At 52.1% G+C, this 60,948-nt stretch overlaps 1 protein-coding gene across 1 annotated transcript; it reads left to right on the forward strand.

The window, feature by feature from the left end:
* The first annotated feature begins 20,856 nt into the window (after window positions 1-20,856).
* On the forward strand, window positions 20,857-60,625 carry ACAN (aggrecan). The gene is given in 19 exon segments (XM_047797470.1): window positions 20,857-20,926; window positions 22,980-23,363; window positions 24,294-24,468; window positions 26,349-26,476; window positions 28,175-28,468; window positions 30,161-30,565; window positions 32,955-33,129; window positions 33,600-33,727; window positions 34,791-35,084; window positions 37,361-37,579; window positions 40,996-41,231; window positions 41,233-41,998; window positions 42,001-45,000; window positions 54,173-54,286; window positions 57,498-57,656; window positions 58,354-58,436; window positions 58,715-58,859; window positions 59,655-59,837; window positions 60,252-60,625. Coding segments are annotated over 19 exon segments (7,035 nt in total). The 3' UTR covers window positions 60,329-60,625.
* Window positions 60,626-60,948: the final 323 nt, after the last annotated feature.

Consider the following 60,948-nt stretch of genomic DNA (forward strand, 5'->3'; position numbering starts at 1 on the left):
TAGAGCAGATTGAGGAACTCGCTCTAGGGACACTGATCCAGGCAGTCAGCCAGGTTTGATCCTGCAGCAAGAAGGAGGCTGCTGCACCAGAGCCTCAGGGCCAGCCCAGGATAAAAGAGACCCCCACCACCTAGGGCTTAAAACCCTAAACCTCAAACCAAGCCTGCTTCCCCCCCCCCCCCCCAGGGCAAGGCTGGACCCAACCTCTCCACCTCCTACCTGCCACCTTTACCTCTAAAGGTTGGTCATGCTGGAAGCTCAGTTTAGTTCCTTTAAATAATTTTTTTTTTTAATGGGGAGAGACGTCGAGCATTCAGCGCGGTTTACCGGAGGGTGGGGTCTTGGCTCCTCAGCGGAGTCCTGCCTCTGAACACGTTCACCCCGACCTGGCTGCCCTCCTCCCAACTCTCTTTCTCCCCGCCCCACCTCTTGGGCTGCAAGCCTAAGCCTGTGCGCGCTACTCGCTGTCTGACTCCAGGGGGCGCCAGTCTCCCAGAAGTCTCTGAATAGCCCCCCCGCCCAAGGGGTTTATGGCAGCCCCAGAGCTGCGCAAAGAGGAACTCTGCCGGTCTGCCCGTCTGCCCGTCTCTGTCGCCCGTCCCCGCCACTCCATCCATGGTCACCTCCAGCACCCAGGCCCACACAGCCCAACCAGGGGGCTTTTTCACCCCCTTCCTCAGCCATCAGTGCCCCGTAGGCAGCCTCAGTCCGGGATTCCCACATGCTCCTCAACTTTCCCTGGCTGCTGCCGTAACTTGCTTTGTTGCTGCTGTGGCAGAGTGGGTCCCCCTAGTGGCCGGGAACACGATTGCTTACAGCGTCTTCATGCTCATTCCTAAGGCTGTGGAGCCAGGTTGGGGGTGGCAGTGGCTTTGTTAATCAAGGAAGCTCCCAGCATGGGCTTCCGCTGTACCCTCGGCCCTGTAAGTGTCTCAGAGTTCCCGGGCTTAACCCACAGAGGCTAGTCAAACCCATCTACACCACATCAGGCTCTGGCAACCTCGGTGGCACCTAGTCTGGCCCCTTCCTTATTCACTGAGAGTCCTGGGTGGCATGCGCTACCCTTAGATGCAGGCAGCAATCACTCCCTCCTCAGCCCTCTGGGGACAGCAGAGGCTCTTAGAGGACTTTAGAGACCTGGTCCGTTCACATTTAAAATAAAGCCCAACTCCCTGCCTTGGCCCACAGGCCTTAGGAGGTGGTCTCCACTTCCCGTTAACATCCGCCATTCAGTATCCCCTCCCCACCACCCACCCCCACTGGCCTCCCCTCTCCCGCTGGCCTCCTGCTTCATTCCCACCTCAGGGCCTTTGCCCTCCTGGTCTCCCTGCCTGGCTCTGCCAGGCTGGCTCATTCTGGTCATTCAGGTCCCAGGGTCACCTCCTCCATGAAGTCTTTCTTGACCACCCAATTAAAGAAGATGAGCAACACCTCCGCCCCTGCAATCCAGCGGTCCTTTGTGGCATTTTGTCCCGTGGCTTATCACTGAGTAAAATTTTCTGCTTGGCTGTTTCTCTTGGCAGTTGTCTGCCTCCTTCCCAGCCCCTCCAAAGACAAAAAGCTTCCTGGGACAGGAGCCCTGTCTGTCTTGATCGTCTTCTATCTCCAACGCCTAGAAAATGCTTTGCACACAGTAGGTGCTCAGTTAAAGTCTGCTGAGTGACTTCAGTCCCGTGCTTTTCAAAGCATGGTCCAGGGAGTCTGGTGGGTGGGGCGGCGGCCGGGGCCACAGAAGTGAGTTGAGTGATCGTGAGGGCCTGTGTCAGAGTCTATGAGAACAACTCTGATTTTCCATCTTTTAAAAGCCATCGTGTGGCATATCCTGCTCTTGCCATAGATTATGAAGCCTGAGACCTAGAAAAAAAGAATACATCCTGCCTGCAGGTGTGGCTGTCAGAGCTGGAACCGGGGCTCAACGTCCCAGCTCCCAGTGCTCTACTGAACATGGTGGCTGTCTAAGAATAGCGCCCCCTGGCCCCAGACACCTCAACAGCCCCATCCCACCCCAGCCAGGGCCCAGGAACTCTGCCTAGTCAGATGGGCCCCACCTGGGCCAGCTCATGTTCTGCCACCCGTGGGACCCAGCTGAGACCCTGCCATTCACCGTTCCCCTTCAGAGCTTCCCTTAGTAGTTCACAATGATTCCATCATGTTGAAACACCTGCTTTTGGAAATAAATTGACATTTTTAGGTTCTGCCACCTTTGAATGGGGCCGCCCAGCATGGGCCATGGGCCATCTTTCATCTCATCTTTTGTCCCTTTTTTTAAAGATGCAGGGTCCCAGCATACTCCATGACATGGTAGGAGACAGGCCAGGAACTGGGGAGAGGAGGTGGAACAAGACTTGGCTTCCCTAGCCTGGGAGCTCAGAATCTTCTTGATTATGGAAACCTCCATGAGTAACTCTTCTGAGCCTTCGCCATCCATCCTGAACAGCATTGCCCTCCAGCTCTGCACCTGTCCTCTCCAGCCTGCCTCACCGTGGGCCTTCTGTGGACTTCCAGGTCCATCTTGTCTTTCTCGTGTGACAGGAAATCTAGCACACTCTCCCCCATGTTTTATTCCCAGCTCCCTTCCTGATGGCATCTAGCACTTGGATTCTCAAAGGAATCCATCAGGCCATTGTCTTCCAAGTGTAGAGTCAGGGTAGAAGGGCCCCAGGCCCAGTTTGGCCAGTTCCCTAGGGGTGTTACCTTGCCAGGGTTGATGAGTCTCGACATGCCTTAGTGTCCTTATCTGTAAAGTGGGTACGATGACTCTTACCTCATAAGTTTGTCAGGAGGACAAAACAAGGAAACATAGCTAAACCAAGGTACATGGCACAGAGCGTGTGCTCTCTGAACAGTAACTGCTGTTCATTGTGAATGTTGGCAGGTTCATTCCCGATGTCTCACAACCTGAAGGTTTATAGGATGGGTCAGATGATCATGTGGCTGCCTCTTGCCCAAACTGAAGTTCCTCAGCTGCTTTCCTGCCTGCTTATGCTCTTAAAGTACTCGTGCAAGCTTGGAGCAGGAAGGGGCCCAAGGAATGCAACCAGAGCCCTGGCACACGCTGATGCACTTGAATTTAGTGCAGGTGGTCTGACACATCTGGAAACTGCCCTGTTGTACCATCGTGATGACCTCATCTTCATTTGATTACATCTGCAAAGCTTCTATTTCCAGATAAGGTCACATTCACAGTTGCTAGAGGTAGAGCCTCAACATATCTTTTTTGGGGGGTGGGAGGGGACACAATTCAACCTATAGCAGCCTTATGGGCTTGCTATTATATTTTCTGTACTTCATTTGTAAGATGTAAAGGAAGTTCTATCAGGAAAGGCAGATTCAATAAATGACGTATCCTCCAATAGGTCAGTGCCTTTATGTGAACTAGAGACTGGGCAAGTTGAGTACAAAGGATATAAATGTCGGAGTTCCCGTCGTGGCTCAGTGGTTAACAAATCCAACTAGGAACCATGAGGTTGCAGGTTCGATCCCTGGCTTTGCTCAGTGGGTTAAGGATCCGATGTTGCCGTGAGCTGTGGTGTAGGTTGCAGACACGGCTTGGATCCCGCATTGCTGTGGCTGTGACATAGGCCAGCAGCTATAGCTCCGATTCAACCCCTAGCCTGGGAACATCCATATGCCTCGGGTGCAGCTCTAAAAAGACAAAATACCAAAAAAAAAAAAAAAAAAGCCCTCCTAGGACCTGAGTCGAGGTCCCCAAGCATAGACTTCATGCTGAGCCAGCAGCAAGCTCTGGAAAGTGGGTCTAATTTTCCCTCATTTATAGATCATAAAGGTAGGGCAAAGCTGATTAGTGGTAGGGCCAGAACTTGAACTCATGACTCTCTGATTATCATATTCATGATTTCCTGGCTCGTCCTTACACTATGCCCAGAGAGAAGATGAATTTCTCAGATCAGACCCTGACATCTAGCATAAGACAGAGAAGCAAAGGGGCTTGTCACCTGGTCTGGGGCCCATTCTTAGGGTGTATGTACAAAGCACTATTTATTCCTGCACACCATGGCTGTAAACTCTGTGGGGGTTCCCTGGCTCATAGTTGGGACCACCTCCAGGAAAGAAAACTAGGAATTGGAAAGCCCTTGGGCCCAGAGTCTATTGAACACTCACTGTGACAGAAAAAAAAAAAAAAAATCGTGTTTCCTAGCAGATTCCCAAGACTTTACATAGAGGACTTTCTGTCTCCTCCCACTGAGAGACTCCTCTCCACCCCCCCACCCCAACTGGCTGTCACCTTGGTCACTGGAGAGTCCTTTGGCTTTTACACACAAACTTCAGTTCTCCTAATGGACTGCCAGGACTGGAGCTTATTTTCTGCTATGATTGCCTTGAAGGTGGACTGTTTTTTTAAGGATATAAAATTTCATTTTATTTTTAGAAACATTTTTCCTTAAAAAAATAATAAAGGGAGTTCTCGTTGTGGCTCAGCAGCTTAGAAACCTGACTAGGATCCATGAGGACGTGGGTCTGATCCCTGGCCCTGCTCAGTAGGTTAAGGATCCAGTGTTGCTGTGGCCATGGCATAGGCCGGCAGCTGCAGCTCTGATTTGAGCCCTAGCCTGGGAACTTCTATATTAATAAAAAATAATAAAAAAAAAACAGCATAGAAAGTTGAAGAAATACAAACATGCAAAATGGAAGAAAAATAAAATGTACTATAAACACTCCACCCAGAATAACCAGAGTTAAATTTCTGTGTATATTTCTGGTCTTTTTTTTTTTCTGCGAATAGATATATAGAAAAAAATGGCATAGAATTGCATTCTACCTATTATTTTGCAACTTGCTTTTTGTGCTTTATGATATAGGATGAACATGCTTCCAAGTCAGTAAACAGTTTTCTGTAATTAGAATATTCTACATGCCAGGCTCGCTATTGGACGAGGTAGGGAAAACAAAAGGAATGAAACGTTTTCCTTGACCTTCAGGACAGCCCAGAACTTAGGTGGGAGAGAGAGAGAGAGAGAGAGATGTCTGCTAGTCGGGTGATGCAGAGAGCCCTAGTTCCTTGCAGCTCTGGGTGAATTTTTCCATCAAGGGAAATTGGCACAGCTGCCCCCACAAACCTCTGCTGGGTTTGAGACTCAGCTCCAGTGCAGCAGCAGTCACTGGGAGAGAGCACCATTTAGTGAGAAATTGCAGGCACTCCGCTGATGGCCTTGTCCCCAGTGCACCGGAGACAAGAACCTCGAATTTGCTGCCACCCCAGCTGGCCTCAGTTCCCTCGTTCTTCTCACAATGTGAGCATTTTGAGGCACCCTGCATGTATCTAATGTTTAACAGTATGTGTTTCTCAAACAACACAGCCTTCCTAACAAACCAACAGATCCATCTCAGATAAAGAAACAACAGGAGTTCCCGTCGTGGCGCAGTGGTTAACGAATCTGACTAGGAACCATGAGGTTGTGGGTTCGGTCCTGCCCTTGCTCAGTGGGTTAACGATCCGGCGTTGCCGTGAGCTGTGGTGTAGGTTGCAGACGCGGCTCGGATCCCGCGTTGCTATGGCTCTGGCGTAGGCTGGTGGCTCCAGCTCCGATTAGACCCCTAGCCTGGGAACCTCCATATGCCGCGGGAGCGGCCCAAGAAATAGCAACAACAACAACAACAAAAAAGACAAAAGACAAAAAAAAAAAAAGAAACAACAGTCCCACCCAGTAGTGGAAGAAAGATGATTGTGTTCATTTCACTCGGAGAGAATATTGGGGGGGGGGCCACCAGGACACCTTCCTAAGAGATTTTCAAGGGGAACTTTGATCATGCCTGGTTTCCATCCTGCATGTAGCTTTAAAGCCCAACCCCAGGCAGATGCAGCTCTTCTGTGGAGCATGTGACGGCGCCTGGGATGCAGGAGGCAGTGTGGTACCCAAGAGGGTCCTGGCTACCTTGAAGGCTTCCTGGCATATACAAAACATTCCAAAAATAAATAAATAAATAAATGGGAACTTGTGCAATTGGAATAGCATGTAAAGATCTCTAGAAATTTTGCCAAATAGGATATAGCTTTGCTTCCTCAAGAGGAAAGCGAGTCGTCCAGTTCATAGAGACAGAAAATGGAAAGGCAGTTGCCAGGGACTGGGGGTGGGGAGGGCCGTTACGGTGTCCTGGGTACAGAGTTTCAATTTGGCAAGATGAGCAAGGTTCTAAAGACGGGTGGTGGTGATGGTTACCAAACAACATTCAGGCACTTAATGCCACTGAACGGTAAAATACCGGAACTTAAAAATAGTTAAGACGGTAGATTTTCCATTATGTGTGTTTTACCACCATTTTTTTAAAAATCCATTTTTTTGAAAAAGAAAGGTACCTTTCTTGTGAGGACGGTATCACTGAAGAAACCCTGTCTGGGAGGAGCTGGGAGGCAGCATACAGCACAATTCCCTGGAAGGTGCTTTCGTGAAGCTCGCTGCTCTGGCATCCTGTCGGGAGGCTGTTAGGCACCATAATGCTGACAGCCTTTCAGGACACAGTCACACAGCCAGGAACAGCCCGGCAGAGAACTGGGGACATGCCAGAGACAGCTGGAAAGGGAGGGAACAGGAAAAGGGTGGCAACATTTGCAGCTCTGCACCGACTGTTCTGGAACAAGTCACGAGTCAGAGAGGTCTCTAAGGGGCTCAGAGAGCAAGCTCTCTGCCTCTCGTGAGGTTCCAGCCTTATTCTAATCCCTGAGGAGCCTCAGTGCTTTGAGTCAAAGCTTGACTTTGACCCCAGTCTATGCAAAGCCTCTCCCCTGGAGGAGACACACAACAAATGTCTACCCATCAAACCTGTGTGTTTAAGCTGAGACCCCAGGTTGTCAAAGGCCTTTGGGTGATGAGAACAAACCTCCATTCTTGGCACCTACCCCCATCCCTGACAAGGGTGTGGGAAGCAAGGAAGTGGTTAGAAGCACTGGCTTTGGGGAAGTTCCCTTCGTGGCTCAGCACTTAACGAACCCAACTGGAATCCATGAGGATCCCTGGCCTCGCTTAGTGGGTTGAAGATCCAGCATTGCCAGGAGCTGTGGAGTAGGTCACAGACACAGCTCAGATCCCGCGTTGCTGTGGCTGTGGTATCGGCCAGCAGCTGTAGCTCTAATTCTACACCTAGCCTGGGAACTTCCATATGCCATTAGTTCAGCCCTGAGGGGAAAAAAAGAAGAAGAAGAAGAAGAAGAGGAGGCACTGGCTTTGGAGTCAGACTGATCTGATCTGGGTTTGAATTCTGACTCTGCCACTCCCTGGCTGTGGGATTTACAGTAAGTTTTTTAGCCACCTGAGCCTCCGTTCTAAAATAGAACTAGTAACAATGTCCTCCTAGGAGGTGACTTGTGTGGCCACACTGCTGCTGGGCTGGGATCAATCTTCAATACACAGCCATTTTTAGAGGAAGTAATTACGACGAGGGAGACCCAAGGATGGACAAGCCCAGGGTACACCCCCAGGGGGCAAAGTCATCCTGCAGAAGCAGACAAACACTGGAGGCAGCACGTGTTCCTGCTATGATGGAAGAGGGTGAACTCGGTCAGGACGGAGACTTCTCAAAGCAGGAATCAGCCAGCAGATAGAGTGGAGGCTGTGGTTTCCTCCTGTTTTAGAGATCAGGTCATTCCCTAAACCCCTGAGAGCCCCTTCCTCACCTACAGAATAAAGCCAAACTCACTAATCCAATGGAGGCTCTTCAGAACCTAGCCCAGCTTTGTTTTTAATTTGATTTGATTCTATATCAGTTGAATCTACTCCTCTATTCATGTCTTTGTGCAGACGATCCTTTCTTCCTAGAATGCCCTTTCCCTTCCTCTCTATGCCCATAGTGTCCCCATCTGGCAAGGCTCAGCTCAAAAGCCATATCTTCTTCCACGCTCTCCCAGGTCCCCACAACCGGAGTGGTTTCTGCATCTTCGTGGCTCCCAGAGCCCTCTCACTGAATGACGCTCCCCTCTTGTATTGTAGGATTTCTTCACACATCCCATCTCCTGTCCCTCACAGTTGAGCCTGGGGGGTAAATTCTCACTGGTCTTTCCTTGGATCCCCCCGAGCACCTGCTGCAAAGTTTTCCACATGGTGGGTGTTCAACAGAGGAAACGAAGGAGGGAGGAGAGCCAAGAAGTACACAGAACTTTTCCAGATGAAAGGCAATTATTCCTTTCACATGAGGGCCAAAAAAAGAATGCTCAGCTCTTCAGAGCACACGCGCCAAGAAGGGAAAGCAGTGTCACCGAAGGACTGTCCACTCAACCCAAACTGAGCCACCCTCGGCAGGACAAGCTCCAGTGTCCTTGGAGATGGCATTTCGGGACATCTCCAAGACCACCTCCTGGTCTGGTAATTCACTAGGACTCACAGAACTCATCAAAGCTGCTATACACACAGTTGCAGTTTATTATGGCAGAAGGATACAGCTCAAAATCAGCAGAGGGAGGAGGCACACGGAGCAGGGCCCCAGAAAGATCAGGCATGGGTGTCCAGTTGTGCTCTCAAGAGAGGTATATGGACAATGCTTGCTTCTCCCAGCAGCAGTGGGTTACAACAGGCACAGAGTATTGCCAACCAGGGAAGCTTACCTGAGCCCAGCTATCCAGGGTTTCCACTGGGGGTTGGTGATGTAGACATGGCTGACCACCCACATGGCTGGCCTTAGTCGCCAGTCCCTCCAGAGGTCAAGTTGATACCACATGACCCAAGACCCCACAGTAGATCACACGGTTAGCAGTAGACTATCCAGCATGGCCCAAGGCTCCCAGGCAAATAAGGGCTTAGACATTACCCTCTGGGAGCCAGGTCCGCATCTCCCCTTGGCTCTCAAAGAGAAGCACAAACCAAAAGGAGCTAAGTGGACGTTCTCCATGAAGTCTTTCCAGTCCTAGAATCAGAGTGTGCAAACTAGAGTCAAAAGAATGAGGTTTGGAGTTCCCGTCGTGGCTCAGTGGTTAACGAATCCGACTAGGAACCATGGGGTTGTGGGTTCAATCCCTGGCCTTGCTCAGTGGGCTAGGGATCCTGCGTTGCTGTGGCTGTGGTGTAGGCCGGCAGCTGCAGCTCCGATTAGACCCCTAGCCTGGGAACCTCCATATGCCATGGGTGTGGCCCTAAAAAGACCAAAAAAAAAAAAAGAATGGGGTTTGATTCCAAATGGCCCATCTTCTTTCTTACTCCTGACTAGACCCCAGGACTAAACTCCAAGAGCCTGATAATCTGCCCCCAAGTTTAAGAGGTCAGGCTAGATGCTCATTGTTTCCTTTCAGCTGCATCCCAGGGACCTGGCCCAGGAATTTGGCTATAGCTCCAAATGCCTGATGGCCCTTTCTGGCCAGGACCCTCCACTTCCCAAAACATTTACTGATGATCATTTTTGAAACCTGGGCTCAATTCCCACCCAGGGAGGCCACCAAGGAGTCATGCTGGGCCCCACAGCCCCTTCCCAAACTCCTGCAGGAAGGAGCTCTCTGTCCTGCCAGGTTGGTGGTCAGCGCCAAATTGAGGGAACTCAGTTCTTGGCCCAAGATTCCTGCCCCAGGAAAGGTGCTTGTGCCCGATGGAAAGTTTGGGCTGAAAGGTCCTCCTTTCCAACATCCCAGGTCTGATATTTACACAACGTCTGAAATTAATGCAGAGAAAACCTCCAAGTGCCGGGCTGGAACAGAAGGCTGAGACCAGGAAGGGGCAGGTCCCCAGTGCCGGGTTTTTTTCCACAAAGAGAACAGGGCGAAGCTCAATGTCTGTGGGCGAGTGAATCAGGAACCACTAATCCTGCTGTGAACCTCTCCACTTTAAACTGGCTTTACTGGGAATTTGCAGTGGATGGTGGAAATATGTGGGAGTAATGGGGAGATTCGTAGCGTTGAACTGAATTCTTCCCTCGGGTGCCCACCCTGGGCCAGTCACTTACTTCGGAGCTGGGTTTGCCTGCAGCCACCCTACCCCAGGAAGCAGCATCATGGCCAGTCTTCCTTCCCAGCTCCTGGGCTTGGCTCACTCCCAGCCCCTTGGCAATGCAGCCTTCTTCAGGCTTGCAGACATGGCTCTGAGTTCTGTTTTCTCTCTGGATGCTGTCTCCTGGGTCACACCCCCGCCACTGCCTGCTTGATGGCCCCCAGGCCCATCCTGCCCAGCCCTGATCCTCTCCTCACAAGAAAGGAGGGTGAATAGGTCTTTTCAGGGGTCACGTGTCTGCTCCTGCAAGCCACACTCAGAGTCACCCTCCCTCATAGAGTTTCTAGCGTGTTCTGGAGCTGAGGAATCAAGAATGCTTTGAAATCAGTTGACTTTCGACTGCTATGACCAGTCTTAAGCTTATCACTCCTTCCATTCTCGAACTTAATCCAGCAGGGACAGAGCCCATTCTTGAAGCACCATTCATTCATTCATTCAACAGTTATTTGGTGAGCACCTACTATGTGGCAGGCACTGTTCCAGGCATCTGAAGTATAGTGATGAGCAAAGCAGGCAAAAGTCCCTCCCCTCATGGAATGTATATTCTAGTAGGGGAGACAATAAATAATCAGTCAGAAAAAAAAGCAACGATTTCTAACAATGATAATGACATAAATAAACAATAATAGGGCGACATGATAGGAAGGCGCTGGGTAGGGTGAGGGAACAGAGTGGTCGGGGAAAGAACCTTCGAACTGAGGCTGGAATGATGAATAGTGATCAGCTAGGGAAAGATCCAGAAATGTGTACCAGGAAGGAGGACGAGCAGGTACAGAAACTGTTAGGAGGAAACAAGTTTTTAATATTCAGAAAACAGCTAGAATGTGGTTGGGAATAGAGGCATGATGTGGTGTATCGTGTAGCACCTTCATAAGCTGAAAGGGGCTGGATTTTACTCCAAGAATTCATCCTGTTTTGCCCCGAAATACGGGCTGAGGTTCCTTTTGCTTTAGCCATTCCTTCTGACCTGAGCTCAACATCCCTGGCTCATTCAAGATTCCAGTGTGGGGAGTTCCCTTCGTGGCTCAGCAGAAATGAATCTGACTAGGAATCATGAGGTTGCTGGTTCAATCCCTGGCCCCAGTCAGTGGGTTGAGGATCCAGTGTTGCCGTGAGCTGTGGTGTAGTTCACAGACGCAGCACCAATTAGACCCCTAGCCTGGGAACTTCCATATGCCACGGGTGCGGCTCTAAAAAGACAAAAAAAAAAAAGAGATCCCAGTGTGATACAAGCTTCCTTCCCCCCAATTCCTCCTGCCATTCCCCCACCATAGGATCAGACTAGCCAGGGGACATAAGGACTTCTGTTCAATGATTTAGAGGAAATGACAAGTTCAGAGCAATCTGTCGTGGGAATCAGCTTCCTCTGCCCCTCCTCCTAACTGGAAGTCAGCAATTTCAAGAGGCCTCGTTCATGGATATTCCAGCCAGAGCTGCCAAGACACTTCCCTAAGTTCACCCCGATAGCAAGTGATGGGTCCAAGGGATGAATGGTTGTAATTTAAGTACCCACCCTCTCCTATACCATATGGTCTCCCAGGAAACCAAGAGGCCATCTCCAGAAATTGCATAGATCCCGGGTTCAAAGTGGACCCCAGAGAGAAGATGAAAAACAGCCTATCTCTGTCATAATAGATCCAGGGCCTTTTTTACTAGAAGGACTTTTATCAGAAGGAATCAAGATGGAAAGACCATAGAGAGGAGCAATGATGTTTTCAAAAGTATTTTCCGTGCTCCACGCCCTGAACCAGGGTCTTCTCCTTCCAGTTTCCCATGATGCCCATCATCTACCTCCACAGGCAGGGCCCTTAAAGCCCACACAGGCCTTCAGCAGACAAAGGCCAGCGCTGTTTTTGCTGTGGGACCAGCATCCTCCTGGCCCCTGGTAGGGACATTGAGTTTGGCCACAGAGTGTCATTGGCAGAGATAGCTCTCTGGGCTGCAGTTCAGAAGCGGCTTCCTTCCCTTGACTCACCTCTCCCTGCAGGGAGTTGGCCAGCTCTTCCAGCTGCTGGTGGCAAGGGTCCTCACATGGCAGGGTGGGACATCAGAAAGGTCCAGAAGACCCAGCCCAAGGGAGCACTCTACTGACTTTTCTGGTGAGCTGGCTGATAGGAGGCCAATTACTCATGAGCTAGTGATGTTCGTGCCTTTGCAGATACTGGCCAAGACTTGGTTCATTCATTCAGAAATGACTTGATTGGAGCTCTGTTTAAAAACTTGGGAGTTCCCATCGTGGCTCAGCAGTAACAAACCCAATTAATACCATGTGGGTTCAATCCCCGGCCTCACTCAGTGGGTTAAGGATGAGGCATTGCCATGAGCATTGGTGTAAGTCCCAGACGTGGTTTGGATCCCATGTTGCTGTGGCTGTGGTGTAGGCTGGCAGATGCAGCTCTGATTCAGCCCCTAGCCTGGGACTTTCCATATGCCATGGGTGTGGCCCTAAAAAAGAAAAAAAAAAGTTCTGAAAACCCCTGAAAGGAAGTTAACAAAGACTGCCTGAAGCCCTGCGGTGCAGAAGTGGATTTGTGTAGTAGTGCCATCTTTGTTTGAGCCCTCTGGCAAGTTTCCTGAAGGACTTTGGAGCAGAGCTGCCATGTGGGGCTGCAGGGCCCGTCCTCTGTTGGGCTTCTGGGGCACAGGGAAAGACAGGACTCAGAGATCTGGCCAGGTTCCTCCCTGCTGGTGGGGGCTCCAGGAACGCATCAGGACCCTCATTTGGGAATTCATCTCCTCCAGACGAGACGCTGTGTTAATCTCTGTCAAGATCCTCCCACCCCAGCCCTGCCCATATTCCAGATGCCCTGTAGTCCTGGGCAGACCTGGAGGAGATGTTGGATTTCCCTCTTTTATGAATTAGGGATTCGTTTTACCCTCTACCAACCCCTAACGCCCTTGGATCTGAAATTCAGTGAGAACATCCGCTATCTTCCCCTTACTTGAAATATGTGTGTTGACTGGAGAATGGAGTGAATGAGTAAAATTAATGACTATGGAGGGACTGGAAATGTTGAGGGGGAAAAAAACGCAGAATTTAGAGCCCTAAGACCTGGGTTCCAAGCCAGACTCAACCTTTACTGTTTGTGTGATTTGGGGCAAGTTTCTTCAGCTCTCTGAGGGGTCGTCTCATCTGCGAAGTGAGGCTAACAGTACCCATTGCTGAAAGGTGGTTTGAAGCATGGCATTATGTACCATTGTGATCAGAGCAGAATTCCTGGAACATGGGAGGTCTGTATAAAGATAGCCTTTAGATTGTCCATGAAACCACTGTGTAAGCTGATTCTGGATGTCAGATGTGCACTGTTTCCTGAGGGCGGTGGTTTAAAACAGTGATGGGAGAGAAGTCACGAGCTAAAATGTGTTCATTAGTTCATTGTCAGTAAGAGCAAGGAATGACAAAGCACATGAGCAGAAAGGAGATGGTTTCAGGTCAGGGTACCTGCAAGTTCCCAGGAGGTACCATTTGCACTGGGTTTAGAGAAGGCTATGATTAGGTCAGATGTACAGCTGTTCTACAGATGTAGAATCTTCTGGAAGGAACAACCTGTGTGAGCAAAAGGAGAGAAGGAACAGGGCAGGGCCAGACCCAAGCTGAGGGCACTGCCGGGAGAGAAGCCCACGGCCGCATTAGCAGAGGGTGCCGAGACGGGAGGTGTGACACCTTCTGGACCTGAGTCATTTCTTGATTTCCTTGTTTTCCTCCCAATTCCTCCACCTGAGCTTTGCTCTTCTCCTTACAGCCTCTCCTGACTCCTCTGAGACTCAGGCAGGACACTCACAACATCACAGCTCCCCTCTTTGCAACCCTCCGTCGCTTCTTGCCCAGCACATCAAGGGCACGGAGGACATCTTTCCAAGTGGGCTTGAACCTTCTTAGAGAAAAAAGCTGACCCGGTGCAGGAGCAGAACAAGCGAGAGATGAGCTGGTCCCTAATATGCGGAGGCTGTGATGAGTGAGATGTGACTCACCCTGACCCTGAATCAAATGAGTCTCTCTTCTACACTATGTGGAGCTGGCATTTAAAATCCCAGAGAGGAGTTCCTGTCGTGGCTCAGTGGTTAACGAATCCGACTAGGAACCATGAGGTTGTGGGTTTGATCCCTGCCCTTGCTCGGTGGGTTAAGGATCCGGCGTTGCCGTGAGCTGTGGTGTAGGTTGCAGACACGGCTCGGATCCTGCGTTGCTGTGGCTCTGGCGTAGGCCGGGGGCTACAGCTCCGATTTGACCCCTAGCCTGGGAACCTCCATATGCCGCAGGAGTGGCCCAAGAAATAGCAAAAAGACAAATAAATACATAAAATAAAATAAAATCCCAGAGGTCTCCAGGGCCAATTCTCCCACCCTGCCCCACATCAGAGATGGAAAACCTGAGGCTTGGGGTCACGTGGTCATTCTAGGCAGAGGGTCAAGGTTAGGACCCAGCACCCACTCACTCATATCTGCTATCTCTGGGTATAGGTTTATCTCCATTCCCTAGACTATAAGCAACTCAGAGGAAAACCATTCCTCCCCACCTCACTATGCCCCTCTGTCTTAGCACAGCACTGCTCAAGGCCAATCCTAGACAAAATCGTGGGCTTGAAAGGTCCCTCTCCAGCACCCCACCCCACTGCCAGCAGCCTTTTTCAGTGATCCCCCTTAATTCTCCCGAAAGCAGGAAGACAGTTGCAGGATTTAATATGCTTCAGTGGTGACAGAGCAAGTAATAAAGTAGGAATTAGGAAATCAGCTATATGGAAAAAGACATAGATGGAGAGAGAATAAGGAAAAGGGAGAGAGGAGGAAGAGGAGGAAATATGAAAAGAGTATTAGCATCTATGAAAAAATACCTTCACGGTGTTCCTGGGGTGAAGCCTGCATTCTGATTCCAATTTGCATGTGGGAAAACCGAGGGCTTACGAGAGTTCCCCTGGAATCAGTTTCTTGGCTCCCCCTTTGCACACCCTCCCACTGGGTCTGTTTATAATATATAGAAAATTAGCAGCTGCAGTTGGGGTCACTCTGGCCAAAAAAGTCCTTGGGGTAGGATCCTTGCCCCTTTCCCAACGCTGGATTATTTTGGGGGGCAGGGGTCAGTTTTAGTGAAGTATGGTTGGTTTACAGGGTTGTGATGATTTCTGCTGTACAACAAAGCGATTCAGCTATACAGGTCCACATATCCATTCTCTTTCAGATTCTTTTTTCCTGCCTATTATCACAGAACAGTGCAAAGAGTTTAAAACATCCATCTCAAGTGAATATGCCACCGCTTATGCACTGACTGCTCGAGCCTGCAATTAAGTGACATGCTGGTGGCTGGGGGAATGGCTGACCTTGGTCCCTTCGAATCTCTCCCCAGGACCTAAGTCACGACACAGAGTCACTTGGGTACTGGCAAATCTTACCAGTCAGCTAAATTCCAAAGTCCACCCATTCATTTAACAAGTAGGTGTCAAATACCATTTTTTTAGTGTTCCCTCCACCACCCCCAAACTCTGTAAATTAACATAGGAGGATTTTTTTTTTTAACCGAAGGCCTGACTTTAACCTTAAGGTCACAATCTGCATGATGAGGCCAAGCCTCATTATGTGTGTAAAACAATATGAGAAAAATTAAGTGCCAAAGTGGCTGTAGAAGCAGCCCTAGCTGGGAGAGCAGAACTGAGGCTCAGGGCCTGATGAGGCTTCGTGGAGGACACAGGAGCTCTGCAGGGTCAGGGAAGAGGAGCAGACACGTTCACATACCCAGCACATGTGTGCTGAGTCCACACCAACGTGGCTGTCGGGCTGGGCCTGGGACTGGAACATGGAGATGACCCATCCTGCCCACAGGCTGGCAAACTGGTGTTGGTTTCAGCGTCAGTGTCTGAACTCATGCAGGACAGCACAATGAATGAAGAGTAAGACTTCCTTAGAAACAGTGCCCATTACCCTTCCCCTGGTCTTTTTCTTTATTTAGTATTAGAAATTCCAGTAGCGTGCTGGTAAGCCCCCTCAAAACAGAAAGAAAAGCAGTTCGCCTTGTGGCACGGCAGAAACAAACCCAGCAAGGATCCGTGGGGATGCAGGTTTGACAAGGATCCAGCATTGCCGTGAGCTGTGGCATAGGTCGCGGGCGAGGCTAGGATCCTGCATTGCTGTGGCTGTGCTGTAGGCCAGCAGCTGCCGCTCTGGTTCAACCCCTAGCCTGGGAACCTCCATGTGCCACAGGTGCAGCCCTAAAAAGCAAAAAGAAAAATAAAACACAAAGACAGTGTTATCCTTTATGGAAATCACGTTGTCCAACCCTCATCCCAGGGCAAGAAGCCTCCATATAACCATTCAACACTCTTCAGGTCCCCAGGTTCTGAGAGGCTCACCAGGGTGGGTAGGAAGAGAGTGGCACTGATGGATGCCCCCCAAGTGCCAGCCCCTGGGCTGGGTACCAAGCCAGAGACACAGCCCCCACCTTCCGGAAGGGGGGGGCCTGCCTGGCACATTCTCTCTCTCACTCCATCTCTGGAACAGCTGTGAAAGTGCATGCTAGGTTATTAAAGCAGGAGGAGGCTGAGCCAGAACCTGGACCCAGGTCTGGGGGTCTCCACTGCTCGTTGTTGGAGCAGGAATTCAGGGCGAGCCTGTGAGCAGCCCGTTCAAGCTCATAATCTGATGGAATAAAGGTCAAGGTCCCAGCAGAGCTGGCAACGATGGGACAGAGTCTAGCTGATAAGGAGGTGGAAGGTTTCACTGTCTTTAACCATGAATGTCTTGCCTCCCTCGTGCTCTCTCTCTCTCACACACATACACAGCCTCAGCTCGGGTTCAAAGCACCAGCAAGTTCCCTTTCCCCCATCAAGCCTCCTAATGATTTTTTTTAATTATTTTTGTTTCCCACTGTGCAGCACGGGGACCCAGTTACACATACACGTATACATAATTTTCTCTCCCATTGTCGTGCTGCGAAGTAAGTATCTAGACATAGTTCTCAGTGCTACACAGCAGGATCTCATTGTAAATCCATTCATTCCAAGAGCAATAGTTTGTATCTGTTAACCCCAAGCTCCCAGGCCCTCCCGCTCCCTCCCCCTCCCCCTTGGCAACCACAAGTCTATTCTCCAAGTCCATGATTTTCTTTTCTGTGGAAAGGTTCATTGGTGCTGTAAGAGCCAGTTCCTTGATGGGGACCCCAGCGCCCAACACACACGGATCCCGCAGAAGCTCCACTCCCCAACCCCAACCCTCTCCCAGCACCCACTGCCTGCTCCCCCAAAGGCTCTTTCCCTTCGTTTCAGGCACCCCCTTGCCCCTCCCAGAGCCCCAGCCACCCAGTCCCCATGCCACCACCTCACTCCTCCCCACGGAGAGAGGCCTCCCTGTTGACAGGGCTGGCAGAGTGAGTGCAGTGAGTCCAGGAGACACTTGGAACCCAGACAGAATGGAATTTCTCCCTATTTTCTTTACAGCTGAGAAAACACACACAAACACAGGAGCATATTTATGGCGATATTTCTATCCCAAAGTTTGTCTTTGAAAAAAAAAAGAAAGAAAATGAATTTGTCTGCCCACACCCCGCCCCCTGCCCACTCCCTACCCTTGTCATTCCTGGCGAGGCCCTCACTGAACCACCGCATCCCGGACAATGTCCAGCTTGTTCGGAGAGGGAGACGAGAAACACAACTCCAAAAACACACATAAACCTTCCCCATGAAGGGTGTTCTGAGGGGAGAAGAACAGGCCAGCCTTGTGTCTGGACACAATTTCCCTGAGGCTCTGGGAAGGGAGCCGCCCGTGAGTCCAGCCCCCTCCCCGCAGTGGAGGGGACCCTTGACCCTTTAGCCTCCAGGGGACCATTTTCTGGTCACACTGGGCCTGAAAAAGAGCCACAGCTCAGAGGCCCCTCACACGCCAGCAGCTGGCGCTCCAGAGGTGGTTTTATTATTTACTTTATTTTTTTGGAAAGCAGCATCTCAGGAAAAGCAAAGGGCTGCTTCTTAGGTCTTTGGGATTTTCCAGGCTTCCTGTGTGTCCTGAGCCTCCACGTCCATATCTGGGCCCCAGCAGGGCCCACCCAGGCAGCCCTTTATTCCATCCAGAAGTGGAGGGAATGGAGCTTAGCTGTGCAAAGATCACTCAGAGAACAAACTGGGGTCACCCGAAGTGTCCTCAGGGTTGTGGACCCTGCCCCTCCCACCCACACACATTCTTGGGATGGGAACTGAGGGAGCCCCCCTCAGCCTCTGTGCCATCCAGCCCCAGCGATGGTCACTGAGCCAACAGCGATGCCTGCTGGGCTGCCCGACACTGACAGAGTCAAGGTCAGGTCGGTCGGGTTGGGGTTTTTTGTTGGGTTTTGTTCTGGGTTTTTTTTTGTGTTTTTTGTTTTTTGTTTTTGTCTTTTTAGGGCCACACCCTTGGCATATGGAGGTTCCCAGGTTAGGGGTCGAATCAGAACCGCAGCTGCCGGCCTACACCACAGCCAGAACAAGTTGGGATCCAAGCCCTGTCTGTGACCTACACCACAGCTCACGGCAACACCAGATCCTTAACCCACTGAGTGAGGCCGGGGATCGAACCTGCATCCTCATGGATGCTAGTCAGATTTATTCCCACTGAGCCATAGCGGGAACTTCTCCAAGCTCTCTTCTTGTCTTTAGTCGCAGGCTTCCTCCCTCCAGCCTTTGGTGCATCTGTGGTGCAAACAGTTCTTAAACCAAGACTAAAGGCTCACAGGCTGGGAGGAGGCCAAGAAAGGCTCCAGAGCAGGTCTATCAACACAGCAACTCAGTAAACATCCTCAGGCATGTGTCATGGGGCACAAGTCACAGGTGTCTGCAGGATGACCTGCACACCCTCGAGCCAGTGAGATCCTGTCTTGGCTGCACATTAGAACCATCTCGGGAGCTGTTAAAGCACCTGGAATCCAGGCTGAAGCCTAGGTAACTTCAATGTGCAGCCAAGACCGAGAACCTCCGCTCCGGTTTATCTCCTGTAAATTCCAATGGGTTCTTCTTTTTTGGAGCCTACGTGCACTAGCCCACTTGGAGTAAGGGTCCCAATTGTGTAGGTGATGTCCTTTACCTGGCATTGTCACAGATAAGTATACCTATGTATTTTTCTTTTTGGCTTTTTGTCTTTTCCAGGGCCGCACCCACGGCATATGGAGGTTCTCAGGCTAGGGGTCAAATCGGAGCTACAGCTGCCAGCCTACATCACAGCCACAGAAATGCCAGATCCGAGCCGCGCCTGCAACCTACGCCACAGCTCACGGCAATGCCGGCTCCTTAACCCACTGAATGAGGTCAGGGATCGAACCCAGAACCTCATGGTTCCTAGTCAGATTTGTTTCCACTGCGCCACGACGGGAACTCCACAGATTAGTATACTTAGCCTAGCACTTTTCGAGCAGACGCCAATAAGGAAAACTTCTTTCTCTAATTCACATGAAGTTAATGTTCAGGCCAGCATGAGGGCTGCAGAGGTCCTGGGCTCTTGTTTCTGTCCCACATTATTTGTCTATCTCACAGCTCCCTGGATAAGCATCTTTCCTTGACTTAAGTCAGGCCCCTAAATTGTTTGGCAAACCTCACAGCATTCTCCATTCCAACACACACAAGATTCCTGCATTTGGAGTTGGTGGCAGGTCCATATTTTATCAGGGAGCTTGGGGAACTTGTGTCACTTTTCCGAGCTGGACGGACTATTACATTAGTCAGGGTTCTCCAGAGTAATAGAACCACTGAATGTGCATGTAAATGCGGAAAGAAATTTAGTATAAGGAACCGGCTCACATGATTGTAAGCTAGAGACCCAGGAGAGGCAGGGTATGGTTCCAGCCTGAGTCTGAAGGCTTGAGACCCAGAAGAACCAATCCTTCAGTTCAAGTCTAAAGGCAGTTTGAAGGTCATCAGACAGAAGAATCATCTCTCTTTTTTCTTTCTTCTTCTTCTTTTTTTTTTTTTTTTTTTGCTTGTTTTCTTATTAGGGCCACACCCACAGCATATGGAAGTTCCCAGGCTAGAGAGCAAATGGGAGCTACAGCTGTCAGTCTACACCACAGCTCACGGCAACGCCCAATCCTTAACCCACTGAGTGAGGCCAGGGATCTGAACCCGTATCCTCATGGATACTAGTCGGGTTGGTTTCTGCTGCTTCACGATGGGAACTCCTGAATTATCTCTTATTTGAGAAAAGTTTAGCCTTTTTGTAATACTCTGGCCTTCAACTGATTGGGTGAGGCCCACCCACCTTAGCAGAGCAATCTGCTATGTTCAGTCTCCCAATTTCAGTGTTAATCTTGTCCCAGACACCCTCACAGACACACCCAGAATAACATTTGACCACATATTTGAGCACACCTTGGCCCAATCAAGTTGACACACAAAATCAAACCATTGCAGATATCCCTAAGGATGAGTCTTTGCTGGTCAGGTGAGGGGTTCCCTGGAAAAGGTAGGAAGAGGTTTCCAGCTTGACACCTATCACTAGACTGAGAAATCCATGAAGGTTTTGTGAGGAAGGGCTTCTTTTTTTTCTTTTTTTTTTTTTTTTTTTTTTTTGCTTTTTAGGGCCACACCTACAGCATATGGAAGTTCCCAGGCTAGGATTCAAATCAGAGGGGCAGCTGCAGCCTACACCACAGCCACAGCAATGCAGGATCCAAGACCCATCTTTGACCTACACCACAACTCACGGCAACACCAGATCCTTAACCCACTGAGCAAGGCCAGAATAGAATCCACATTCTCATGGGTACTAGTCGGGTTCATTACCGCTGAGCCACAATGGGAACTCTGAGGAGGGGCTTCTTGAGGAAGATATCTCTCAATATCTTCTTGTCTCTTTCTCAGTTTGATCTGATTTCAGATCCAGGGGAGCATGGAGTTGATCACACTTGTTATGTGACCTGTGACCTCAACCTCACCGTCTCTGAACCTCCAAATAACACGTCTGCCTCTTCTCTCCCAGGTGAACTATGACCACTTTACTCTTGGTGTTTGTGACTCTGAGGGTCATCGCTGCAGCCATCTCAGTAGAAGTTTCTGGTAAGGACATTCCCCGACGTGTGTCCTTTACCCAGCAGGCACCGAGGACTGGACTCTGGGGCCCGGGGGCCAAACCTGGCACTGCTGGTCCTGGTGTGCTCTGGTTTGCCATCCCTTGGGAGGAGTCCCTTCTGATCCTCCTGCCCCTCCATGCTCCCGAAAGGATGAGGAATCCATAGGGCCAGTGAGAGGTGTTCACGCAGATCTGTGCTCCCTCTGAGTACCCAGAATGTCCAGAATTCTCTGTCCAGTTGGACTCAAGTGACTCCCAGGGCTGCATGGGTCTCTCCTCTGGGTCCATCCTCTCTTGGAAGGACCACGTCTCTGGGGTGGGCTGCCCTTAGGCCTGAGGGTGTGGTAAAGTGGCGGCTGTTTGAGCGTGGACAGGGCTGGGATGAGAGGCCTGGGATAAACACAGACACCTCACAGAGCAGAGCCACGATGGGAAGAAAAGGGGCCCTGATTCCCTCTGGTCCGACTTGGTCACCACATCCCCATGCAAAACGCTCGGGAATCCAAGAATTCTACATTTGAATCAGGCTTTTCATTTTGAAAGGTATCGTTGTCAAACAAGAAGATAGAACATATTTTATTTAACACGCCGTTGGCTTGGTTTATAACTTTTAAATATTTAGACATAAGGTCTTTGGGTCTCCATTTGTACGCTTGCTCTGGGCTGTTCCCGGGAGCTTGTTGCCCACAGGCCAGTCCATTCACGAGAGTTGGTTGAAAGCTTTAAAAACAGCAGAGCCGGGCACTGCTGTCACTGTCAGCTGTCTCTGGAGAACCGCCGTCCCTAAAACCACGCTGTGTGTGTGCTAGGACTGACCATCAGAGGGAGATCTCTGTGAAAGGGCCTGGTGGTGCCAGCCCAGCACATCTAAAGGTTAGGGCTGGACCCCCAGCATTGCTGGTCCCCCCTTCTCTGCCATGCTGTGTATCTACCACCCACAAATATCTGAAACATTTTTATTTTCAGCCAGCAACCTCTCCTGGGGAAAAAAAAAAAAAGAAAAAAAGCTTCAATAAGTGTATGACTCTCCATGAATGCTGCTCTTTTTTTCAAAGGCTCTTTCTTTCCCATTCCAGGAAGGTTTTTGCCTTCTGATAGGGTTGGCAAACATTCTCCAGCTTCCCTATCAATAGTCTGCATGATTCTTCCTGGAATCTAATCATATCCCAACCCCACCCTCCGACGGACTGACTCTTTGCTGATTTAAATGTCTGATCTTCTCGGATGCTTCTCCAGCCAGATTCCTGATTCCCCCACCAGCAGAAGAGAATGACTTGTCCTTCTGCAAGATCTGGATAGAGCCAGAAACAGACCTTCTTGAGTGGGACACAGCTTTGACAGCTTTTTTTTTTTTTTTTTTTTTTTTTAAGGGCCACACCTGCAGCATATGGAAGTTTCCAGGCTAGGACTTGAATCCAAGTTGCAGCTGCTGGCCTACCCCACAGCCACAGCCACGCAGGATCCAAGCCGTGTCTGTGACTTACACTGCAGCTCATGGCAACACCAGATCCTTACCCCACTGAGCCAGGCCAAGGATCACACCCGCATCCTTATGGATGATACTAGTCTGGTTCATTTCTGTTGAGCCACAGTGGGAACTCCCACCTTTGACATTTTTGTATCTGAGCTTTAAAAGGTGTGTGTATTTTTTTTTCTTCCCCCTAGTAATTTTTGATAACCCCAAATATTTTTTTGCCATCCTTCCAGAAAGACAGATCCTCTTGATCCTATGACTTTTCAGCCCTTGGCTGACTTTTCAGTCCTAGTTTGAGAAACAGAGAGGTGGTCCCACCTCTGAAGCTCCACCTGCCCTCCTCTGCATCCCCTTCTGTCTCCGCAGTTCCTGTCTTGAGGCCAAGAGACCAGGGATCTTAAGGAAACTGCTCTGGAAAGGGAATTCCATGTAGCACAGGAGCTTCCCTCAGCATGGACACAAACATGCTCATGGGGCCTCGTCACTTTCGGAAGGACTGACGGGGAGGCTGGGTGGGCCTGTCTGGGCACTAACAGGTCTGTCTCCCACACGTCTCTCCCTCACAGAGCCTGACAACTCGCTGAGTGTCAGCATCCCCCAACCGTCCCCGCTGCGGGTCCTCCTGGGGGGCTCCCTCACCATCCCCTGCTACTTCATCGACCCCATGCACCCCGTGACCACCGCCCCCTCCACCGCCCCCCTCGCCCCGAGAATCAAGTGGAGCCGCGTTTCCAAGGAGAAGGAGGTGGTGCTCCTGGTGGCCACGGAAGGGCAGGTGCGTGTCAACAGTGCCTACCAGGACAGGGTCACACTGCCCAACTACCCGGCCATCCCCAGCGACGCCACCCTGGAAATCCAGAACCTGCGCTCCAATGACTCTGGGATCTATCGCTGCGAGGTGATGCACGGCATCGAGGACAGCGAGGCCACCCTGGAGGTCGTGGTCAAAGGTGAGCACCTCCCGCAGGGACCCTGCTTCACCTGTGGAAAGAACCAGAACGGCATCCCCACTGGCTGGCTTCCACGTTCCAGCTCCGCCCCAACCCCCCGAATGGTTTGCATCTCAGTCAAATGACTTAACTTCAGTTGCTTCCTCTGTAACGCGGAACTGGTAATGTCACTTTCTCTGGACTTTGAGGGAACTGAATACTCCCCAGCCACAGCCACATGACAGTCTGTACTTGAGGCACTCCTGGGATGAGATGGGCCTTGTGACCCTCCCCATTTTACAGACAAGCAAACTGAGGTGGAGCGACTTGCTTGACATTTCCTTGAAAGTGAGCCTGAGCCGTCTCCTGACTCTCCATGCAGGTGGCTTGTCCCTCTGCCCACCTCCACTTCCAGAAGCCAAAGAAAGGGATGAGAACTCCCTGGTTACCTTACCCTTGAGGGACCAAGGATTGTGTCCTTGGTTGGTTTCAGAACCTCAGAGAGCCCAAATTTTTCCTGTTGAAAGGCTCCACCAGAGACGTTTCATTCCCTGCCTGTGTCCTAAACAGGATTCCCACTAGAAAGGCCCTGGGCTGAGGGTACAGGGAACAGTAAATGCCTCTTTCTGCAAAGCAAATATGGGGTCCTGGAAGGACAAGAAAACATTATAAGGAAGCATATTTTAGTTCAAGTGAAGGAACTTTCCGATGATCAGAATTATCACAGGTATCCCAAGAAAGTGCCTTGGGAGGTAGTGAGTTCCCTGTTCCTGGAGATGTTCCAGCAAAGGCAGAAGGACCACATGCAAATGCGGAGCAGGGATCCACTCATCAGCGAGAGGTCCACCTGGCTGTCCTTAAGGTCCCCTTGACTCTGGTCATGATCCTGCGAGGGCCTCAATGATGGGAGGCTGTGCCGGACCTGCTCTCTCGCCCTCCCGTCTCTTGCAGGCATCGTGTTCCATTACAGAGCCATCTCTACACGCTACACCCTGGACTTCGACAGGGCACAGCGGGCCTGCCTGCAGAATAGCGCCATCATCGCCACACCAGAGCAGCTGCAGGCCGCCTATGAGGACGGCTTCCACCAGTGTGACGCCGGCTGGCTGGCCGACCAGACTGTCAGGTGAGCCCCAGCCAAGGAGGGTGGGGGTGGGCTGGAACAAGGACCAGCCCTGAGCCAGTGCTGGCACAACACCTTGGCCAGCCTAGGCTGGGGCTGCAGCAGTGCCTTGGCCGGTTCTAGGTCAGGCACCCGATGACCTGTCCCAAATCCTTGGTCTTCCATCCTGTGGTCAGGGGAGTGACCACTAGCGACATCCCCCCCATGTGACCATTTTCTCCGCACAGATGACATGTCTTTCTGCTTCCTACTCACTTTTCCCTTTGCCACCATTTCACTTACCTCTTTTGTCAACTTTGGCGTTTATACATTTTTGGTTTTTAGAGGTTTTTTTGGTTGATTGGTTGGTTGGTTTTTTTTGTTTTTTTCTTTTTTTCTTTTTAGGGCTGCACCCGAGGCATATGGAAGTTCCCAGGCTAGGGCTTGAATCCGAGCTGCAGCTGCTGGCCTATACCACAGCCACAGCAACACAGGATCTGAGCCACATCCTCGACCTACACCACAGCTCACGGCAATGCCAGGTCCCCGACCCACTGAGCGAGGCCCGGGATGGAACCCATTTCCTCATGGACACTGGTCGGGTTTGTTTTCGATGCGCCACAATGGGAACTCCCTATATGTTTTGGTAAACCGGTTTACATGCTGCTTGTTTTTAGTAAGGCAAGACATCCATCAATTAAGCCTCTTGGCACGTTTTTCCCTGAACAAAGCTGCTGAGGGATGCGTTGCCCAGCAAAAGATTCAAAGCCCTGTCTTCAAGGGACCACAACTGTGTGAGCGAGTCTGTAAAAGCAAGAGGAGACAATTCATTTGGGGTGGACCAGAGCTCTGAATGCAAAAGCTGGAAGCCACGGAAAGAACAAGAGACATATCTTTGTAATCTTGGAATAGGCAAAAGATCTTAGGACACAAAACCCATTAACCTTTTTTTTTTTTTTTTTAAATGCAAGATGAGGAGTTCCCGTCGTGGCTCAGTGGTTAATGAACCCGACTAGCATCCATGAGGACACAAGTTTGATCCCTGGCCTCGCTCAGTGGGTTAAGGATCCGACATTGCCGTGAGCTGTGGTGTAGGTCACAGAGGCAGCTCATATCTGGCATTGCTGTGGCTGTGGTGTAGGCCAGCGGCTATAGCTCCAATTCAATCCCTAGCCTGGGAACCTCCATATGCCCAGGGTGCGGCCCTAAAAAGCAAGAGAAAAAAAAAAAGAAAGAAAGAAAGAAAGAAAAGAGAAAGAAAGCAAGAGAGAGCTGGGCTCAAACCCCAGCTCTGACCCTTGGAAGCTATGTGACCATGAATACATTGTTTAATGTCTCTGGGGCCTCGTTTCCTCCAAGTTAAAATAGAGTTGTTATAGCACCTGCCTCATTAGGTTGGTGTGAGACTCAAACGATACCAAGCAGGGGTCAGCAAACTATGCCCCATGGGTCAAGTTCAATCTACCCCGTATCTCTGTAAATAAAGTTTTATGGGAACATAGCCACATTTGGTCTTTTCTTTATTGTCCATGGTGGCTTGGCACAACAATGGCAAGTTTGAATGGTCACAGTGGAGACCCTAGGGCCTGCAAGACCTAAAATACTTACTCTCTGGCCTTTCGCAGGAAAGGTTTGCAAAAAGCTGGTGACAGAACATGTTTGGCACCAATAAATATTCAGTCCAGGGGCTGCCTTTTCAGCACCAAAGTGGTGAAAACATGTATCTCAGTAAAGCTGGGAGGAAAACCATGAACATAAGCAGCCCACCGAGCTAGGGCAGATCTTGGCAAATGCATCAGTAAGTCTCTGCTTCCTCTCGCAAGGGACGAGGATGATACAAGGGCACAGGTCACCGGCCCCCTCTGTCCCCGGAGTGTGACGCCCCTACTTTGGATTCCTGGCAGGTACCCCATCCACACTCCAAGGGAAGGTTGCTATGGGGACAAGGATGAATTTCCCGGCGTGAGAACCTACGGCATCCGTGACACCAATGAGACCTACGACGTGTACTGCTTCGCGGAGGAGATGGAGGGTGAGGCCGCCTGCTCCCCTTCCTCGAGCCCCCTGCCCGTCCCCTTAGTCCTCTCAGGGATCATGTGGGCCTCCGCTGTGGCGGGGCACTAACCCAGGGCACCACACCCTTCAGCCTGCTTCGGGGTGCCCGGCCTGGGTGGGGGAGGGGGAGGGAGGAGGGTCTGGCTCCCTGGCTCTCTGCTTTAGAGAAGGCCTCAGTGTACCTGCAAATCCAGCCACCACGGGGCCCGAGAATACTTGTCACTGGCCTCTCACCTGGGACAGCCCCTCCCAGCCAGGACCCCTGCTGCCTAACCCATCCATCACCATCCTCCAGTGCCATTGCACCATCACAGCCCAGCCCAGCCTCAGCACCCCCCACAAAGGACCCCTGCCCCAGTCCATTCCGTGGTGGGCCCATCAGAAGCATAGTCCCCAGGAGAGCTGGCCTCCCGGCCACCGTCTCTCCGCTTCCCTGCTGCCAGCCCCCTACCCATCCAGGCCATCCCACAGGGCTGGTTCTGGAGAGCGCTGGGGGCAGCAGGTAGGAACCTGCAGCCATCTCTCTCTGGTTTGTAAAGGGCACTAATTTTGTCACAGAGCTGCACAAGTTACCCAGGCAAATGAATGCCACCCCTTCCCCCATCTGCACTCACTCGCCCCTTTGGACATTCCAGGCTCTGTCACCTCACCCCCACCCCCAGCTCACAGCTGCCCCCAGACCAAAAAGGAGCCCACAGCCTGGCTCACTGTGGGGCAGGACCATCCCCAGCTCTCTCACCACCATGGTCCCTCCCCTTAGTCTCACTCCAGGGCCCAAGTCACTTTATTAAGTAACAAATATTTGTGTCCCCACTTGGACTAATCAAAGACACTTATGATGGCCAACCAGAGCTGCTCCTGAGCAGGGACCACCAGGACTACCCCCAGAAGCCTAGCACCTGGTCCCTACCCACACGCCCTTGTTAGGTTTTCAGGAACAGTCAAAAGGGCTGGGAGTTCCCATTGTGGCTCGGGGGTTAAGAACCTGACTAGGATCCATGAGGATGCGGATTCAATCCCCGGCCTCGCTCAGTGGGTTAAGGATCCGACGTTGGCATGAGCTGTGGTGTAGGTCACAGACGCGGCTCGGATCTGGCATTGCCGTGGCTGTGGCATAGACTGGCAGCTACAGCTCCATTCAACCCCTAGCCCAGGAACTCCCATGTGCCACGAGTGTGGCCATTAAAAAAAATAAAAAAAAAAAAAGCCCCACAGTCCTTTTGCTTTTATGGACAATAGAGACCCCAGTTTGGGATCACAGTCTTGAGAGTCAAAGGCTACTGCCTGTTTTTCCCATCAGAATTTGGATTTTTTTAAGGACTGCTCAAGTGGGCAGTGCTTGACTGATGGGAAAGAGGCCCCGGTGGCTGGAAGTTCCACCACAAAGTGCCGGCGAAGATGCTTTGCAGCAGGAATTTGGTCCTGGGCCTCACATTTCCCACACTTGCCTCATCTCTTTGCCGTTTTGGTGGCCTCTTTGTTGTTCTCGCTTTTTCAGGAAACCGATGTCACCCTGGAAGTAGAGGGCAGGACCTGAGATAGAGACATCTGGGACCCAGGCTTTGAAACGTTAGAGGCCAAAGCCAAGGAGCTGCATGGATCTCCCTGGGGACGTGGGGTCCAAGCCGCAGGGGAGGGAGGGTGGTCCTCACCCTGGCGACGGTGTCTTTCACAGGTGAGGTCTTTTACGCAACATCCCCAGAGAAGTTCACCTTCCAGGAGGCAGCCAACGAGTGCCGGCGGCTGGGCGCCCGGCTGGCCACCACGGGCCAGCTCTACCTGGCCTGGCAGGGCGGCATGGACATGTGCAGCGCCGGCTGGCTGGCTGACCGCAGCGTGCGCTACCCCATCTCCAAGGCCCGGCCCAACTGCGGGGGCAACCTCCTGGGCGTGAGGACCGTCTACCTGCACGCCAACCAGACGGGCTACCCAGATCCTTCATCCCGCTACGACGCCATCTGCTACACAGGTGGGGTTGGGCTGGATGCCAGAAGGGGGATCGCACCACCAAAACTGGGGCCCCGAGGGAGAGATCCTGGAATAGGGGGGTTCATTTGGACCCCCTCCAAGAGGCCACTGGATACCTGAACCCCATGTCACAATAACCTCCAAAGTTCACTGGTTCCCAGAAGAGCTGAGGTAGAATCACGGAAGGCTGCAGCATAACCAGCCTTATCATCAGCCCAGAGCAGGGGGAACGCATGCAGTTTAGAGTCTGTTTTCTGAAGTTCGAACCACATCTCTGCCCCTTGCTACTGTGTGGCCATGGCAAAGGCAAGGCCTGGAGCTTCACTTTCCTCGTATGTCTAAGGGGAAGGATGGTGGTCCCAGATGGCAGATCCTGACATGAAACTATGCCCCATGGGAGGGTGCTGTGAGCTGCCCTTTTAAATTTAATGTGCTTTGAAAGGAGAGCCAAGACGTTACTAAAGAGTGGGAAATTGGTTCTGACCATGACTTTATATTGAAAGTTTAGTCTAAAACTTTTTTTAATTTCTTCATTATAGTTGATATACAATGTTCTGTCAATTGCTGCTATATAGCAAAGTGACCCAGTCATATATATACATATACATTCTTTTTCTCATAAAATCTTCCATCACAAGTGATTGGAAGTTCCCTGTGCTATACAGCAGGACCTCATTGCTTATCCACCCAAATGCAATAGTTTGTAACCCCAAATTCCCAGTCCCTCCCACTCCCTCCCCCTCCCCCTTGGCAACCATAGGTCTGTTCTCCAAGTCCATGAGTTTGTTTCTATTCTGTAGATAGGTTCATTTGTGCCAAAAATTAGATTCCAGATACAAGTGATATCATATGGTATGTGTCTTTCTCTTTCTGACTTTATTTCACTTAGTATGAGAATCTCTAGTTCCATCCATAACATTTTTATCTTATATTTTGCACAGTCTATTTTATAATTGCAATTCAGTGCTAATTCTTGGAGGGAAAGAACTGTGAATAACATGGAGTTGCATGAGTCTTATGACAAAATTGGTGCTAGCACGGTGACATAGCTCATTTCATGTTTAACTGCCACATCCTGATATTTCACAAAAAGGGTTGTTTTTGCAAAAATTATTAGGATTCCCCCGCAAAGCTTCCCTTAACATATCACTATTCCCAACCACCCTGATTGAAGTTGTAGCAACCCTGTGCTTGCTCTCTTTATTAATTACTGAGTGGCTCACTTCTGCCAGACCCTCATTTGTTCATGACTGAGATGGGCCGTCCTCTCAGGGCACTTTCATCCAGCTCCTGCATCTTTGGAGAGATTTGTCGCTTTCTTTGTGAACCTGATTTACACTGTCCCGTTGGCTAGTTCCAACATCAGATGGTTCCCAAGGTGCTCAGAAAATAGTTAAGGAGGCAGCTGGCGTTGATCAGGAAGGGATGTTGGAGCAGGATGGTTTTACAAGCAGTGAGCTGATTGATCAATTGCTCATGCTGTGGTGACTGCGTTCTTTTACAGTCTGGAAACCCTGGGCAGCCCTCTACTGAAGCGTCAAATCGTTGAGGACCTCTGAAATGGGCCTGGCCAGGTGCCAGGCACACAGTCGGTGCTCTCCTCCCGTAGCAGGGGAGGAGGTGATCTGATGTCCGTCTGCCCTAAGCCAACACCGGGATGAGCGCTAATGCCTGTCTCTGCCTCCTGCCCCAGGTGAAGACTTTGTGGACATCCCCGAGAACTTCTTTGAGGTGGGTGGTGAAGAGGACATCACCATCCAGACAGTGACCTGGCCTGACGTGGAGCTGCCCCTGCCCCGAAACATCACCGAGGGTGAAGCCCGAGGCACCGTGATCCTCACGGTGAAACCCATCTTCGAATTCTCCCCCACTGCCCCCGAGGCTGAGGAGCCCTTTACATTTGCCCCTGGCACAGGGGCCACCGCCTTCCCTGAGGCCGAGAACAGGACCAGTGAGGCCACCAGACCCTGGGCTTTTCCCGAGGAGTCCACACCAGGCCTGGGGGCCCCGACGGCCTTCACCAGCGAGGACCTCGTCGTGCAGGTGACCATGGCCCCTGGTGCGACTGAGTTCCCTGGCCAGCCACGACTTCCAGGAGGTAAGCGCCCACCTCTCCGGGGGCCGCATAGGGGGCAGGTGGAAAGAGCCTGGCCTGGGTGGTCTTCAGTACTTCCCACGTGACCTGGGACCTGGGGACAAGCCTCCTTCCTGTCAGACTTGGCACTCCTCTCTCGTGAAACAAGGGCAATGGGCCAGACCAGTGACATACACACCCTTTGTGTCTGTGTGTGTGGCTCTTTTGTCACAAAGCATTTCCTTCAAAGGAAGTCGTGGGTGGAAACCAGTGTCTATATCGACAGATAGAGGTAGAGTGCTGCGGAGAGCAGGGTCCCTGTGGTCCAGGGACCCTCCTCACCCCACCAGGCACTTCCCAGAATAGAGGCTGCACTGGGCCCCTCACGGCACTGACCCTCCAGGACAGAGGTCAGTAAAATGAGGCCCTTGAACCAAATCCAATCCATCCTCTGTTTTTCTGTGGCCTTTGAACTAAGAATTAAGAACCTTTTTACACAGTGGAGGGGAAAAATCTAAAGAAGAATGATATTGGAGTTCCCATCATGGCTCAGTGGTTAACGAATCCGACTAGGAACCATGAGTTTGCGGGTTCGATCCCTGGCCTTGCTCAGTGGGTTAAGGATCCGGCATTGCCGCGAACTGTGGTGTAGGTCGCAGATGCAGCTCAGATCCTGCGTTGCTGTGGCTCTGGCGTAGGCCGGTGGCTACAGCTCCGATTAGACCCCTAGCCTGGGAACCTCCCTATGCCGCGGGAGCAGCCCAAGAAATGATTTTTTAAAAAAAGAAGAAGAATGCTATTTTGTGATATATAATGAAAATTATGGAGAATTCAAATTTTTTTTAAATGTCCACAAATTTGATTGGAACAAAGCAACATCCATATAGCAACATGTTGTCTATGGCCCCTGAGGGCTCTCATGGTGGGATCAAGCAGTTGTGCAGAACCCTTTGGGCCCACCAAGCCTAAAATGTGTTCTGTATGGCCCTTTCTAGAAAAGCCGGAAGCCAGCCCTGTCCTGAGATGAGGGTGTTTCCAGTGCTTCATAAATGTCTGGATAATCAGGATGTCACATCCCACAGAGCTCAGCGGGTCGGCAAACTGAAGTCCAGGGAGAAAAGGACATATTGGGGTGGTCTCCCTAAGGGCCTTGGTGATGTCCCCTGCTGGGGGAGGTGCAAGTGGCTACTGCCATCCACCGTCTCCCCCAGGAAGCCAGCAGGTGGCTGAATTTCAACCTGAATTGCCCAGATCAATACAGTATGTTGAGCAGGAAGAATTGTTGAGAACTGTGGGGATAACACCAAAGACAGCTGGGTCCCAGGGTTGGCCTAGGGCCAGAGAGACCCTCCCTCTGTCCATGTGGCCGCCACAAGGGAAGGTACCGATGGACAGATGAATATCTAACAAAGGACGGGACAAAGAATTTGGGACAGACTCAGATGGGGAATCCCTAGCTGTGACATAGGGACATAGCTGGTCACACAGGGAAGTGTTAAAAGCAGATGTGTATCCAGCTGAACGCAATGGAGAGGCAGAGTGGGTAGGGGCCCCACGACAGGCTGTGTGGACCCCAACCTCTTTGGAAATTTGGCAAATCTATGCGCCTACTCCCCAGAAATACACCCAGTGTACACAAACTCTTGCAGCCACTGTCAGGAGGACCACCTACCCTCTGAACCCAGGACCCTGGGCCAGATGGAAGAAACACTGGTGACACTTTGATTTTTTCTTATCCTTCTCTGTATTTTCCAAATGCTCTGTCATGATTGTTTACTCTTTTTAGGATAAGAAAAAAAATGCATTTGTTTTAAAGAGTAAAGGGACAGGAGTTCCCGTTGTGGGTCAGCGGTAACAAACCCAACTAGTATCCATGAGGACATGGGTTTGATCCCTGGCCTCGCTCAGTGGGTCAGTGATCTGGCACTGCCGTGAGCTGTGATGTAGGTCACAGACATGGCTTGGATCCCGAATCGTTGTGGCATAGGCGGGCAGCTACAGCTCTGATTTGACCCCTAGCCTGAGAACTTCCATGTGCCGCAGGTGTGGCCCTAAAAAGCAAAAGAAAAGAAAAGAAAAGAAAAGAGTAAGGGGACAAATGAGCAGCCTGGGAGTGAAGAGCCCAGAAAGGAGTTTTGGGGACAAGCCTGGCAGAAGAGTCCTAGAAGGCTCTCTCAGGTAGATGGATTTCAGGAGCAGTTTGAACAAGCAGAGAGCAACAACTCAGCTAGGAATAGGATCAGGAGTAGGAAAAGAAGGAGTGGATAAAGAGAGGTCATTCCTCAAGGAACCAGGGCTCCCTCCATGCCCACAGAGGCTTGAGAGCCAGGCACCATGGGCACTAGCACTGTGGTGCCCCATCCATGCCCTGAGCCTGGCCCGTCTCTCCTTCTCCCTTCTCCTCCCTACCCAGGGGTTGTGTTCCATTACCGCCCGGGCTCCTCCCGCTACTCACTGACTTTCGAGGAGGCACAGCAGGCCTGCCTGCGCACTGGGGCTGTCATCGCCTCGCCTGAGCAGCTCCAGGCCGCCTATGAAGCAGGCTACGAGCAGTGTGACGCCGGCTGGCTGCAGGACCAGACTGTCAGGTGACAGATAAGCGGGGCACCCCTCCCAGCCCAAACCCTGCCATGAGAAGGCAGAGCCTATGGCCCAGCGCAGATGGGGGACCCGCCACACCATGGGTTCATTAACAAATAGCTCATGGCTACCCCTGTAATTTCTCCCCCAGAACCAAGGCATATTCTGAGAGGGTGGAGGTGGGCCCCTGGTGACATTAAGTCCTTGGTCATTTTGCCTCAAGAGACATAGTGAAAGAGCTCTCACCCAGCCCCCCCAGTCCCCTCCAGCTAGAAAAATCTCTGAAGTGGGAATTTTCTTCCAAATCCAGGCATCTTCCAAGGGCCCCGAGACCCCTCCCCTTCCTGGTTTGAATCCCACTGGCCAGTAGATGACACCTTTGCCGGGGTCCCCGAGGGACCTGCCAGCATCACCCTGGGGCCCTGTGTCCCCCAGCCCCCAGAGCAGGCCTTCACCTGCCCCTCCTGTCTGCTTGCAGATACCCCATTGTGAGCCCCCGGACCCCGTGTGTGGGTGACAAGGACAGCACCCCGGGGGTCAGGACCTACGGCGTGCGGCCACCATCAGAAACCTATGATGTCTACTGCTACGTGGACAGACTCGAGGGTACAGGCCACATGCTCGCATTTCAGGCTCTGGATGGGCAGGGGGCTGATGGGGAGACACAGAGGAGGGGGAGGTACCACCTGCCTAGTCCTCTTCCCACCTGGGAGGGAGCGGCGGGGGGGGGGGTGAGGATCCAGTTTAAGAAGGAAGGCCCTCCCAGCCTCTATCTCAGGTCCGCCCCCTTCTGTCCCTCCCAGACGGTCCATGTGGATTTCCCAGCCTTGCAGGGGAGCTTTGGTTTCTTTAAAAGGCAATGAATTCTGTGGATAAATCAATCAATTTCCTTATACCAAGAAGTGTAATAACACCATCTACCTCACAGAGAATCCCAATGCCCGCAAACAAATCAAAGGCTCTGAGAAGTCCTGCAGTTTAAGAAAAACCTCTTTGACTCTGCTTAACCAAACGTCGCCCAAGCTTATTTAAACACAGACCATTTATTTGGATTTATGTCATTTCTTTCCATTTCAATTAACTCCTCAAATTACTGTTCCACTGAACCCAATTTTGGACATGCAGATATTCTGGAAAGAATGTCCCTTGCCACTCACTGGTGTGGGACATGGACAAGTTACTTTACCTGTCTAGGCCTCAATTTCCTCATGTCAAATGGGGCTGATTTATGCTCATAGCAGAGACTCTTTTGAGTATTAAAATGAGATGTGCCTGGCAAGTGCCTGGGATAAGCAGGTGTTCAATAAATGTGAACTTTCATCCCCCACGTCAGACAGGGACCTGGGTAGGGTCCTGGATGTTGGGACCCAACCCCCAACAGTGGCCCACAGGGTGGGGGTGAGAGTGGGGGTGGGGCCGCAGGTCCACAGCATTCAGTGCCCAGTGATTAAGTGCTGTGATTTAGGGGAGCACAGGGTGCCCAAGAGAGTGCCTCTCAGCCAGAGGAGGGGGTGCCTACATGTGATGAGAATTCAGACAGGAGGGGAGGTTGTTTCCATGGAAAGTGACCGCCTTGTCTTAGCTCAGTTGCCTTGCCCCTGGGTGAGCAGAGGGGTGCACTGGCCATGGCCGTGGAGGGTCACACCTGCCACCTGCCTCTGCCCCCCAGGGGAAGTGTTCTTTGCCACACGCCTGGAGCAGTTCACCTTCCGGGAAGCCCAGGAGTTCTGTGAATCCCAGAATGCCACACTGGCCTCCACGGGCCAGCTCTACGCTGCCTGGAGCCGCGGCCTGGACAAGTGCTACGCCGGCTGGCTGGCTGACGGCAGCCTCCGCTACCCCATTGTCACCCCAAGGCCAGCCTGCGGCGGGGACAAGCCAGGCGTGAGAACTGTCTACCTCTACCCCAACCAGACGGGCCTCCTGGACCCACTGTCCCGGCACCACGCCTTCTGCTTCCGAGGTACGTGACCTCACCTCTCCACTAGCCCATCTTCCGTCTGGGGGTGACTCCCCTGGGCTCACCCCTCCTGGCCCCTCCTGAGCTCTGTTCATTCATCAGAACAAAGAGGAAAAAGCCACCCTCTGAGCAGAGGCAGCTCTGGAGCTAACATGGCCTTAGGCTTTGACCCCCAGGCAAGTACATCCTTCTAAAGTGCCGCCAGGAGTTCCCATCATGGCTCAGTGGTAATGAACCTGACTAGTATCCATGAGGACACGGGTTTGCTCTCTGGCCTCGCTCAGGGGGTTAAGGATCTGGCGTTGCCGGGAGCTGTGATTTAGGTCACAGATGTGGCTCGGATCCCATGTTGCTGTGGCTGTGGTGTAGGCTGGCAGCTACAGCTCCAATTTGACCTCTCCCCTGGGAACCTCCATATGCCATAGGTGCAGCCCTAAAAAGAAATAAGAATAAAGTGCCCCCAGAGACACATAGAGAGAAATGACTGAGAGCGTGGGCTCTAAACTCAGGCAGACCTAAATTTTAATTATGGCTTTACTGGTCAGTAGCTGTGTGACCCTGGGTAAGTCATTTAACCTCTCTGTTCCTCAGATTCATCTATAAAATTGTGATGAAATAGTTCCTACCTTAAAGAGTTGCTGGAAGGAGTAACTGGAGTAGTGCATACAGAACACTTGGCATGGTGCATGGGACATAGTAAATGCTCAGTAAATGTTAGGGTTTTTGTTATAAATAAATCACACACATTGTACAACTATAAATGCAATAAATTCATTGAGTAATACAAAATAAAATAAATAAATAAATCCCACACACAGTCACATTTTCACGTTTCTAAATATTTTTGTGATCAGAAATGTCAGATTGCTCTATTTCCCTTCACTAAGCACCCAAAATTCACACTTGTTAATTGTCCAGCGTTCTGAGAGTAAGGTCCAGGAATAACTCAGTGGGCGAGGGCGTGACCAAGGCCTTGCTGGGCTCTGACTGTGTGAGTCTCCACAGGCTCCATGCACTGCCTAGAATGCAGAGGGTAGTAATGGCTTGTGTCCCATTTTATATATTACACATCAAAACTCAGTAAGTCATAACTTCCCGTGAATCTATAATTATTTCAAAATAAAGTTCATTTAAAAAAAATCTTGAGCATCCCCAAGTGTCCCAGACATCCCAAGTCACCTTTTAAAACCCAATTCAGGGAGTTCCCATCGTGGCTCAGCAGTTAACAAACCCAGCTAGGATCCATGAGGACGCGGGTACCCATCTCGGGCCTCGCTCAGTGGATTAAGGATCCGACGTTGCCGTGAGCTGTGGTATAGGTCAAAGATGCAGCCAGGACCCTGCGTGGCTGTGGCATTGGCCGGCAGTTGCAGCTCCTATTCGACCCCTAGCCGGGGAACCTCCATATGCCCTAAAAAGACATTCGATCAATAGATAAAACCCAATTCATAGAAAGTTCCGTCCCACTCTGCCAGGCTCAAGAAAGCCAATTCCCTCCCAGAAGATTTGATGAGGTTCTTGCCCCCCGTACCCCTCTCCGTGCTCTTGGGCATCAGAAGCTTTAGCCTCGCAGCAAGTTCCCAGCCACGCATCCCCGCCGTCCATCCCTGACCCTCCATGATCTCAGCCTTGTATATAACTGCCAAGAAGTTCGGCTTCCTTCCCCATCAAGCCCACTGCTGGGTTCCCCTAAAGCAGAACAGTTACCCAGTCAGTGAACCCTGCCTTCACCCCTCCAGTGCCAGGATGGCATCATACTTTTTTTGTTTGTTTTTTAGGGCCACACCTGTGGCATATGGAGGTTCCCAGGATAGGGATCAAATTGGAGGTACAGCCACCGGCCTATACCACAGCCGTGTCTTCAACCTACACCACAGCTCATGGCAACGCTGGATCCCTGACCCACTGAATGAGGCCAGGGATCAAACCCACATCCTCATGGATACTAGTCAGATTCATTTCTGCTGCACCACAGTAGGAACTCCCGTAACACCTTTAAACAAAGCCTGGCAGGAGTAATATATTCTGCAGAAGTACCTCAGACTACCCTGAAATAAAGTGCTGATGGTATGTGCTTATTGATATAGATGCGGCAAAAGGCTCTTATTAATTGAGGACCAGAGCCATCCCACTGGACGGGGTGGGCAGTGGGAGGTGAAGGACCTGAAGTTTATGCTTAGGCTTGGCCCACTCAGAGTCCCCTCCTTGCCCTAAGGAGGGCCAGCTGGAGACGGGTCACACTGGTGAGAAGGAACCCTCACCACCCACATCCCCTTTAGGTGTCTCGGCGGTGGCGCCCTCTCCAGGAGAAGAGGAGGGTGGCACGCCCACCTCTCTCCCGGACCTAGAGGAACGGATCGCTACCCAAGTGGGGCCCGGTGTGGCTGCTGTCCCTGTGGGCGAGGAGACGACAGAAGTCGCAGCCTTCACCACTGAGCCAGAAAACCGGACAGAATGGGAATTCGTCTACACCCCAGTGGGCACTTCCCCACTGCCAGGTCTGTGCGGCTCAGGCTCTGGGGCATGTCTGTCAGCCTAGGGGGTGCTCTAGGGGCCGGGGCGGGGGGGTGTTCTCTCCCTGGCACCTGTGCTCAGATTGTCCAGCCCTAATAGCAGTTGATGTGCTGCTGTGGGCCACGCCAGCCACCTGGGCCACTCCAGCTAGACCGACCCCCAAGGGAGAGAAAAGGCAGCTTCGGGTGGTGAAATACATTCTCTCCCTCCCTCTCTCTCTCACTCTCTCCCCTTCCCTCCCTCTCTCTCCCCCCCCACCCCACCCCACTCACTCTTTTCCATCTATACACCCCAGATGCCCAGCACTGTATCCATCAGACGATTTTCACATATGCTGTGCTCCTTCCTTTACACCCCTGATCCCTAACCTCCTAAAAACTCTCTCGGAGAAGGAGCCCTTGAAGGAAAGGAGTAGAGAGGAAATGACCTGGGGTGGGGGGTGCTGTTGGCAGTCTGACTGTGACCTCTCTCCTTGCCTTGCTCCTCCTCTGTCCCTCTTCCGGCCCAGGTATCCCCAGCCAGCACTTCCCGAGCAGCCTCTCTCGTGATGAAATCAGTTGGGACTTGATGGGATGAAAGCAACAGTCCCCAAACTCTGTTGGAAAAAGTGTTTTCTAGGTGTTCCTTTTATGGCTCAGTGGTGACGAACCCGACTCATATCCATGAGGAGGCGGGTTCGATCCCCAACCTCGCTCAATGGGTCTGGGATCCGGCGTTGCCATGAGCTATGCTGTACATCACAGACCCAGCTTGGGTCTGGCATGGCTGTGGCTGTGGCTGTGGCGTAGGCTGGCAGCTACAGCTCCAATTTGACCCCTCGCCTGGGAACCTCCATATGCCTCAGATATGGCCCTTAAAAAAAAAGACAAAAAAGAGAAAAGAGAAGAAAAAGTGTTTTCTACCCATAAGGTTTGGGAAATGCTGGCTTCCAGAATGATTAGCAGGCTACCCCCCACCCCCGCAGTCTTTTCAGAGTCTTGGAAATGCTAATATGCACTGTAAGGCAGAGGGGGCAAGAGTTCTGACCACAGGGCCATTTTTGCCTCGGCCCAGCTTGGGTAAGGCTGCATTAAAGCAGGGCATAGTCATGAGTATGCGTCTGGGCGAGTCAGCTGGCCAAGGGGCACATGAATTTGAAAAAAGGAATATATCAGCGCTTCCCATGAATTCATCCAGATACTCAAGCAATGCACACAGTTCCCAAGCAACTTGGCCACATCAGGTGCTCCTCTGGAAGCGGAAAACCCAAAGATGAGGGCATGTGGGTGGAGCAGGTGGGATTCTGACCCAGAGACCTCATCCGGCCGCCACACCCGCCCATGGCCCTTTCCTTGCCCTTCACCGGGACAAGCATAACCATGTCTTCTTTGGCATGAACCTGTGGCTTGGCACAGGACTCTGGGAGCTACTGATGGGAGTTATTATCTGTGAGAGGTGACACTGTCGGCCCCATAAACAGGTTTTCCAATATTGCTTCAGTCTCCCACCACCTTGCCGATTAGAGCCATATCTGGGAACCATCTTATCACCACTGTCCATTCTATATCTTTTTCTTTAAACTGCTTTGCTTTTGAAAAGAAACCTAAATTTATTTTTAGAAGAAAGGCTCCATCACGTCTTTAAGTGGCCATCCCAGAGCATTTTTGATATGTATATATAAATATCAATCCTCTTGGATGCCACAACTGCTCTACTGAACCCCCCACCTACCCTCCAGGATTCTCCTTTAAGGAGAGTAGGCTGTGAGCCTGCGCGCTGGGATCTAGGACCCTCTGCGCCCAGGATCTCCACCTGGGAAATTAGCTGAAAAATACATGCAAGGGACAATCCCAGATAGTCATTTTTAAAAGTCAGAGGAAACAAGACAGGAAATAATGTGACCTCGATTATTAGGATGATGGAGTTTTGTTATTTGGGTTTTTTTGTTTGTTTGTTTTTCTCTTTTCCAAATCCTCTGTTACGGGGCTCTCAGAATTTAAAATGCTGCTTATTTTTGCAAACATCATCTGGCCCTCCCATCTTCAAACGGAAGAGTTCCAGTGAACAGACACTCAGAGAGTATCAGCATAGTCAGGAGAATTTTTTTCTTTTTTTTTTTTTTTGCTTTCTAGGGCTGCATCTGCGGCACATGGAAGTTCCCAGGCTAGGAGTTGAATAGGAGCTGCAGCTGCCGGCCTACCCCACAGCCACAGCAATGCCAGATCCGAGCTGCGTGTGCGACCTACACCACAGCTCATGGCAACACTGGATCCTTAACCCACTGAGCCAGGCTAAGGATTGAACCCACATCCTCATGGATACTAGTCAGAATCGTTACCGCTGAGCCACAATGGGAACTCTGAGAGAGCGTATTAAAACACTCACGGCATTGCCGTGAGCTGTGGTGTAGGTTGCAGACGCGGCTCAGATCCTGCATTGCTGTAGCTGTGGCGTAGGCCGGTGGCTACAGCTCCGATTCGACCCCTAGCCTGGGAACCTCCATATGCCGCAGGTGTAGCCATAGAAATGGCAAAAAGACTAAATAAATAAGAAACACACTGTGCCGTGTCCCACCCCAGAGTTCCTGATTCTGTGGAACTGAGATGGGATCTGAGAATTTGCTTTTCTGTCAAGCTCCCAAGTGTTGCTTGTGCAGATGGTCCAGAAAACACACTTTAAAAATCATAGTTTTAGGAGTTCCCGTCGTGGCGCAGTGGTTAATGAATCCGACTAGGAACCATGAGGTTGCGGGTTCGATCCCTGCCCTTGCTCAGTGGGTTAAGGATCCGGCGTTGCTGTGAGCTGTGGTGTAGGTTGCAGACGCAGCTCGGATCCCGCATTGCTGTGGCTCTGGCGTAGGCCGGTGGCTACAGCTGTGATTAGACCCCTAGCCTGGGAACCTCCATATGCCGCGGGAGCGGCCCAAGAAATAGCAAAAAGACAAAAAAAAAAATCATAGTTTTAGATAAATGAGGCGATAAGGCGGAAGTACGTGAAAGGTGACCTTGACTGTCTTCAGTGGCAGCCAGGCCCCCACATTCTGTGGCTTGTGTGGGCAGCACCCCCTAGAGTCTCACAAAGTACAGCCTGAGGCAGGTTGTTTCCTGGTCCCCGGTGGAATTCAGATTCCATAAGAAAATGTTTGGTAGTTCCCATGTGGTTCAGGGGGTTAAGGATCAGGCAATGTTGCTGCAGTGGCTCAGGTCGCCACTGTGGCGTGGGTTTGATCCCTGGCCCAGGAACTTCCACATGCTGTGGGCGTGGCCCAAAAAAAAAAAATACAAAATGTCCAGACACATCTCTGAGCTCTTAAGAGAGAAGTTTTACTGTGGAAGGAATGGAGTTCAGCTTCTTGGCACAAGCTTAAAATGGGGCAGAGTTTCTAAATCCACAGCTCATCTTTCTTCTTCCTTTCCTTCAGGGATCCCTCCTACGTGGCCTCCCACTAGTGCAGCAACAGAGGAGGGCACAGAAGGCCCTTCTGCAACAGAAGCACCCTCAGCCTCAGAGGAGCCGTTCCCCTCAGAGAAGCCATTCCCCTCAGAGGAGCCGTTCCCCTCAGAGAAGCCGTTCCCCTCAGAGGAGCCATTCCCCTCAGAGAAGCCATCAGCTTCAGAGGAGCCATTCCCCTCAGAGCAGCCATCTACCCTTTCAGCACCCAGTGCCCAGCAGGACTGAGCTGCCAGGTTCTGGGGAAGTATCCGGGGCACCTGAAGTCAGTGGTGACTTCACAGGCAGTGGAGAAGTTTCAGGACACCTAGACTACAGTGGGCAGCCCTCGGGGGAAATTGCAAGTGGACTGCCCTCTGAAGACCTTGATTCCAGTGGGCTCACCTCTGCAGTGGGCTCAGGCCTGCCTGTGGAAAGCGGACTGGCTTCAGGGGATGAAGATAAAATTACGTGGTCCAGCACTTCTAAAGTTGACAGATTGCCCTCTGGAGGTGAGGGCCCAGAGGGCTCTGTTTCTGGAGTAGAGGATCTCAGTGGACTTCCTTCTGGAGAAGGTCCAGAAATTTCTGCCTCCGGAGTAGAGGACCTCAGCAGACTTCCTTCAGGAGAAGGTCCAGAAATTTCTGCCTCCGGAGTAGAGGACCTCAGCAGACTTCCTTCGGGAGAAGGTCCAGAAATTTCTGCCTCCGGAGTAGAGGACCTTAGCAGACTTCCTTCTGGAGAAGGTCCAGGAATTTCTGCTTCTGGAGTAGAGGACATTAGCCAGCTTCCTTCTGGAGAAGGTCCAGAAATTTCTGCCTCTGGAATAGAGGACCTCAGCCGACTTCCTTCTGGTGAAGGTCCAGAAATTTCTGCCTCCGGAGTAGAGGACCTCAGCAGACTTCCTTCTGGAGAAGGTCCAGAAATTTCTGCCTCCGGAGTAGAGGACCTCAGCAGACTTCCTTCGGTAGAAGGTCCAGAATTTCTGCCTACCGGAGTAGAGACCTCAGCAGACTTCCTTCGGGAGAAGGTCCAGAAATTTCTGCCTCCGGAGTAGAGGACCTCAGCAGACTTCCTTCGGGAGAAGGTCCAGAAACTTCTGCCTCCGGAGTAGAGGACCTTAGCAGACTTCCTTCTGGAGAAGGTCCAGACATTTCTGCCTCCGGAGTAGAGGACCTCAGCAGACTTCCTTCTGGTGAAGGTCCAGAGACTTCTGCCTCTGGAATAGGGGACATTAGCCAGCTTCCTTCTGGAGAAGGTCCAGAAATTTCTGCCTCTGGAATAGAGGACATTAGCCAGCTTCCTTCTGGAGAAGGTCCAGAAATTTCTGCCTCTGGAGTAGAGGACCTTGGCAGACTTCCTTCTGGAGAAGGTCCAGACATTTCTGCCTCCGGAGTAGAGGACCTCAGCAGACTTCCTTCTGGGGAAGGTCCAGAAATTTCTGCCTCTGGAATAGAGGACCTTAGCAGACTTCCTTCTGGAGAAGGTCCAGAAATTTCTGCCTCCGGAATAGAGGAAATTAGCCAGTTTCCTTCTGGAGAAGGTCCAGAAATTTCTGCTTCTGGAGTAGAGGACCTCAGCAGACTTCCTTCTGGGGAAGGTCCAGAGACTTCTGCCTCTGGAGTAGAGGACCTCAGCAGACTTCCTTCTGGAGAAGGTCCAGAGACTTCTGCCTCCGGAGTAGAGGACCTCAGCAGACTTCCTTCTGGAGGAGAGGGTCATCTAGAGACCTCTGCCTCTGGAGTGGAGGACCTCAGTGGAATTCCTTCTGGAGGTGAGGATCATCTAGAGAGCTCTGCTTCTGGAGTAGGGGACCTTAGTGGACTTCCTTCTGGAAGGGAAGGTCTGGAGATCTATGCTTCTGGAGCTGAGGATCTCAGTGGTTTGACTTCTGGGAAAGAAGACTTGGCTGGGTCAGCTTCTGGGGACTTGGATGTTGGCAGGATGCCTTCTGGAACACTAGAAAGTGGGCAAGCTCCAGAAGTAAGTGGCCTTCCTTCTGGATTTGGTGGTGAATATTCTGGGGTGGACCTTGGAAGTGGCCCATCCTCTGGCCTTCCTGACTTTAGTGAACTTCCATCTGGGTTCCCAACTGTCTCCCTCGTGGATACTACATTGGTGGAGATGGTCACCGCCACCACTGCAAGTGAACTAGAAGGAAGAGGAACCATTGATGTCAGTGGCGCTGGAGAAACATTTGGGCTTCCCTTCAGTGAGTTGGACATTAGTGGAGGAGCAAGCGGGCACCCTTCAGGAGCAGAACTCAGTGGCCAGGCATCTGGGTCTCCTGACATCAGTGGGGAAACATCTGGACTCTTTGACGTCAGTGGACAGCCATCAGGGTTTCCTGACATCAGCGGGGAAACGTCTGGGCTTTTTGAGGTCAGTGGGCAGCCGTCAGGATTTTCTGGGGCAACATCTGGTGTGACCGAGCTTAGTGGACTGTCCTCCGGACAACCAGACATCAGTGGGGATGCTTCAGGAGTTCTTTCTGGCGTTGGCCAACCATTTGGCCTCACCGACGTGAGTGGAGAGACATCCGGGGTCCCTGATCTCAGTGGGCAGCCATCGGGGTGGCCAGGGTTCAGTGGAATGCCATCCGGAACCCCTGACCTAGTTTCAAGTGCCACGAGTGGCAGTGGGGAATCTTCTGGCATTACATTCGTGGACACCAGTTTGGTTGAAGTGACCCCAACGACCCGGAAAGAAGAAGAAGGTTTAGGGTCCGTGGAACTCAGCGGCCTCCCCTCGGGAGAGGCAGATCTCTCAGGCGCATCTGGGGTAGTGGATGTCAGTGGACTCGCTTCTGGAGCCACTGACTCCAGCGGGCTTACATCTCAGCCTCCAGAATTCAGTGGCCTCCCGAGTGGAGTAACGGAGGTCAGTGGAGAATCCTCTGGTGTCGAGATTGGGAGCAGCCTGCCCTCCGGAGCCTATGACGGCAGCAGACTTCCCCTCAGTGCCCCCACTGTCTATCTTGTGGATAGAACTCTGGTGGAGTCTGTAACCCAGGCTCCAACGGCTCAAGAAGCAGGAGAAGGGCCTCCGGGCACTTTGGAACTTAGCGGTGCCCATTCTGGAGTACCAGACGTGTCTGGAGACCATTCTGGATCTGTGGACCTAAGCGGGCTTCAATCTGGGCTGGCAGAGCCCAGTGGTGAGCCAGCAAGTACTCCATATTTTAGTGGGGACTTTTCTGTCACCACCGATGTAAGTGGGGACTCCTCTGCAGCCACGAGCACCAGTGGGGAGGCCTCGGGACTTCCAGAAGTTACTTTAATCGCTTCTGAGTTCGTGGAGGGTGTTACTGAACCAACCATTTCTCAGGAACTTGGCCAGAGACCCCCTGTAACCCACACGCCCCAGCTTTTTGAGTCCAGTGGAGAAGCCTCTGCATCTGGGGATGTGCCCAGGTTCCCCGGGTCTGGAGTAGAGGCACCACCAATCCCAGAATCTAGCAGGGAGTCATCGCCCTATCCTGAAGCTGAGACAGGAGCATCTGCTGCCCCTGAGGCCAGTGGAGGAGCCTCTGGGTCCCCCGATCTGACTGAAGCCACCTCTGCCTTCCATGAAGCTGACCTGGAGGGGACTTCAGGCCTGGGAGTGAGCGGCAGCACCTCAGCCTTTCAGGAAGGCACCAGGGAGGGCTCGGCTGCCCCAGAAGTGAGCAGAGAGTCGACCACCACCTATGATGTGGGCCCAGAGGCATCAGGCTCGCCTTTGGCCACTCCCGTGGCTTCCGGAGACAGGACTGAGGTCAGCGGAGACCTGTCTGGCCACACATCGGGGTTGGAGGTTGCCATCAGCACTGCCATCCCAGAATACGCGTGGACCCAGCAGACCCAGAGCCCTGCAGAGGCCCCTCTCGAAATTGAGTCCTCAAGCCCTGTGCACTCAGGAGAAGAGATGCCAACAGCCAAACCCGCCACCTCCCCAACAGAGGCTTCCATCCCAACCCCTCCGGGACAGACAGATGAATCAGAGGCAACCACGGCAGGTATGGTCAGGATTGTTTGCCTTGAAAGGGGTTCGAGTAGTTCAGACTGTAGGATGGTTAAGAAGAAGTGTAGAGTCAAGGTTGAAGCACAGCTCCACTGCACATGAGCTGTTCAGCCTTGGGCAAGTTTCGTAACCTCTCTGAGCCTCATCTGTAAAATGGGACTAGTACCAGGGAAGTTTAAACAAGGTTCACATGTAGAGAGAGAAGCACTTAGCCTCATTCTTACAGATGTACATGCTTACAGATTGGTGACTGTTGCTGTTACAGTGGAGTTACAACACAGGAACATTTATATGGGGATTCCATGGTCTCTCCTTGGCACAGGAAACACCAGTTAATGCTGGAAATTCTGCCCGCGCCCCTTCCCCATGGAGTGGGTGTGTGATGAGAGAATGAATCCGCTGATGACATCTGTGCCCCAGAGTTTACTTTGTGCAGGGTTAAAACCTGCACAGTTCAGGGATCTCTGAAAGGTCATGTCTGCTGTGTCCCACCTTTAGACCTCGCATCCCAACCCCCACCCTGGTGCAAGTGCATCCTCTATGTTGTAGCTGTTGCCTCCCCTTGACCTACACCTGGCACTGAGCACCAGAAGCTAATGTTTTTCCTCTGCCTTTTGCTTGGGGACCCCTGGCATCCCCCTGTGCACTGAGAGACCTTCCCCAGTCAGAGACCTCGCCCCCGGCCCCCGCCGGGGACACAGTCCCCAGATTCATGGTGACCCCAAACCAGCCTTTAAGCTTCTGGGGCCTTGGGCCTAGACCTCAAGTTCTTGGAGGCTACACTGCACCCCAGGCGGCTGTGTTCTTGATGCTCAGCCTCTCCCCGGGGGTGGCAGCCTCCGCCAGGTCCTGTGCTGAGAAGCCCTGCAGTGCTGGGACCGGCCAGGAGACCAAGGGACAGGTCATGTGCCTGTGCCCCGCTGGCCACACTGGCAAGCTCCGCGACATGGGGGAGAACCTCACTGGCTGTGAGGGGTGCAGGCAGAGGGGTCAGAAGGAGGCAACCAAGGTCAGCAGAGGCTCAGGCTTCTCAGACTGGGAAGGAGTGGTACACAGTGACATGTCTGAGTAGCAGCCACAGGATAAACTTGGCACAGCTTTCTAGAATGTGTCTTCTACCTGGTGGTTTAGGAGAAAAAAACTCAAGTGATTGAGAAGTGGTTGGGTTTTGTCAGGTCATGGTTGTGTTATGAGTGGAATGTAAAGTATGCTTGAATTTTGAAGATAAAACTTGAGGCTTCAAAGAAAGGTTGAGCTGAGGTGTGTATTGAGGGGAGCCCCTGAGTGGGAAACTCCAAGGGGGTAGTCTTGCATCCTACAGAGTGAACCTCACCAGAAACCCCCTACAGTCCCCTCCATGCTTGGATCCGGGGAGGGGTATTGGGTCCTCTTCTTGCCCTGAAGATGACACAGTGCTTGTCACCCCCAACTCTAGGATTCATGCCTGCAGGTCAACTGGGATCCAGAGGTGCTGCACCCCTGGGTCCAGTAGCTTGTGAGATGAGTGAGGAACCGGGGAGGGGGGGCGGTCCTCTGATTGGAGGTGGCCCCCCAAAGTGAGATGATTAGAATTTACCTGTCACTCCCTGAACACCTTGGAACCGTGAGGACATTTCAACTCATCAAATCACCACCCTTGAGGGACAAAACGCCCAGTTCCCTCCAAGCTCACATCCTTGCGTTAGTTCTGTGCGCTGCCCTCATGCCCTCACCCCCGCCTCTGTCTGAAGTCAGGAATTGGAGACCCCAGGCCTTTCGTGAGAGGGCTTCATTCCTGGGACACATGCACAATGCCTTTACATCATACCCAAAGAAGCATTCTGTGTGTATAGATATGAACATATTTATAAAATGACACCTCATGGTATACTATATACTCATATGATATAGATATGCTCTGTGCTTTGCACTTATGCAGGAAATATATGTCTATATAAACAGGCACTAGGGCGGATATCTATCCACCCTCGCCCCCTTGGGCGTAAACCTGTGCCCACGTCTGGGGGTCGTGACTGAAGAGACCATGGATTGCCATGGCCACACAAGGTGGGCTCTTTTAGGAAAGTCCTGGCCTCTCCACCAATGGAACGGTACTTCCACTGAGCCGTGATGACCTCAGGGGGTGGTAGACATCCCTAACTGTCATCCACCCCGGGGGGAAAAGGAGAGCACTGCCTATGTCCTGGGAGAGGCTGCCTCTGATGAAAACCTGGAGATCTCAGCAAGCAGGGTGCAGAGACCTCCGTCAGCAGTCGCAATGGCACTGTCTGTCCCATGAGTAGCGCCCCTGGTGGACATCATGCAGGAGTGCAGACACTTCCTCCCCTAGGTCTGGGTGTGCAGGCAGAGGGCCACAGGGCACCCATCCTGGGTGAGGTGCTGAGATGCTCAGCTGTGTCGGCCAGCTCAGCCCAGGTTCATGAAGAATAGACTCAGAGCCCAACAGCACTTCTGGGACGGGGGCAGCAGCCAGGACCAGAACCCGCTTGTCCTTGGTTAGGATCTTCTGACACCTCTCTCCATTCTTAGCAACTCCTTCCCCAACCTGATACCTGAAGCGAAAATGTAACCGTGGTATCAGAAGTCACACGGCAGGTCTCGTGTCCTGGCACCTCTGAAATTAGAAGTAGGTGACAATGGACCTTAACTAATCTGCTGTAAAGGACAGCTTTTCTCAAATCATTGTCTTTCCAAAGGACACTCTTTCCCACAGTTTCTTCCCAGGCTGCTCTGAAAGCTTGGTAATCATCCCCATTTCAAAGTGCATCATAGGAGTCCCCGTGGTGGCTCAGTGCTAATGAACCCAACTAGTAGCCATGAGGATGAGGGTTCAATCCCTGGCCTTGCTCAGTAGGTTAAGGATTTGGAGTTGCTGTGAGCTGTGGTGTCAGTCGCAGACATGGCTTGGACCTCACGTGGCTGTGGCTGTGGCATAGGCCAGCAGCTGTAGCTTCCATTCAACCCCTAGCCTGGGAACTTCCATGTGCCACGGGTGCAACCCTAAGAAGACAAAAAAGAAAGAGTTTCAGAGATTTGCCTAACTCCACTAAGGGAATCCGATCAAGAATTGAGTTCTTTGCTGTTTAACACACTCAGCTAAATAAAAAACTCCTTCTTCAACATAAAAACCAGTTGCTGGAGTTCTCTGGTGGCTCAGCAGGTTAAAGACTTGGCATTGCCACTGCTGTGGCTCATGTCACTGCTGTGGTTTGGGTTCAATCCCTGACCCAGGAACTTCTGTGGGCCATAGGTGCAGCCCCCAAATAAGTAAATACATAAATAGAAAACCAGACTTCAAGGAGCTAGAAACCCGGAGTTCCCATCATGGTGGTTAACGAATCTGACTAGGAACCATGAAGATGCGGGTTCGATCCCTGGCCTCATTCAGTGAGTTAAGGATCCAACGTCGTGCATGAGCTGTGGTATAGGTCAAAGACTCGGCTCAGATCCCGCGTTGCTGTGGCTGTGGTGTAGGCTACAGCTCCGATTAGACCCCTAGCCTGGGAACCTCCATATGCCACGGGTGTGGCCCTACAAAGACAAAAAAAGACAAATAAAAAAATAATAATAAAATAAAAGAGCTAGAAACCAGATCTCAGGAGAACCAGAATGTTAGCAGCTGTAGAATTGGAGTTGGTACAGCTAGACACAGACAAGCCTCCACTGCTTCATTTATAAATAGGGTCAAAGGCAGTGGTTCTCAGCTTTAAGAAATTCTGATGCCCGGGTCCCGCCCCCACAGATTCTGATTGGAATGGGTCTGGCACTGGGTTCTTTTTCTAAGCTCCCAGGTAACTCCAATGCGCAGGCAGAGCTGAGAAGTACTGCTGTGAAGACAGGATCCTCTCTGAGCCTCTGACCCATTCCCCTTCCCCATCGATCATCCCACTCATTATGAACAAAAACTGAAGAGCAAGTGGGGAGGTCCTGTGTTGGAGCAGTGGAAACGAATCCGACTTAGTAGCCATGAGGATAAGGGTTCGATCCCTGGCCTCGCTCAGCGGGTAGAGGATCCAGCATTGCTGTGAGCTGTGGTGTAGGTCACAGACATGGCTCGGATCCCAAGTTGCTGTGCTGTGTGTGAAGAACCGCATCCTCACGGATACTAATCAGGTTCGTTTCTGTTGCACAACAGAAACTCCTCATCAGCTTCTTTTCTGTTTTTCTGATGTATTTTTCACTTTGGGAACTTGAGGTTCTGATTTATGATCTGACACTGTCTCTCCCCCAATGGGGTGATTTTTTGTTGTTGTTGTTGTTGTTGTTGTTGTTGCTATTTCTTGGGCCACTCCCACGGCATATGGAGGTTCCCAGGCTAGGGGTTGAATCGGAGCTGTAGCCGCCGGCCTACGCCAGAGCCACAGCAACGTGGGATCCGAGCCGCGTCTGCAACCCACACCACAGCTCACGGCAACGCAGGATCGTTAACCCACTGAGCAAGGGCAGGGACCGAACCCACAACCTCATGGTTCCTAGTTGGATTCGTTAACCACTGCGCCACGACGGGAACTCCGGGTGATGTTTTAATTCCAGTGAAACCTTATCCCTGGAGGATGGGAGAAATGCTTTCAAAGCAAGTGAAAATACAGGGTTACAAGTGAAAACTGCAAATTATACCATCACACCATCTTGACTTAAGAAGTTCATGGGCAGATTTATTTATTTATTTATTCATTCATTCATTCATTCATTTATTTTAGCTTTTTAGGGCCACACCCAGGGCATATGGAAGTTCCCAGGCTAGGGGTTGAATCACAGCTACAGCTGCCAGCCTACACCACAGCCACAGCAACACAGGATCCGAGCCATGTCTGCAACCTACACCACAGCTCACAGCAACACTGATCTTTAACCCATTGAGCGAGGCCAGGGATCGAATCTGCATCCTCATGGTTACTAGTCAGATTCATTTCTGCTGCACCACAATGGGAACTCCTTCATGGGTAGATCGTAACAGACAATTAACTGAATTGAAGAGGCAGGATATTGGAGTTCTCGTCATGGCACAGTGGTTAATGAATCCGACTAGGAACTACGAGTTTGTGGGGTTCGATCCCTGGCCTTGTTCAGTGGGTTAAGGATCCGGCATTGCCTTGAGCTGTGGTGTAGGTTGCAGACGTGGCTCGGATTTCGCGTTGCTGTGGCTGTGGTGCAGGCCAGTGGCTACAGCTCCGATTCGACCCCTAGCCTGGGAACCTCCATATGCCACGGAAACGGCCCAAGAAATGGCAAAAAGACAAAAAAAAAAAAAAAAGAGGCAGGATATTAAAGTTACATTCAACATCAACTTTTAAAAATATGAAAGACTTGATACTATAAATAACTGTAACATACTTTTGATTTAATCATGTTTGGTTTTAGAGCAACTCAAAATTGATAAATATGCTCTTATAATCCTTCTATCAATTGCGATATACCAGAAAGTTAGTGGATTTACTCAAGTCTGTTCATCTTGATTGATGAACCCTGCCTTTGCAGGGTTCAGAGCATCCGTTGTCTCTGTTATCTCTGTGCTTCTCAGGTGTATTTTCACCCATCCTTGTCCAGGAAAGTTATGTCCAAGATCACCAATACAGCTGCACAGGTTGTGCACTGAACAACTGGAAGGGTATCATTCATACTGCAATCTCTATGAGTGGCAGCCCCTTTGGTTGGGTATCACTTGAGTAAAAGCACCTGCTGTCACTCTTCATTCCACTTTTTCTAGGAACCAAATAAGCTCTCTAACTTGAAAGTCCTGGGCTCTGACATAGGCAACAGCTAGACAAGACCTACTCAGGTTGGAGGCCTGAAGGCCCCAGTTCAGACTCCAAAGTGATTATTTGCAAATATCTTTATACCCTTCGCTTTTACCGGGGCTCTCAGTTATTTTAGCACTTATGTTAAAAATATCACTAAAGGCTGGAATTCCTTTATGGCTCAGTGGGTTAAGGATCCAGCATTGTTACTGCAGTGGCTTGGGTCACTGCTGTGACACGGGTTCAATCCCTGACCCAGGAACTTCCGTAGGCCGGGGGCACAGCCAAAAAAAGACAGAGAGAGAAATATCACCAAACGGCCTTGTTCAAGAACACACCGTCCCATCTGGCTAGGGTGGTGGTAAGAGGACTCAGAGACCCGGCTCAGTGAGGACCAATGAGCCCTTGGCTAGTGCAGCAGAAATGGTCATGGGATGCTGAGATCCGGGATTCCATTGTTTCTCTTTTTCTCTCCACGTGGAACAGAGGCCCAGCTTTCAGCCTCATGGTCTAATTCTCTCCTTCATCTCCTCCAAATGTCTCCCCAGGGTAGGCAGGTCACTTCCTTTGTCTCCTTATCTGTACAGTGGCACCATGACATCCAGGCCATCGGGCCATTAAGAGGACAATGCATGTGTCTGGCTCAGAGAAGATTCTTCAGAGTTATCAGCTCCCTCTCTTTCCTCTCTTCCTTCACACAGTCTGCTCATTTGCCAAAAGCCCCTCCCATCCTCCATCTGCTGTCACCTTCTCTGGGGTCCCTGGGTCCTCATAGCGAGGGCCAGCCCCACTCTTCTCAAGGTTTCCGAAGACGAGTGATATTCTCATTGCCTGCACAGAAAGAGGTGGGTGGATCAGGGCCAGAGTGGCTCTGCCAGCGAGAGGAAAAGGGGAGACCTGAAGGGCTGATAAGAAGGTCCCCTGCAGGATGCCCAGCCCTCCCACTACTGCTGAAGGCCTCTCTAAGCCACCCCAATGCCACTCGCAGGCTCTCTGGTCTTCAGGAGTATGGCCCTTCCATCCTTCTCTGTGAATGCAGAGAACTGCATAAAACAGCTTCTGGGTCCAGGAACCTGGTTTTAGCCCCTGCAGCCATTTCAGACTCTGTGCCCTGGCCAAACACCGAAGGAAAACAATATTGCTCCCGGACCCCAGGCCGCCTGGACTGGGGGCCAGGCAAGGGACGTGCTATAAGCCTCTGGGACAACTGGAAGCCACCTGGCCTGACCCCGACCACCCTGGGGCCTCCGCCCCATCCCACCCCCCCCGCCCCCAGGATGGCCAGAGGCCCCAGGGCCAATGTCTGGCTCTTCTCCCCACAGGCCACTCCTGTCCCCTGCTCTGTACAACTGCTTGAGCGCCTACATTTGCCTAATACCCCCTTGCCCGGTGCTTCCCATCTCCCATAATGACGCTAATGGACAAAAAGGAAAAGTAGCTTCTCTGAAGCAGGAGATCCTCCCCCAGCTTCCGCCCAGCCCACCATAGGCCTGACCTATTGCTGCTACTGCTGCTGCTGGGAATCCTGGTGCATGCTGGGAATCCAAGTGCATGCTGGGCCTTCCATCCGTTCCTCCATGCATTGTGGTTTTGCTTGGAACAGTTTCAAACTTGGAACTGTTGGTTTCTCACCCATGGCATACGCTCCCTGAAATGAAGTTAAGAACGTCGTGGGAAGAGAGACGTATCTGAAGACTTGAGATTTTCGGGCCTCCTCTTGCACAGACCCAGCTCTGATCTAGGGGACATCTGCTCTGCTGTAGTGAGAAGGATCCAGAAGAAAATGCTTTGATCTTCTTATCAGAGGGTTGACCTTAAGGTCTAGTCTGCTCTTATGAGAGGCAAGAACTTAGTCCTGGAACGTATTTAGGATGCTGCTTATGTGGAGATCACCATAGACACGTCGGGTCCTAAAGGTTGTCTGAACACAGCTGCACATATCATGCTGTCCCACGGGCGAGGGGAACCCATTCACTGCAGAAGTGTGTTGATCTCCTGGGAAGAAGAGCTTCACAATACCTTCTATCACATTCTCAGGGAAAGTAACCAGAAAAAACCAGCAGGTGCCTTTGGAAAACAAATATGAAGACAGTAGAAGAGATCTTCTGGCTTCTCTGCAAGATGCAAAAAGACCAGATTGGGAGAGCCATTTCTCACCTTGGCTAATGGACGAAAATTTGAAGCAAAGGCCAATGACGTAGCAATAGAAGTGCCACAAAGAATTTGGATCACAAAGAACATCTTGGACCAGAAGAACAGAAGGAAAGAAGAGTCTTCTGGGGAAGAGAGGCTGATGGGGATCTGCCTGCGTCCCAGGTTGGTGCTGGTGGATGACCACTTACTAAGAACCTCATGGGCCTCAAAGACAGATCTCCTGCTGGCTGAGAGACAACCCTTCTAGAAATTACAACTCATTGGAGATGCCCATGTTCTGAGGCCTTAAGCTAGAAGATTACTTGGGGAAATATTAGCCTGGGTTCCTGTCCCTTCCCCCTGAGATAACAGTGTTGGCTTCATCTTTATAAGACACTCTAGAATCTTCTTTACTGAAGACAAAGAAGGTATCTGAAACCAAAAAAAAAAAAAATCTGTTGAATCTCATGCATGTATTCCATGCTGCCATTTTCTTGTGGTCCTGTACTCTGCAAACCACTTCTAGTGTTTTTGTTCTAGTACTTCATGGCCATGTCCTCTTTCCTTGGCTCATAACTAAAGAAGCTCAGAAAAGAAAGAGCTCTAACCAAGCTTCAAGAACTTGAATTCCAGGGAGTTCCCATTTTGGCTCAGCAGTAACAAACCCAACTAGGATCCATGAGGATGAGGGTTTGATCCCTGGCCTCTCTCAGTGGGTTAAGGATCTGGTGTTGTCGTGAGCTGTGGTGTAGGTCACACATGTGGCTTGGATTCCATCTTGCTTTGCTGTGGTGTAGGCCAGCAGCTGTAGCTCCAATTCAACCCCAAGCCCGGGAACTTCCATCCATATGCCTCAGATACAGCCCTAAAAAGCAAAAAAAAAGAACTTGAATCCCAGTGTCCCTGCTCACCACCTTGTTCAGAGCCTACTCAGACTCCAAGGCCTCCTGAAATATTCGCAACAGAGGGCATCTTGGGGGAACGCCAAGCTCACTCTCACAATAGGCAGTTGCCTTCAGAAGCACTGGATCTTCACCCACTGGGAAACCTGGCTTCAGTCCTCCAAGCTTGCCAATCAAGAATCACACACATCCAAGAAAGCCCTTGCTGGATCTTTGGCTCAGCACTCCAAGATGGCGGCAGCAGCAGCAGCAGCAACAGTTCTTAGGAAACCCAGCCACCCCTGCCAGGGCTCAGGAGAGCAGCAGGGCTGGCCACCCATAAAGAAGCTGCAACGCGTTTGCGAAGCTGGAGTTGCTGGCGGGCGTCCTAATGGTGGCCCTTGGTTTCTTGCAGACTTTGACGAGTGCCTCTCAAGCCCTTGTCTGAATGGAGCCACCTGCGTGGATGCCATCGACTCTTTCACATGCTTATGCCTTCCCAGCTACCAAGGGGACCTGTGTGAGATCGGTACGGCCGTCTCGGCTTCAGCTAATGTTACTAACTGCTGCACCCCCTTCTTCTCCCTCACTCTTCCCTGCTAACCACAGGTTCTAGGCCCTGCCTGGGGGCCCCCAAGATCCACCCAGACAGCCATGTCAGGGGCCACAACTGAAAAGTCGGCCCTTCCTCACTCCCACTTCTCTTGCTGTTCCCTGTGGAAGCCCTCCTCTGGGGCACTGGCTGAGCTGATTGCAGAAGAGACTTGCAAGAGTTCCCATTGTGGCTCAGTGGTTACTGAATCCAACTAGGAACCATGATGTTGTGGGTTTGATCCCTGGCCTTGCTCAGTGGGTTAAGGATCCGGCATTGCCGTGAGCTGTGGTGTAGGTTGCAGATGTGGCTCAGATCCCGCGTTGCTGTGGCTCTGGCGTAGGCCGGTGGCTACAGCTCCAATTCAACCCCTAGCCTGGGAACCTCCATATGCCAAGGGAGCGGCCCAAGAAAATGACAAAAAGACAAAAAAAAAAAAAAGGAAGAGACTTGCAGGCCAGGCCAGCCTGCTCTTTGGAAGGTGGGGCTCTGGGGGACCTTTCAAATACTAACCTTGCCCAGGGCTGCCAGATGCTAGCAGAAAAGTTGGTGCATTCCTCAGCCTAAGAAGACAGAACTGATTCTATGCATTTGTCTGGAAGGAAGCTATGGGTGGGAGTCACTGGTTCTTGCTCCAAATGATACCCTCGGATCTTCCCACCGTGATCCTGGCATGTGTCTGCCTGCTGTATTGCCCACAGGACCTTCGTGGCCCTCCACAGCCTTGGGAGCCACCGTGCCGCAGTGGCCAAGCTGCCTTCCTCTTCTTCTCTGGCAAGAGCTATGGTCTGTCTTTCTGAAAGCTCTCGCATCACGAGCTTGCTCAAGTCATGAACGCACAGGGATGGTTGCATGTCACCTTGTCCTCATCATCACCATGACAGGCGCTATAGCCAATGCCACTCCAGCTCACGCTTCCTCTCTCCCTCCCCTAGGCAAGGCAAAAGACTGATCAGAGAGAACAGAGCCTTGTTGCAAGGAACAGGGCCTGACTTTGCTCTCTTGGGCCTTGCCAACCCCTCTGCTTCTACATCTGGGCCAGGCCCTGCCAAGGGGAGCCTGTGGGCCAGGAAGTTTCGGAGGCCAGACTGAGCCTGCAGCTCTCTCACCTTTGGTGTCTCCTAGTCCCCCTGTCCTCCTAGATCTCGGGGTTGCCCTAACTCAGAAAGGGGGCTCGCAGTTGCCAGCAGCAATGGTCCTTGCAGAACTGGAAGGGTTTAGGGGCTCAAAACCATTTTCACTGAATGCTAAGTTGGACCTCCCAGAAACTTCCAGACAGCAGCTGAAACTCCTGAGCAATGTGGGGAGGTAGCTTTGGCTTGCATGTTCCTTGGAGACACTGCCAAGTTGCTAGACCAGTGGAGGAACTTCTGGAAGAAAAGTCTTGGCCTGGACCTTTCTTCACTACTACAGCCCCCCAAGACTCCGAGAAATTGACACATGGGGGTCTTTGACTCGGCTGGGAGCGGGGAATTACAAGGCTTTTCTCCTTAGGGTGCCAGAATATTTGCCACAAGGAGAAAGGTCTGGAATATTCATGCAGATAACAGCTTTTGGGTGCCAGACTGCGAGAAGAGCCCACACAGAGCTGCACCTGCCACAAAAGCAGGGCTGCGTCTCTTCTTCCACATCAATCCCGAGCGCTCACCGCCCTATGGGTGCCTCAAGCCTTGGCTCTGGCCCTGCTCCTCCTTCCAGCATTCCTGGAATTCTGTGGCTGTTGCCCTAGAGCCTCCATTCTGCGTGGTCCCGGCCCCACCCAGCACAGCTGCACCCTCCGGCTCAGCCCTCAGGCACTGTGATGGCCCATGAATTGTCCCCACAAGTCAGTCTGGGGATGACGTCTCTGTCCTCAGCACAGCTCCCTCTGAAGCCTCTGTACCTCTTTACAAACCTTTGCCTGCCCCCCGCCCCCCACCCCCAAGGAGGGATTGGCAACAGAGGACCAGCAGCCTCCTTCTCAGCCCTCCTGCTGCTCTGCCTCTTTCGTCAAAGGCCAGTGGCCCCTGGCTCTTCTCTCTCTGCTCTTCCCAAGTGTCTGGCTTCCAGCCCTGCCAAGCATCTTCTTCAGCCTGAGCATCCGTCTCCTCACATACTGGTCCATTCTTCTGGAACAGCCAGACCAGGGAGGCTGCCACACAGCCCCACACTCAGCCCCAGGGCCCTAGGGGCAGCCCTTCACCCCAGAGGGACCAGGGGAAGAAGGAAGAGGGAGTTCCTTCTGTCCGGAGCTGTGCTGGCAGACCTTTAGCAACTGGCTCTCAGAGAGGAAGAAGAATCCCTGATTTGTAGCGTCTGCCATTTTCTACAGACTCCTCCTCCCCCGAGGGCCAGTGAAAATCACCAATGTGATGTCACCAAAGGCCCAGGTGGGATGGCACACTCCTCACAGCTCCCCCAGGCCCGAGGGAGCCCGCTCCAGCACGACCGTGCCTCTGTTTACCCTTCTAAGCTGCTCCAGGAGCTCAAATCAGCCCCTTCTCCTGGACTCAGAACCCATTACCAGTGTAGGTTTGGGAGAAGAGAAGCCCCTCCCCTCTTCTCATCTACCACCAAGAAGCAAAATGAAAAGCCAAGGTCCCTGGGTCACGGACCCCAAGCCCATATCATGGGCTCCGCTCAGGCCAACTCTGCTCCCTCGACTTAGAGCTCGTTCTCTTCTTTGGACTCCTGTCTGCTCCTCTGTCCCGACTCGTTCCCATTTCCTGCCCCCACCCCAGCACTGCTGCTGCTGCTGCCACCCTGACATACATCTCCACAGCTCCCTCTCTCCATGGAACCCCTCGGAGCCTCTGAGCCATGTTATTCCTAGAGCCTCAACACCGCCTACTTTTCCCCCCTCTTTTGACCTGGCCTGCTGAATACTGCCAGCATCAATAGGAGAAAAGGTTGGGGGGGGGGACCATATCAGGAAAGGAAGGGGTCCCGGCCATTCCCCAGAATCTGGGAACATGACCAGGGCTCATGGGGGAGGAGGGGGAGGCCAGGCCTCTTCCTACTGGAGCCTCCATCCAGTTGGGCTTCTCCCTTTGGGGGCGTGACATAGAAGGCGGGGTGAACGCAGGAATCCTTGCCATGAGACTGGCAGTCGCCGCTGTCCCCAAGCAGCCTCTGGGCCCTCCCCTCAAGCCCCTGACGTGTGTTGCAGACCAGAAGCTGTGTGAGAACGGCTGGACCAAATTCCAGGGCCACTGTTACCGCCACTTCCCCGACCGGGCGACCTGGGTAGATGCAGAGAGCCAGTGCCGGAAGCAGCAGTCACACCTGAGCAGCATCGTCACCCCCGAGGAGCAGGAGTTTGTCAACAGTGAGTGTGGGTCAGAGGTGCCTCGGGGACCCAGAGGAGAATGGTTACCGGAGCAAAGGACTGCCCTCACCAGAAATCAGCAGACTGGGGTCCAGTGAGGCTGCAGACGTGGGGGGAGCAGAAAAGGAGGGCAGCGCATTTTCACAGCCTGAAGGGCCAATGGCTCAGGCTAGCTGTCAAAGTCACCTCCAGACTGTCTCTGTGGCTGTCACCAGTCCATGTCACCTTGGTGACTGGGGAGCTAGGGGGTATCTAAAGCGCACTTCAGGAGTTCCCGTCGTGGCGCAGCAGAAATGAATCCAACTAGGAACCATGAGGTTGTGGGTTCGATCCTTGGCCTCGCTCAGGGGGTTAAGGATCCCACGTTGCCTTGAGCCCTGGTGTAAGTCACAGATGGGGCTTGGATATGGTGTTGCTGTGGCTGTGGTGGAGGCTGGCAGCTACAGTTCCAATTCAACCCCTAGCCTGGGAACCTCCACATGCCACGGGTGCGGCCCTAAAAAGCAAAAAAAAAAAAAAAAATAGCAAAGTGCACTTCAAGCATTCACATGCTAAGACACTTGCCAAGACCCTGGAAGCAGGCGGCACGCTCCTAGGAGCCCGCCCAGCTCCTGCCATCCCTCCATCCCCTCTGCCTCTATGAACTCAAGTTTCTCAGACACCTTCGGGGTACCCCAAACACATGCCCTCTCTCCAGACAACGCTCAGGACTACCAGTGGATTGGCTTGAACGACAAGACCATCGAAGGGGACTTCCGCTGGTCAGATGGACACTCCTTGGTGAGTTCTGCCGGGGGCACCCGGCCTAGGCGGCAGCACAGAGGAGATGAACAAAGGCCCCAGAGAGAGACACAGTCAAACCACATACAGACATTCATGGAGCTGAAATGGGAGCCCTGGGGTCGGGGATCGTGTCTCGTTCCTCTCCCCTTCAGAGACTGGCCCAGGGCTGGACAAATGAAGAGTGGCGGGTCGGGAGGGGCGATGGGGGAGCCAAGGAACAGGCCCAGACATAAGGAGCCTGCCCCTCCTCACCCCTTCCCCACTCCCTCGCACAGCAATTTGAGAACTGGCGCCCCAACCAGCCTGACAACTTCTTCGCCACTGGAGAGGACTGCGTGGTGATGATCTGGCACGAGAAGGGCGAGTGGAATGACGTGCCCTGCAATTACCAGCTGCCCTTCACGTGTAAAAAGGGCACAGGTAAGCAGCGGCCTGGGCGGGAGGGCCTCCAGTGTGGATAGAATCCAGACCCCAGGCTCCTGCTGTATGACTCAGTGTGACTCCTGGCTGCTGAGGGCACCTCACCTGCCCAACAGGAAGACTGGAGCTGACCTGGGGGGCCATTCTCAGTGCCAGCATCCCAGAGCCGGTAGCAAGGGCCAGCCTACTCTGAGGGACCATTTCCAGGGACAGGGAGAAGGTGACAGTCGCAGGTTTAGCAGACAGACCCCCCCCCCACACACACACACACAGTGCCTTGGATATGGGCACAGAATGTCCCCCTGGATGGCACATAGGTTGAGAGCCTCCCTCTCTGGGGTTCCCAGGTCCACCCGTCTTGGAGTCAAAGTTGTCAGGCCTCAGCTTTAGATCCGGACACTGAGGGGCGGATAGGACCCTCCCTACCTGTTCCTGTTCCTGGCCATGTGCCTGACCCAGGCCTCCTTTCCTCCTGAAACACTGTTTCCATAGAGAAGTCACAGACAGTCTGCCTGGCTCTCGTGGTCTCTCCCCACCTTTCTCCCTTCTATTCACGCCCCGCCCGGGGCTGTTCTAAATCATCGAGGAACCCAGACAATAGAACCAGTGGTTTCCACATTCTTAGTGCTGCGTGAAAGCACCCTTCCCCCAGCAGTCAGGGCTCAGGGCTGCCGTCCAGGTTCCATGCCCTGTCCTCCGGCTCCGAGCTGTCTCATCCCAGCCAGCGAGAGTCACACCACGGGACGTCATGGGAGACCCTCCGAGAGCCCTTTCTGAAGGGTGTTTGCCCCTCAGTGGCCTGCGGAGAGCCCCCCATGGTGGAGCACGCCAGGATCTTCGGGCAGAAGAAGGACCGGTACGAGATCAATTCCCTGGTGCGGTACCAGTGCACCGAGGGCTTTGTCCAGCGCCACGTGCCCACCATCCGGTGCCAGCCCAGCGGGCACTGGGAGGAGCCTCGGATCACCTGCACAGACCGTGAGCATCGCCCCACCCAGCATTAGGTTCCGCCAGCGTGTCCCCAGGCACAGCCTGGCTGGCCCTCTCCTGGGATCCTGAACTCCCACTGCCTGCTCTACGCACGCTCATGCTCAGTCACAGATCCTTGCGCCCCAGCCCTGCCCCCAGGAGGGGGGTCACTTCCCCTGAGAGGATGAAGGTGGTGCCGGTGGCCCGCTTTCCTTTTCCACACCAGCGCGAAGCCTCTTAGCCCAAAGGGGTTCCAAGAAAACTCCAAGCTGGGAAGCGGGCAAAGCCTCCGGCTGCCTTCATGAGGCTCAGGTTTCTGCAGGGAGGGGAGCCGGTGGAGCGGGAACAGGAGCGGGAGAGGCTCGGCTGGCCCCCTTTCTTCCCAGGGTTCACCGGGATTTTGTGATCTCCCTTTCACCCCAGCCGCCACCTACAAGCGCAGACTACAGAAGCGGAGCTCACGGCCCCTGCGGAGGAGCCGCCCCAGCACAGGCCCCTGAGAGGGGCTTCCAGGACGTGCCCAGGATGCTGAGCCCAGGAGCCTTGCCAGGCTGACATTCCACACGGATGGTGTCCGCTCCTTGTCGCTTTCTGTCATATAAGGAATTCCATTAAAGAAGGAAAAAAAAAAATCCCACATTGTGTATGCACCCACCCACCCCCTCAATCGCCAAAACTGCATCTAATTTTCCCCTCAAACGCCAAAGCAAAGCAGATGTATTGTAACCCGTGGACTGAGTTTAGAGACATTTCTTCAATCTCCCGTTGTGCCTTTCCAGGGACCAGCGCAGGGACAGGGGGAGAAGGGGAGGGGTTAAGTTAAATAAAGAAGATTATTTTTTGTTTCCTGACTTTATCCAAGAGCAGTGCAATCGTTGCTTCTTTCAACTCCAGGGAGAGGAGGGAGGGGGGTGCAGAGGCCCAGGGGTGTGAAGGATTCGGAACCGCAGCTGAATGTATTGGAGAGATGGAGTCGGAGGGTCCGCTGTCTGTGTCGGGGGAGAAGCCACGGCAGAGGGGGCGGGTTCTGGCCGCCAGAGGGAGCCACCGAGGGCTCGTCTGCTGCGTAGGGGTCAGGGTCCCTCCGAGGGTCCCACTTCCGGCGTCCTCTCACCTGGGT

The sequence above is a fragment of the Phacochoerus africanus genome, chromosome 9 (genome assembly GCF_016906955.1).
Source record: "Phacochoerus africanus isolate WHEZ1 chromosome 9, ROS_Pafr_v1, whole genome shotgun sequence".
Taxonomy (NCBI): Eukaryota; Metazoa; Chordata; class Mammalia; order Artiodactyla; family Suidae; genus Phacochoerus; species Phacochoerus africanus.